The sequence below is a fragment of the Lutra lutra genome, chromosome 8 (genome assembly GCF_902655055.1).
Source record: "Lutra lutra chromosome 8, mLutLut1.2, whole genome shotgun sequence".
NCBI lineage: Eukaryota > Metazoa > Chordata > Mammalia > Carnivora > Mustelidae > Lutra > Lutra lutra.
In genome coordinates this window covers 136,772,023-136,825,193 of record NC_062285.1, presented here as the reverse complement: position 1 = coordinate 136,825,193, position 53,171 = coordinate 136,772,023, and the positions used below count along the sequence as shown (strand labels likewise).

General features: G+C 47.1%; 1 protein-coding gene across 1 annotated transcript; it reads right to left on the bottom strand.

The window, feature by feature from the left end:
* Positions 1-19,748: 19,748 nt before the first annotated feature.
* MCHR1 (melanin concentrating hormone receptor 1) lies at positions 19,749-23,506 on the bottom strand. Its single transcript, XM_047741350.1, has 2 exons — positions 22,913-23,506; positions 19,749-21,609 (listed from the first exon to the last, which is right to left on the bottom strand). The coding sequence occupies exons 1-2, from the start codon at positions 23,211-23,213 to the stop codon at positions 20,630-20,632; spliced, it is 1,281 nt and encodes a 426-aa protein (XP_047597306.1). The 5' UTR covers positions 23,214-23,506; the 3' UTR covers positions 19,749-20,629.
* Between the last annotated feature and the right edge of the window lie 29,665 nt (positions 23,507-53,171).

Genomic DNA, 53,171 nt, shown 5'->3' with positions numbered 1-53,171 from the left:
GTCCCTGGAGACATATCTTGAAAGAAGTTGCTGTGGCTGATATCGAAGAGGTTACTGCCTATGTTCTCCTCTAGGATTCTGATGGATTCCTGTCTCACGTTGAGGTCTTTTATCCATTTTGAGTTTATCTTTGTGTACGGTGTAAGAGAATGGTCGAGTTTCATTCTTCTACATATAGCTGTCCAGTTTTCCCAGCACCATTTATTGAAGAGACTGTCTTTTTTCCACTGTATATTTTTTCCTATTTTGTCGAAGATTATTTGACCATAGAGTTGAGGGTCCATATCTGGGCTCTCTACTCTGTTCCACTGGTCTATGTCTCTGTTTTTATGCCAGTACCATGCTGTCTTGGTGATCACAGCTTTGTAGTAAAGCTTGAAATCAGGTAACGTGATGACCCCAGTTTTATTTTTGTTTTTCAGAATTTCCTTAGCGATTCGGGGTCTCTTCTGAGTCCATACAAATTTTTGGATTATTTGCTCCAGCTCTTTGAAAAATACCAGTGGAATTTTGATCAGAATGGCATTAAAAGTATAGATTGCTGTAGGCAGTATAGACATTTTAACAATGTTTATTCTTCCAATCCAAGAGCATGGAATGGTCTTCCATCTTTTTGTGTCTTCTTCAATTTCTTTCATAAGTGTTCTGTAGTTCCTCGAGTACAGATCCTTTACCTCTTTGGTTAGGTTTATTCCCAGGTATCTTATGGTTCTTGGTGCTATAGTAAATGGAATCGATTCTCTAATTTCCCTTTCTATATTTTCATTGTTAGTATATAAGAAAGCCACTGATTCCTGTACATTGACTTTGTATCCTGCCACGTTACTGAATTGCTGTATGAGTTCTAGTAGTTTGGGGGTGGAGTCTTTTGGGTTTTCCATATAAAGTATCATGTCATCTGTCTGTTTTTTGTTTGTTTGTTTTGTTTTGTTTTTTAAGAACACTTACTGCTGTGGGGAGGTTTAAGTGAACCAAGAAGGAAGGATCCTGTGATGTATCTCTTCCGTTAAACTCAAAATACCTCAGATCTTCCCCAGCCCCTTGGGAGACTTTTCTACCTTCTCTGACACAGCCTCTCCTGTGGGAAGGTGCTTCCCTAGCCTCCAGGGTATATGACAGTATTGATTTGTATCCTTGAACTTGATTTATCTACATCCTGTCCCAGAGGCAACAGCCCCTAGAGCCATTCCCAGCAGAATCTTGTCGCACTCACACGCAGTTAGTCTCCCCATTCCAGCCCTGCAAGCAACCTTTTCCCCACAAGCCCACCCCCTCCGGCAGGCCTCTGAAATGTCGCCCTGGCCGCGCTGTGCTTCCCAGCCTTCTGAGCACTGCCTGGGTAGCAGGTGCACACATTCAAGGAAAAATGCAAGGACAATGGTGCTTTTCTAGTTCATGTAACTTACCTGATGAGTCCTCCCCTCCCCTGCTACTTTGGGGAAGGAGGAAGGAAACCCAGTTTGCCAGTTCATGGGGCTGCAGTGTCTTCCAGTTTAAATGGTCTCTCTCAGATGACTCCGTTTCTGTAGGGTAAATGCTCAGTTCTTTAAATTTCCTCTCCTTTTTACTGCCACAATCCATGAAGCTGGCAGCCAGCGCACTGAGCCAACTGGTCACCCATGGGCTTTCTGCAGTCAAATGCTCTTCCCCCGAGCTATACCCCCTCCCATGGGCTTTCTGGAGTGTCCTGCTGACATCCACTGCTGGAATTGTGCTTGGGGCATAAGGGCCCTACAAAGAGTGGTCTCTGAGTCCCTCCAGAGCCCCAATTCCCTTAGATGATCTGAGGAATTTCGGGGTCCCCTGCAGCCATGGGGAGCAGAGTCATTTAGCTAGTCATTTCCCCACCTCATTGTTGCACTTTTGCCCCTCTGGCTTCTGTACACAGTGTCTAGTCCAGCATGGGTCTCCTCCTAGGATCCAAATAGGAAAGAGGGCCAAGAATCCAGTGTTTTTTAGCTATCCCCTCAACCCTCTCACTTGAGCGTCCCTCTGCCCTTGGCTTTGGCCTGGAGGAGGAGATTAAGACCATGTGTGTCCCTGGCCTCTGCCTTCGTTCAGGTTGTCCTGGGGCCACACTCGGGTGTCATATCTTGATTTCTTTCCACTCCAGCCTCATAACAAAATTTGGCAGCCTAGTCTACCAGGACTGGTTTTTGATAAATTAATGTATGTTTAAATTATTTAGAAAATCTTTTCTTTCTTGGTGTAGACTGGCTTTCAAGACTATTCCCTTGCTTTACACTCTGGAATTTTTTTTTGGATGTCCAAAGCTAAGCACCAATTTCCTCTTTCTCTTTGCATTCCTAGTCCTCTCCAAGGCAAAGAGATGCCTCTGGCAGAGGAGGGCCATTACACAAAAAACAGAGTACACAAGAGAAAAGCACATTAATGTCATTCAAAAGATAAGTCTCCCCAGTCCACACTCATGACTAGGCATGCTTGAAGGTCCTTCCAGCCCTGAAATTCTGTTAATCTATGAATTCTGTCCTTTCCACATTGTCAGACATAGGAGCTCCTATGAGCAGTATTTTTGGGTTTGTTGTTGTTGTTGTTGTTTTGTTTTGTTTTTTTAAGTCGTTTTCTTGGGGCAACATAGTTTTAGTTACTGCCTTGGCTCTCCTCACCCCTAGAGTAACGCTTCCTGGAAAAGGTGCTCCTACTGCTTCAGAACCCATCAAGGCAAGACAACAACAACTTTATTTCTAAATGCAAGGCGCCCTCTCTTAGTTTCCTAGGACTGCTGGAACAAAATGCCACAAACTTGGCAACTTGTAACAAAAAAACTTAAGAGAAGTGTGTTCTCTCACCGAGGCCAGAAAACCGACATCCAGAAATCCGTGCCTCTCTCTTAGCTTCTGGTAGTTTCTAGGCTCACAGACACCTTACTCTTGCCCCCGCCTCAGTCTTCACAGATTTTGCCCTCTGTGTCCCTCTCCTTTGCTAAACATCCAATGACATCAGTCGTTGCATTTAAGGCCCACCCTAAATTGAGTATCTTATCTTGAGACCCTTAACTTAATTACATATGCAAAGACCCAATTTCCAAATAAGGTCATATTTGCAAGTGTTGGGGGAAGACTTGGTCAGATCTTTTTGGAGGAAACTATCCAAACTCATGACACACCCTTTTCGGTTCTCAACTTGACTTTTTGTAGCATTTGACACTCATGATCACTTTCTCTCGGAAACGAACTTTTCCATCTTTTCCTAGATGCCCACCCTGCCTCTCTGGCTGGTTCTCCTCATGCTCCTCTACTGGCTTCTCTTCTTCCCAGCCCCGAAAGGCTGATGTCCCGAAGATCCTGTCCTGTCCTGTCCTTATGTCTCTTCCTCTCTCAGTCTCCCTCAGTCGGTCACAGTCATTCCCAAGGTCCTCTATAAGCCACAACGGAATCATCCTGGGATGTATGAGGCCATGGTATTACAGATTTTAGAACTAGAGTTCTAAAGGATCTCTGCCTTTACCTGATGGCAGTGGGAAAGGAACATTATAGGGTCAGAAGAGTGGCAAGAGGGAACACGGTATTTTGAAATTTCCCTGGTCTTGGTGTTTGGATGGATTGGAAAAGGAAATTAGAAAACTGGAGACCTTTGGGAAGTTTCTGCTGTAATCCAAGTATATGATGAGGAGGGCTTAGATTAGGATGCTAGCAAGAGAGAGAAAGCAGGAGAGAACTCCTGTTTTATGGATCATCTACTGTGTGCCGCTTTATGTATGCTGCAAGTCTCACAACAACCTTGCAAGGAATATATTCTTACCTCCATTTTGCAGATTAAAAAGCTCAGAGAGGGCGCCTGGGTGGCTCAGTGGGTTAAGCCGCTGCCTTCGGCTCAGGTCATGATCTCAGGGTCCTGGGATCGAGTCCCACATCGGGCTCTCTGCTCAGCAAGAAGCCTGCTTCCCTCTCTCTCTCTCTCTGCCTGCCTCTCCGTCTACTTGTGATCTCTCTCTGTCAAATAAATAAATAAAATCTTAAAAAAAAAAAAAAGCTCAGAGAGGGGGCACCTGGGTGGCTCAGTCAGTTAAGTGTCTGCCTTTGGCTCAGGTCATGATCTCAGGGTCCTGGGATCGAGCCCCACATGGGGCTCCCCGCTCATCGGGAGTCTGCTTCTCCCTCTCCTTCTGCCTTTCCCCTTGCTTGTGCTCTCTGTCTCTCCCTTTCTCAAATAAATGAATGAAATCTTAAATTAAAAAAAAAAAAAAAAGCTCAGAGTTTAAGTGATTTACTCAAGGTCACACAGCAAGTTAATGCCCATGCTGGGGTATAAACCCATATGTCTCTGAGTCTAGAAGTTAGATGGAAGGAATAAATCTGTGAAATAATTTAATATAAGGCATACTGGGACTTCATGATGGAACAGATATAGAGGATGAAAAAGAGCAAAGGACATAATGCCCTGGAGAAAAATGGAGGCTGTTGGAGAGTGAGTGAGATGTGATGGTAAGTACCAGAAGGTTAATAAAAACGTGGCTTCCATCTTACTGAGTCTGGGATGATAGAGATGCATGTGGACAAATGGGAATCTTGGACTGGGGGGTCAGGAAGGCAGAGGGGATTTAAGGAGCATCAGTAAAAAGCAGGGAATGGCCAACAGGTTAAGGAGATGGAGATGAGGACAGAGGTCATGACTGGTGACCCGTGGGTGCACTTTACCTGCTTCATCTAAAAGGTGTTATTCACTCCCCCATTTTCTTCAGGAAGATCGTGGCTTCATTTCTGATTTCTTCCTCTTAACTCTATTTCCCAAGGAAGGAGGGAGAATTGGGGAGGCCACCAGAAACGGCGACGCTCCCCAGAAAAGCTCGTGTTGGCTTGCAGCCAGGTGAGGCCAGGCAAAAGCCACCAGCGAGCAACAGCCTCTCGCGTGGCTCTGGGGTCGAGCACTGTTGCTGTTCTTGGACGGCTGGGAGCAGGCGGGAAGCTGACCGAGGAAGCACCAAGCTGGCGGGTAGTGGCAGGGCGGTTTGGGCTCAAGATTCCTTTGCCTGATCAACCAGAGCTTTCCCAAGCTTTCCCAAGGTGATAGAGCCGGCATTTGAGGGGGTTTTTTTTTAGCCTTTTTTTCTCCTAGTGAGATCCAGGAGAGACCACCATGGAAAGACCTCTATGGGGAAAAAAAAACCCCACGAAACTCTCTAGTTTTTCCCTCTTGCAATGGATGGTTTGCCCCCAGACTGCTGTTACAACCACAGTTACAGCCGGATTTCTTTCTTATTACACATTGTCAAGTAGACCCCAGCAGGACCTGAGAACACAGTATGTATCCAGTTGAGATATCCTGTGGGTTCATCACATCAAGGCATCCATCAGCCTTCAACTCCTTCTAAACACAGGGCTCTTGCACAGGTGATTGCCTTTATCAGGAAGCCCCCTCCCCCCCTTATCCTTTGCAGCCTGGTGGGTGAGATGTCACTTCTTCAGCTCTATCCTTGTCCCATGGCACTTATTCTCTCCCATACTTCTCTGTTATAGAGTCCCAATTGTAATTCTTACATTTACTTCCGGGCTTATCCGAGTAATGTTTCTTTCCCCGGCTAGGGCCGGACCCGCCCAGCTCTGACGGCAGGCGCTGTGACTGCTCAGTTGGCCATGAGCCATCTCGGGTCTTATATTTGACTCGCTCTCAGACATCTAGATTCCACCTGTAAGTATTACTCCATTACTGGGGCTCTTCCTCCGGCATCCGGGGAGGAGGTTATAAACCCTCCAAACTTCTTTGCAGTATTTTTTTAAAAAAGAAATCTCTATGCCCAGCGTGGGGCTTGAACTCAGGAGCCTGAGATCCAGAGTTCCATGCTCCCCCGACTAAGCCAGCCAGGCACCCCTTATTTGCAGTATTTTATGTGTATGTGCAGATGTGCATTTGGGATGAGGGAGAATCCAGATTTTCATGAGATTTGAGGTTAAAGATTTCTTCCTGTGAAAAATCCTCAGCGGTAATCGATTGCCTTCCTTGCTGTCCTCTAAATCTCCCTCCTTTGCCCCTTTGAATTTCCATGCCTTTCTCTCTTTTGAGACCCTATCTGGAGGGATATCTGTTTTGTCTTCCGATCATCTTTCTTTCTACGTAAGATCATATAAACACTCCTTTTCTTTTCCTTTCTTTTCTTTTCTTTTCTTTTTTCTCTTAAAAGAAATGTACGCATGCACTGGCACACACTCGGTGGGGTTTCCAATGAAATGGCCCCAGAAGAGTGAACACATGACTGGTAGTAGCCAATAGGAGTGTCCTATTTCCCTGGTTCTCGGGCTTGGTTGGGTAGAAATGGGAAGGTCTGTAAAGAGGGGCCAATCAGAGACTTTCAGTTTTTGAAACAGATCTTGGAGGTCAAGATGGTAGGGGATGGTGGGCAGAAGTGCAGGCTAAGCCTGGAGCTGATGCCTGTGAAGACAATGCAAGCCCACACACCTTCTGGTGGCCATCTTTGCTACCACAGAAGGGTTAGGGTTAGGGTTTACAGAAAGCAAAACTGAGCAAAGCATTGGAGAGAGAGAGAGATATGAGGAAGGAAAAAAAAAAAAGGAGTGTGCCCTAATGGCAGAACAAGAGCCCTTGGATCCAGTCATGACTTAAAGCATCATCTGGCCCTGCATTTTTTTCTTGAGAGGCCAATACATTCCCCTTTCTTGCTCATATCAGTTGGAGTTAGAGTTCTGTTAGTCACAACCAAAAATTTCTTACCAATTGTCTCAGTAAACCCAAGCGGCTATAACAAAATACCCCACACTGAAAGGCTCAAACAAGACATTGATTTCCTGCAGTTCTGGAAGCTAGAAGTCTAAGATCAAAGTGCCACATCCCTGAATGAACCACTGTGGCCAGGGAGATGGGAAATGATGATTGGTTAAAGCCAGGTGGGGCCCATCCCTGGAGCTGGGGGATGGGATCAGTCCTTTCTAAACCACAAGGTTAGAAGTTCAGGATATTGGGGAAGGTGTTTGTTGCAGTGAGCACTCGGTGTTGTGTAAGTCTAATGAGTCACAGACCTGTACCCCTGAGACATATGTTAACATATATATTAGTTTGTTTGTTTTTTTTTTTAAGTTCAGGATGTCATCAGGAGGGTTAACAGAACAGTTATTAAACAAAGAGGGATTTATTTTTCTTGCACAACAAGAAGTCTGGAGGATGGTGTTGGTTTAGCAAGTCAGTGATACCCTCAGGAACCCTTGTTCTTTCTGTCTTTCTGCCCCACCAATCTCAGTGCATTGGTTTGCAATCTTACACTTGTCACTGCATGATCCCAAGATAGTGGCTGCAGCTCCAGATAGTGCCTCACCATTCAAAGCAGGGAGAAAGGAGGAAGAGCCCAGAAGATATGGATATGAAGCTTTGTTTGCTTTAAACAGGAAAGCAAGACTTTTCTCAGCAGATGTCTGCTTAGGTGCTGTTGGCGAAAACTGGATCTCCTGTGCACCCTTAGCTGCAAGGGATGCTGGAAAAGCAGGAGGCGGTGTTGTCCATTGGCCTTAGACTAATCATGATCCATCACCTGGGGATTCTGTTACTGAGAAACAAGAGGACATGGATATTGAGGGGATTCTCTGATAGTATTAGGCAGAGCTCTCTAAATACACCCCAACTTTCTCAACTCTACAAGTTTGCTCAAGTTTCTTCCACCTGCCTAAAACTTGCTCTTTTCCATCTTTGCTTGTCAAAGTGCTACCTGCCCTTCAAAATCTTTTTCAAATGCCCCAAACCCCCCAGTGAGATGTGAAGACTTCTTCAGCCTCCCCAGCACCTTCTCTCTTTATTCTGGGCTTTGTTCTGTCTCGTGGATCGTCATATGTGTGACACAATATCCCACTGTGGCACAGCCTTAAGGTTAAAACTTTCCATGTGTACCCTTGATAGGTGATCTAACCTCTCCAGGGCTTGAATTTCTTCATCAATAAAATGACAGTAATAACAGAACCTGCCTCACAGAGTTGCTGTGAGGATTAAATAGGATAATTTATTTATGTTAAATATTTCGCCTAGTGCCTATCCCGTAGCCAGCACTTGAGAACTTCGAGCCATTAGTATTTTTATTATTACTGTCCCGTTCTCCCTGTTGCCTCCCTTGGTCTCCACCTTCCTCAGCTTTGCCGCTTTTCTTAAAATTGAGATATCATGCACATACCATAAAATGTACCCTTTTGCAGTGTATAATCCAGTGGTTTTCACAAGGCTGTGCAGTTGCCACAGCTGCTTCATCCCAGAACATTTTATCACCTTCAAAAGATGGCAGCCATGAATGTGCTTTCTGTCTCTATGGATGTGCCAATTCTTGGACATTCCATTTAATGGAATCATGCAACACGTGGTCTTTGGTAATCGGCCTCTTTCATTTAGCGTCAGGTTTTCAAACTGATCCTTGATGTAGCATGTGTCAGTACTTTATTCTTTCTTGTGGCTTTGTATTATTCCATTGCATGAATCTACCACGTTTTGTTGAAGCAATAATCAGATAATGGACATTTGGGTTACTTTTACCTTTAGCTATCCTGAAGAATGCTACTACGAACCTCTGTGCACAGGTTTTTGTGTAGACATACATTTTTTCTTTCTCTTGGGTATGGACTTAGGAGCGGAACTGCTGGGTCACACAGTCACTCTGTGTTTTACCTTTGGAAGAACTGCCCCCCCCCCGTTTTTCCACGGTGGCTGCACCATTTTACATTCCCACAAGTAGTATTGGAAGTTCCAGTTTCTCCACATCCTCGCCAGAACCTGTCCCTGCCTGTCTTACTCTGCCATTTGAATCCCAGTGGCCGCACATGGTAGATGTTCAGCGTATTGAACTGAAGCTCTTTGGGGCTCTCACTCGTCCAGAGTTCGGTGAGGCTGGCATAGGAGACATGGTTGAGCCACTGGTGGCATTAGCTGGGGAAGAACTGCTATTTCTACCTTCACCCTGGGCTTAGTTGGTGTCAGGCCCAGTGCTGCACCCTGGAGTCCGTGTTGGCAGGGATCCCGGAGTCTGTGGAGGCACAGATACGTCAGCACACTAGGGAATTGCGATGTCGTGAATATAATCCTGGAGGGGAGCCCAGGGCATGGTGGCGAGGTGACAGCTGTTCTCCCATCTGGGAGGGAGAGGGCTGTTCAAGGAGGGCTTCCTGAAAGAGGCACCACCTGACTTTTGTCTTAACGATGAAGTAGGAGTTACTTGGGCAAAAAAAGGGGAGGGGGATAATGTTCCCAGGCAAAGAGATTGGCACAGTAAAAGGTGTGGTGGGGGCACCTGGGTGGCTCAGTGGGTTAAGCCTCTGCCTTCAGCTCAGGTCATGATCTCAGGGTCCTGGGATGGAGCTCTCTGCTTGGCGAGGAGCCTGCTTCCCCCTCTCTCTCTGCCTGCCTCCCTGCCTACTTGTGATCACTCTCTCTCTCTCTCTCTGTCAAATAAATAAATAAATAATTAAAAAAAAAAAAAAGTGTGGTGATAGGAAACACCTGGATTGTGACGTGGAGGTGGTGGGGCGTGGGTAATAGAGTGGAGATTGAGTGGTGAGGGAACAGCAGGGAGCTCTGAATGTGAGAAGTCCAGCTTCCACACAGGAGAAACAGAACAGATGGGAGTCTGTCTCAGTCTCCTCATCTGTAAAATAGGGATAATGATAATATTCTCTACTTGTAGGGATCTTGTATGGATTTCATGAACCTGAGCAAAACATTTGTACAGCGCTTAAAGCCGTCTCTGACACATGCTGGATGAACGTTGGGCGTAACTGCTGCTCTCTGCCAGGACCTTGAGGAGAGATCTTTTTGTGTTCCTGGCGGGGGCTCAGAGAGGAGTGAATGGGCAGGTAGAGGGGGGTTGAAATGACAGGCGTTCATAGTAAAGACATAACGTTTCCATTGTCACCATGAGGATGGAGAGGGGCCATAGAAGGACAGTAGACATTTTCCAGAAAAGGAAGATGGACTTGGCAGGCAAAACAATAGTTGTGCACAAGGAAGGAGCAGTTAAGTTACAATCAACCATTGTTGACCTACTGTGTGCAAGGCATTGTGTGAAAATTGCTAGGATATAAAGAAATAGGTCTCCCTAATCACCAGTTTACAATTAACTTGGAGACACAAGGGAATAATTCAAATAAAAAACCATCTAAGTCACACGATAGAACAAGATTAATCATTTAATAGGTTGCATAGTTTGGAAGTTTTATAGGAATCCAGAGAATGATTAACTCAGTGGAGGCTGGTGAGGGCTGGGAAGGCTTCATGGAGAAGCAGGAAACTGAGCTGGAGCAGAAGGGTGGGTAGGATTCAAGTAGGCAGAGGGAAGGAGAGGTCAAATCTGATGGAGGAAACCACAGGGCAGGGGCTGAGCTTTTAAGTTAATGCGCAGTCAACCAGAGAAGAGAAAGAGTCTGGAGCATCCTATGAAGGTTAATGGAGGACAGGATGGGAAAAAGTGATATAATTAACAACTAAAATTTATTAAGTGCTAGGCAGAGTGTTAAGTGCTTTTTTGTGTTAGGCAAAAGAAATATCACTGTTTTAAAATTATCCTGCAAAGTAGTACTTATTGCTCCAGGAAAAGGGTCAGATGTATAAATGTTTCCAGGAACTGGACAAAAATGTGACTCAGGCCAAGAGTTAGATGGGATGGGAGGGAGTGGTGGGGACTGTGGCAAACTTGGGAGCACTCGCTTCCTCTAAAAGGGGCCATCAGTCAGCCCCAGGGAGCTGTGGTCTTCAGTGACCACCATGATCTTAAACCCAATGGACTCTTTCATGCCTCACTGACCTGACCTCCTAGGCAGCTCACCATTCTTCCTTAAATGACTCTCTTTTCTTGTTTCTATGATGCCACACTTACTCACTTTCCCTTCTACCTCTCTAGCCATTCCTCTACAGAGTCCTCCTTTGTTCAGCCTCTGAATGGGAAGCTCCCAAGACTGAGGCTCAAGCCTCTTCTCATCCGACTCTGCCCTTACTCCCCCTGGCGCCATCCCATCCATCTGTAGGCTGGTGGCTCTCAACTTTATATTCCCAGCCTGTCTGTTCTGAAATCAATGGGACACTTGAGCATCTCACATATAAACAAACTCCATACCGGACTTACATGTCCTCGCATAAATCTGCACCCTGTTCGAGTCCCCTCTTTCTTTCTTTCTTTTTTTTTTTTTTAAAGATTTTATTTATTTATTTGACAGAGAGAGAGATCACAAGGCAGAGAGGCAGGCAGAGAGAGAGGGGGAAGCAGGTTCTCCACTGAGCAGAGAGCCCGATGCGGGGCTCAATCCCAGGACCCTGAGATCAGGACCTGAGCCTAAGGCAGAGGCTCATCCCACTGAGCCACCCAGGCACCCCATGTCCCTGTTTCAATAAATGGAACCCCCATCTCCCAGTTATACATACCAATAACTCATTCTCCATCCTCCACAACCAGCTCACACCAGGCCTGTGGCTTCTGTTCCACAAATGTATCCCGTGGGTCTACCTCTCTCCATCTCCTCCGCCACCAACCCAATACAGGCCATCCCCGTGACTGGCCTGAATAACTACCATAGATGGCCCGTTTGCTTTTCTTATCCACCCCGTTCTAATCCATTCTCTACACAGAACCCAGGATGATGACTTTCAGATACAAATGTAAGCATATCATTCACATGTTTAAAGCCTTTTGATGGTTTCTCTTAGATTGGGTATAAAATACAAAATCAGGGGCACCTGGGTGGCTCAGTGGGTTAAAGCCTCTGCCTTCAGCTCAGGTCCTGATCCCAGGGTCCTGGGATCGAGCCCCGCATCTGGCTCTCTGCTCAGCAGGGAGCCTGCTTCCCTTCCTCTCTCTCTGCCTGCCTCTCTGCCTACTTGTGATCTCTGTCTGTCAAATAAATAAATAAAATCTTAAAAAATAAAATAAAATAAAATCCAAAATCACTGGGCACCTGGCTGGCTCAGTCAGTGGAGCATGTGACTCTTGATCTCGAGGTCATGAATCCAAGCCCCACGTTGGGCAAAGAGCCTACAAACAAACAAACAAGTTAAAATTCAAAAACAGGGCGCCTGGGTGGCTCAGTGGGTTAAAGCCTCTGCCTTCGGCTCAGGTCATGATCCTAGGGTCCTGGGATCGAGTCCCACATTGGGCTCTCTGCTCAGTGGGGAGCCTGCTTCCCCCTCTCTCTCTACCTACTTGTGATCTCTCTGTAACTAAATAAATAAAATCTTTTTTAAAATAAATAAATTAATTAAATTAAATTAAAAAACAAAGTCACTGGTATGGTTCATAATGCCCTGCATAGCTGGGCCCGGGGTTATAAAATCAAATATCTCTAGGGTACAGGCAAATGACTTAAATAAATAAAACTGGCTGAGTCAGGAAAACGGTAAGAGCAGGGACTGTGGCAAACTGTAGAGTGCATGCCTGTGGAAGGGACCGTCTCTCGACTCCAGCAGACTGTGGGCCTGTGGGAAAGTAGAACCTGAGCAGGAGCCTCTGATATTTCAAGAGAAGCTGGGTCATTCTGATTTTTAAGTAAACCTAGGAATTTAAACGTTGACAACTGATTCGTGAACTTTTTTATCTTAACAAAGCAAAAAACAGAAAATCACATCTGTGGGTCAGATATAGCTCCTCAAGCAGTCAGATGTCGACTTCTGCTCCAAGGATCATGGACAGAGAACTCTTCTTAGAAAAATTGCTCATAGTTTAGTTTGAGAAGCACTTAATGGAGTCAGGGGTTGGGGCTTGCAAAGATGAAGTGTCTGTTCTTCCCCTTGCTGCAATGAGATAGGTCGAGGCACAGAGAAATACATTGCTCTGCATAATAGAGTAAAAGGGTATCCTCTTTGGCAGGAACAATTTTGTGTTCTACATTGGATTAGGGGCTTTAGGCTGTCCAGGGGAGAGGAGATTTGGAGGCCCTAAAAGGAGGAAGAAGGAGATAGGGAAAGGGCTCCAGTCCAGTGTCCATGGCTCAGAAACAGGGCAGCAGGCCAAGCCTGTGAGGAGAGAGTAGAAGGGCGTCCCTGAGACATGGTGTGACAGACGGACTGCAGGAATCCTGAGGTCTGCCAGCCAACTCAGTCCTTTCCAATGTGAGTTCTCCCCTGCTTTGGCCATCTCTGAGCCTCACTATCACAGGTTTGACCTAGCCCTGGCTACCTTGGGGTGAAGCCACCTGCAGAGAGCCAGGCAGAGGTGATCTGAGCCAGAGGCAGCTGGGGGCACACAGGAAGGACCTGCCCACAGCCACCCATGAAGACATTTGAGGAACCACCCACAGAGACATTTGAGGGGGCGCCGGCCTGCCTGTAGCCCCCCAGGACAGAGATGCTAAGTTGGTTTATATGGATATCTCAGGTCAAGGGACCCTGAGAATCCCTCAGGTTGCATATGCGACCTCTCATTTAATCATCCCAACCATGGCCCATGTGTTGATCTTGCCATTTTACAGATGAGGAGAAACAGGCCCAGGAGAGAAAGGCACTTGTCAAGGCCACAGGGCTACTAAGTGCTAGAGGCAGCAAGTTGAGGGATTTACCTGCACTGCCCTTACAGGGAGAGAAGGAGGCACAATATTTCTGTAGAGAGAGATCTGAAAGGAGGCCTCTGGGAGTCAGAATGGCAGGGGGTTGAAAACTTGATTTGCTTTGGCCAATTCATGAGTCCATGCAGACTTTGGACCTGCTCCAGAGCCTCCTGGACAAGTTGGTTCATGTTGGGTTGGACTAGAAGCCCCAGGCCAGCCTCCCAGCCCTGTGATTCTATGACATTTCATGTGAATGATGCATCTACTTGAGCTTTTATGCTGGGCATTGGTGGGGGACCTGTGAGAGAGACTAAGAAAAGCAAACGTCCCTGCCTGGGCAGCTCATCAGGAAGTAAAAGCACTAAGAGCCCTTTGGCAAAGTGGTAAGGGAGCGATGAGGGGCTTATACAGAGCTCTGGGAATCTAGAAGAGGGAGCAATTAATCCTCAGAGGGAGGATGAGAACACAGCAGAGGTGAGCCTTGGCAGGGAGGGGCCATATTAGTTTCCATACGTAACAAAGTACCACAAACTGGGTGGCTTAAAACAACAGAATTTTATGGTCTCGCAGTTCTGGAGGCTGGAGATGCGAAGTCAAGGGGTATGCAGGACTGTGCTCTCTCTCTGAAGATGCCAGGGAAGGGTCTGTTGCATGACTCTCTCCCAGCTGCTGGTGGCCTCAGGCCTTCCTTGGTTTGTAGATGGATCACCCCAGTCCGTCATCTCCCCATGGTGTTCTCTCTGTGTCTTCACATTATCTTCCCTGAGTGTGAATTTGTTCATGTCCAAATTCCCCCTTTTTTTTTTTAAAGATTTATTTATTTATTTATTTGACAGAGAGATCACAAGTAGGCAGAGAGGCAGGCAGAGAGAGAGGAGGAAGCAGGCTCCCCGCCGAGCAGGGAGCCCGATGTGGGGCTCGATCGCAGGACCCTGAGATCATGACCTGAGCCGAAGGCAGCCACTTAACCCACTGAGCCACCCAGGCGCCCCCAAATTCCCTTTTTTATAAGGACACCAGTCATATTGGATTAGAACCCACATTGATGATGACCTCATCTGGACTTGGGTAAATCCATAAGATCCTATTTCCATATAAGATCATATTCTGAGGCATTGGGTTTAGGACTTCATCATACCTCCTTTTGGGGGATGCGATTCAACTCATAACAGAGGGCAAGCAAGAATCGTACCTGGGAGAGGAGAAGAGGTTCTTCAGGCCACAGATGTACAAAGGCGGAGAGGTGTGAGGTCCAGGGTGCAATTACTGGGGGTGGAGGGCGATGAGGCTGGGGCCAACTGGAGGAAAAGCATGTGATTGAAAGTGACATATACATGGGGCGCCTGGGTGGCTCAGTGGGTTGGGCCGCTGCTTTCGGCTCAGGTCATGATCCCAGGTCCTGGGTTCGAGCCCCACATCAGGCTTTCTGCTCAGCAGGGAGCCTGCTTCCTCCTCTCTCTCTGCCTGCCTCTCTGCCTACTTGTGATTTCTCTCTGTCAAATAAATAAATAAAATCTTTAAAAAAAAAAAAAAGAAAGTGACATATACAATATGTGGACTTTGGAATCAAGCATACCTGAATTTGAAGCTTGACACTGCCACTAGCTCTGTGACCTTGGGCAAGTCATTTAGCCTAAGTCACAACTGACTCATCTCTAAAATGGGCATAAAGGTCTGTCTACCATGAAATGCTGGTGGGGAGATTAAGTAAGTTACTAAACAAATATAGTACTGAACATCATGCTTAGTACAAGAATGGCCTTTACAAAAATAGAAGCTACTCTTTTTTTTTTCTTTTAACAAAGGATGTTGCCCTTCTGTGTAGCCTGAGATCACTACTATTCATCATGAATCAAGGAGATGGTTTTGCAGATAATTAAGTGAATGACTTTCCATCCCATCCATCTCTGACCTTCTAGAAAGTTTTCCCCCTGGTTGTCCTCTGAGATTTAGATATGAGGTTGGGGCACTCAGGATAGGTTGCCCATCCCTGTTAAAACAGAAACCCCACCTCAAAAGGAATCCCCTCCCCTCCATCACCATGACCCCCCCCCCATTTCCACAATCTCAGAATTTAGGTGTAATTAGTAAGTCATTGCTAATTGCAGAATTAAGTTTAGCCTGGTCTCATCAACCAGCCTCCAAGATGGGATGCTGCCTTGCTTTTTCTGACCTCCTCAACTCAAACCACAGGATCAGTTTGACTCACTGCAAATCATAAGGCTGGGAGAATGAGGAGGTTTGGGGGATTTGTGGTTTTCCATCCAAATACTCAATGGAAAAAAGAAAACAAACAAACAAACAAACAAAAAAGACAAGTATCTCATTGAATAACAGGGAGAAAAAGCCTAGCTAAAATAATTTTTTTCTAGTAATAAAGCATAAAGAATCAACTATTATTATTAATTTGAGCTGAGTAAAATATTATTGTTAACAGTAAAAAAGAAACCAATTTTTAAAATGGGCAAAGGGTATGAACAGACATTTCTCCAAAGGAGATATGTAAATGGCCAATAAGTACATGAAAAAGATGTTCAACATGACTTATCATTGGTGAAATGCAATTGAAGACCAAAATAAGACCACTTAAAAAAAAAAATAAGACCGGGACACCTGGGTGGCTCAGTTGGTTAAGCAGCTGCCTTCGGCTCAGGTCATGATCCCAGCATCCTGGGATCGAGTCCCGCATCGGGCTCCTTGCTCAGCAGGAGCCTGCTTCTCCCTCTGCCTCTGCCTGCCATTCTGTCTGCCTGTGCTTGCTCTCTCTCCCTCTCTCTCTGACAAATAAATAAAATCTTTAAAAAAAAAAAAATAAGACCACTTTACACTCATTAGGATGGTTATTATTGAAAAGAAAGAAAGGAAGGAAGGAAGGAGGAAGGAGGGAAGGAAGGAAGGGAGGGAGGCAGGCAGAGGGGGAGGAAGAGAGGAGCACCTAGCTGGCTCAGTTGGTTAAGCATCTGCCTTTTGCTCAGGTTATGGACTCAGGTCATGATCCCAGGGTCCTGGGATCAAGCCCTGCATCCTAGAACTGAGCCCCGCATTGGGCTCCTTGCTTAGCAGGGAAGCTGCTTCTCCCTCTCCCTCTGCTTGCTGCTCTCCCTGCTTGTGCCCTCTCTCTCTCACTATCTTTCTTTCTCTCTCTGTCAAACAAATAAATAAATAAAATCCAAAAGAGAGAGAGAGAGAGAGAAAGAAAAAAACTATTGTTGGGAAGGCTGTGGGGAAATTGGAGAACCCCTGTGCATCGCCAGAGGGAAGGTAAAATGGTGCAGCCACCATTTTCTTTTTATGCAAAGTTAAGCATAGGATTGCCATATGATTCAGCAATTTCACTTTTGGCTATAAAAAAAAATTGAAAGTAGGATCTCAAACAGATATTTGTACACCCATGTTCCTAGCAGCATTATACCCAATAGCCAAATGGTAGACGCAGCCTAAATATCCACTGACAGATGCATGGATAAACTATATATATATATATATATATATATATATATATATATATATAGTTTATATATACAGGTGATATATACATACAATGGAATATTACTCAACTTTGAAAAAGGAATGAGATTTTGACATATGCTATCACGTGGAGAAACTTAAAGGCCTTATAATAATTGAAATAAGCCAGACACAAAAGGACAAATACTGTATGACTGCACTTATATGAGGTACGTAGAGTAGCCAAAATCATAGAGACAGGAAATAGAATGGAGGTTGCCAGGAGCTGTGGGAAAGAATGGGGAATTGGTTTAATGGGTGTAGAGTTTCAGTATGGGAAGACCAAGAAATTCTGGAGATGGGTAGTGGTGACAGTCCCACAAAGATGTGAATTACTTACTGCCACTGAATTGTACACTTGAAAAATTGTTAAAATGGTTATATCTATATATCCTTTGTTGTGGTAAAAATACATGTAATTAAAATTTACCATCTTTTAGATGGTAAATTTAGACTATTTCTAAGTGTATAATTCAGTTGTTATGTGTATTTTACCACAATAAAAAAAAACAAAATAAAAACTGATGGGGTGCCTGGATGGCTCAGTCAGTTAAGCAACCAACTCTTGATCTCAGCTCAGGTCTTTGATCTCAGGGTCATGAGTTCAAGCCCCATGTTGGACTCCACACTGGGAGTGGAGCCTACTTTAAACCACACACACACACACACACACACACACACATTTGATAGTTCAGGAAATAAACAAAAATTTCATAAAACTAGTCCCTTTATTTGGTGTTCTTAATGTATTTCTTTAGTGAATGTCAATATATGGAAGAGTTTCCCTGCAGTCACTTGGAACTTGGGTTTGCCTAACCTGTGAGGTCCTAAGTCCCTGTTCTGGAATCCTTCCACCATAGGGGACTTTAGGTACTTAATCCTCACAGTTGGAGAGGAAATATTTTCTGGGGAGTAGATGAAGGAGCAGTGTAGGAGGCAGTCACTGGGATTGGGGAGATGGTGTGATGGGGCCCAAGGAGAGAGACAGTATTTGTTAGGTATGGAGAGGGGGAAAGGAGCAAAGAGATCAATTTCGTGATCTTTACCCACTTCTTGGACTCTCTCTCTGTACCTCACAGTGGCCCCTGCTGTTCTCTGACGCTGGGGCTATACATAGCCCCAGGTTGAATGAGGAGGAAAGGAAAATTCCATTCATTCCTCAAACCAGCGACCAGCCCTACCCTCAGCCCACCATTCCCATCAGTGATGTCATGACAACGGTCCTGCTGGCAACCCACCCCTTCCCTCTGCACATGCTTGTGCTTACTCTTATCCAGTGGCACCTGCAGTGCTGGGGAAGGATGTGTTGACACAGTTGCCCTACCCCCATTCTAATCTCCCTGCCTCCCTTCCTTCTGCATTCCCCCTCTTCCTCTTGACTTCTCCAACTCTCCCCCAATCCTCTCCCTTCCAACCTGTTTACATTTCCACCCACTCACTTTGTCTCAACCTACTTTGCTTCAGTGTCAGTTTTCAGTTGAGGTTGAGAACTGAAGGAAGGGGTGTTCCCCTCCCTAGGGGTTGCGTGGGGGGGGCGGGGGGGCTCCTTAGATCCCCTGCATTTCCTGGGAGAGGCCACCTGACCTATTTCATCTCCCAGACTCCTCCTTGAAGGGGAGGGGGAGTGGACAGACCCCCAGGAAGCCTTTCACAGGCAACCCAGGTGCAAGAAACCCTCCTTTTCTGGAACCAGTGGGTAGGAGCTGCCTCAAGGCTTCCCTAAGAATCTTTTTTCTTTTGTTGGATGTGCATCTGAAATAGATTGGGAGCTTACCTGTGGCAGCTGGAGACCCCACTGTGAGTGAGTAGGGCAAACTAACGGGTCAGGTTCTTGGCTCCCCGACCCTGCTACAGAGGTGGAGGGGAACACGAGCCTCCAAATACTACAGCTCATGATCATGATAAGAAAGAGCTGCCCAGGGGTGCCTGGGTGGCACAGTCCGTTGGACTGCTGACTCTTGGTTTCAGCTCAGGTCATGATCTTGGGGTCACAGGATCGAACCCTGCATTGGGGTACGGTCCACTTAAGGCTCTCTCTCCCTCTCACTCTGCCCCTCCACCTCTCTCTCTCTCTCTCTCAAATAAATAACATCTTAAAGAAAAAAAATAAAAAGAGCCGGTCTGGTCGTGAACGGAAGTTTGCTAAGCCGCCTACCTGCTGCAACTCCGCAGTGAAAAATAACCAGCAAGAAATTACGGATGCATCTGAACAAGTTGGGAGCTCACGATTTGTTGTCACTGTCTCAACGATTTGTTGTCACTGGCTCAACGTCTGCTGTGAGGTTTGCCCCGGACTCCTGGTTCCCAGCTCCTCTCAGTGAAGAAACTTGAGAAGCAGCAGCCTTGCCTGCCGCCCAGCGGCCCATCTGTCATCTTCCTGCTCAACGCCCGATCTTGGCAGCAGCAGGAGGCAGGCTCAGGCCGCCCCAGAAGCCAGCCCCGACTGGTGACTCAGCGGGGGAGGTGGCAGGTGGGACTTGGGGCCTGAGGGGCCAGTACGGATGATGACCCAAGTGCTTTGGAGCAGAAGACAGGAAGCCGAGTCCTGAGCCCAAGACAAGCAGCAGAACTGCAATCTAATGAGTTCACGTTAATTCCCTTTGTGGGGCTGAACCCTTCCTGCGGGTTTAGCCTCCCCAGCTTCTTGCTTTCTAAGACGCAGCTTGACCAAGGTCTAGGTTCCACAGCCAAGTGACCCTCTTTCCCTTTTTGGCCACTCACCCCCACCCCCAAGCCCAAGCAGTTCTGCAGGAGCATTCAAAGAGATGTGGGTAGAGATTTTCCTTTATTCGTTTTTATTTTGGAGAGGAAGGGCTGGAGCAAAAGGATGATGCTAACGCAGCAGGCATCACAATGACCCTTGCACATGCAGGTGCTGACGGACACTCACTCTGGATCTGGTGATTAACAAATGTGCCTCATGATGACAATGTCCCCACAGCTGCAAAAGCCCCCTTGCTCCTCCCCATTTTTCTTAATTTTAAGACTTCTGTGCATACCCACCCAGTTAGCCTTGTCATTTTCAATAAGTGATTCTCCTACAAATTGGGTTTTTACTCCTGTGGGCGCAGAGCCCTGCCCCACACCCCCCCAAAATTAAGCATGCATCCCCTAAAGACACAGGGAGATTGACAGGATGCTGGAACACAAAGAGGTGGCATGCTTCATTTCTCATCATCCTCCAGCGTGGGAGAAAGGCTGCCCTCCATCACACCAGTGAGAGATGGGAAAGAATGTTGAGGCCATACCACTTTCCCATTTCCCCAGGACCCTGTTGTAGGCCCCCCACTCACACCCTGGCCTTCCCAGATCTGGAATTAACCAGCAATTGAGAAAAAAAATCTGTGGGAGCTACAAGATGTAGGGCTCAGCTGAGCATTTAAAACAAAATTTTCTTCTTGCTCGGTTTCTGTTCAATCCAAAGGTCTCTTCCTACTCTCCCAAGGGGATTTCTGATGCTTAAAGCCCCCAGATCTGGCTCCCAGCCTCCCCAGCAATTTGTGGACCCTGTGGAATGATTTAGTTGCCGCAACCCCTCACCACCCAGCCTCCTTGCGTTCTCCCAGAGGGGTCTTTGGTTTTTCTCAGTGTCTCTCCCCACCAGTTTGCTGTGCTGTCCTGACTTGGAGGTGCCTGGGGCGGCAGGAGAAGGGTCAGGTGCCTTTGCTTTCTGTCCTCTCCTCATCGGCTGTCTGGGCATTGCTGATGGCTCGAAGCTGCCCCTGGGCGGCAGGCTTCACCGACAGGACCAAGCGTTTGCGGAATGTCTCACAGAGCACGATGTATACAAAGGGGTTGAGGCAGCTGTTGGCATAGCCCAAGCTGATGGCGGCGTTGTACAGGTAGACAAAGGTGAGGGTTGGGCGGCTGATGGACAACTGGGTCAGCTGGAGCACATAGTAGGGAGCCCAGCACACAAAGAAGACCAGGCAGATGGCAATGGCCGTACGAGTCACCCTCTTGGTCCGCAGCCGGATGCTGCGTTGAGAGGCAGGAGCTACAGAGGACGTCATGCGCTGCAGGATCCTCACGTATGCGGCAGTGATGACCACGAAGGGCAGGGCAAAGGCCAGGAAGAACTGGTACAGGGTGAACCAGTAAAGGTCAGTGTCTGGGTTGGGCAGGCGGATGCCGCAGCCCACCGTGCCCCCCGGGAAGGGGATGAGCCTAGCGTAGAGCCACACGGGGGTGATGCTGATGAAGGAGAGGGCCCACAGGAGGCAGATCACCAGGGTGGCCACAGAGGGCTTCCGGAACTTGGTGGAAGAGATGGGGTGCACAGTGGCCAGGTAGCGGTCAATGGCCATGGCCGTCAGGATGTAGGTACTCGTGAACTGACTGTTGGCGTCCATGGCCGTGATCAGTGTGCACATGGTTTCTCCAAAGTGCCAGACGCCATTGCCCATGAGCTGGTGGATCATGAAGGGCATGCCCAGGAGAAAGAGGAGGTCCACTACCGAGAGGTTGATGATGAAGATGTCGGGGACGTTGCTGCACCAGTGCAGTTTGGACTTCTTCACCACCGCGAAGATGACCGTGGAGTTCCCGATGATGCCCAGGAGGCAGATGGTGCCGAACACGGAAGGCATGATGATGTTGATGTAGGAGACACTCCCTGTGTGAGGAGGTGGCCCTGGGGACAAAAGGAGCAAATGTTGACCCTTTGACATGGACTCCTCTCTAAGGGCTGACATCCTCCCAGCAATGACATGCTTGCCTACTTCTCTTCTTTCCATCTCAGCTCAGGGCTCACCATTCATCTGGAACCCTTTCCTACCAATCCCCCTCCCCCCACACTGCTGCTAATCCTGTCCCCTTGCCCTCCTCCACCAGTTCCCTGGCTAATCTCCCAGATTCTCCCACACCACCTGTTAGTTGAGGGACCCAGTCCTCTATTTCCTGCATTTTCTCAGAAGGCACAGAATCAAGAACCACAGCTGTCTGCAGAGAATTATTCTGTGGGCTCGCGGGCTTCCTTCCCCAGGAAACCTCGTCGACATAGCCAGAAGGACATGAACGTGTGTGTCGTGTGTGTGCGCGCATGCGGGAAAGCAACCGCATGCATGGACGGACGCATGCATGTGTTTTCTCTTCCGTCTGCAGTCCTGATCATCTCATTTTAGAAATCGCTGAATTGGAAGCCATGTGCTGATTCCTAGGTGTATCTGTGGGCTACTGTCTTGCGGAGGGAGGCTTTTGCCCATCAGGCCCGCAGCCCTCCCTCCCTTCTCCTGGGTTCCTGTGGGGGAATTCCTTGGTCTGTATCATCTGAGCCTGGGCTTCCCAAGTAAGCAGAGACTGCAGCTGTGTGTTGCAGCCTTGCCGCCTGAGAATTTTCTGCACACAAGCCTTTCCTCTTTTTCCTTCTTTTCCTCCTTCAGTGCTAGAATTTCAGGGCATCTCAGCTCTGGAAATGTCAGGAACCTTCATCCACCCGGAAAGTTAATCCCCTCAAGGCTCTGTGAGTTAGCCCTTCCCCGGGGCCTTTCCCAGGGGTCAGGAAGGATGCTTCAGATCCCATTACCGCAGTTTCAGTAAAAACACTAGGGGATCCGTGAATGAGTGAGCTTCCCCTCTCTCCTCGCATACCATCCTCTGGCTTCTCTTGCTTGCTTTTCCAGCCTGGAATTTTTTTCTACAAAGCATTTGGAACTCCTGGGTGAGTCTTCCCCTGTCTCCGTCTCCGTCACCGTCACCGGCGGGCCACCATCCCCTGCCACTTCTGAACGCGCCTTTGCCCTCTTCTCTGCCCCCGCCCCAGCTGCCCCTGCCTGCCCCGCCCCCTTCTCCCCTTCCCCTCCCGACAAAGCGGACTGCAGGTCTCCTCCCCAAGAACTGTAATAAAGTTTCCGGAGCAGTTTGGCTCAGAGGTGAAACCTTCCCATTACCCACCCCCAGGCGCAGGGGAGGGAGGACTCCCCTCCAGCACTACTCACCGGCCGAGGTGAGGTTATCGGGGCCGTCCGAGGTGTTGCTGGCATTGGGGCCAGTGGGCAGCAGCGAGGCTCCCAGGTCCATCCTGCCGCTGCCCGTCGCCCGCTCGCCCGTCCACCCACGCAGGCTGCGGCAGCGCCGCCCGCCCGTCCCGGAGCACGAGCCCCGCAGTCGGGAAGGGGGTCTTCCTGGCGCTGTGGCAGCGTCTGCCGCCTCCAAGCCCCGCTTCTCTCCCCACTCCCTCCTTCCCCGGCTCCCACTGACATCACCTAGACACATTAACATTCGGAAGCAGATGCACATTAACCTCTTCAGTTCCGAGCAGCCGCTCCCCGCTTCCGACTGCCCGCGGAGCCCAGGGGCCTCGGGGAAGCCGGCGGGAGCCGGGCTCAGGCAACCCCATCAGGGAGGGGGCTTCCTTCCCACGTGCTCGTGTGCTCCCAGGAGCTCGCTGCATGTGAGGATCCAGGTCCTTGCAAAGACAAATGAGGAGAGAATCCTCCTCCCATCCTCCGTCCTCCTCCCGGGGACAGAATGAGCCTGGCCTAGTCCCTAACCCCACATGTGGGTGGCTGGACCAAGTGGGCCAAGTGGCCAGGGGCGACTCCTCATGGATCTTGCAGATGGCAAGCTCAGACCACAGCATGCCTGTCCCCTAGACCACCCTCAGCATCTTCCCAGTGCCATGCTGGACTCCAACCAGCATCCTGCCTAGCCCGCCAGCGTCCATCAGAAACCCCATTGTCTGCAGCGGAGCTGCTGACCAGTACTCAGAAGTGACACAAGTCACTATGCTGGTGACGGCCAGGGTCTTAGGGACCAGTAGGAGACAAACTACCCTCTGCGCAGAATTAAGGATAAGCTTACAGAGATTTTATTTTTCTAAATGCTCCAGGGTCCTCCAGGTTTTACCTGAGACTTCTTGAGACAAATTTCGGAGCGTAGCAGCCCCTCCTCCCAAAAAGTCATCGACCAGGAACAGCCTTAAAGGGCAAAGCATTAAGTGAATTAAGTGAATTCTTGACGGATGAATTAAGTGAATTCATGGTCAAGGTGTCCTGCCGCCAGCCCCCAGTGCCCTCCCAGCCACGAGCTGCCACCACACCGACCGCCAGACTCCAGAGCAGGGACTTCTGGATAAGCACAGTCTGATCGCACTTGCTTTTTCAGTCTTATTTATGAATGAGTTTTTATTGAGTACTTACTATTTGCTGAGCATTGTTCAAAGTTCCATAGTGAAAAAAAAACAGTAGGAGCACCTGGGTGGCTCAATCGGGTTAAGCATCTGATTCTTTTTTTTTTTTTTTTTTTAAAGATTTTATTTATTTATTTGACAGACAGAGATCACAGGTAGGCAGAGAGGCAGGCTGAGAGAGGAAGGGAAGCAGGCTCCCTGCTGAGCAGAGAGCCCTGGGATCATGACCCGAGCCGAAGGCAGAGGCTTTAACCCACTGAGCCACCCAGGCGCCCCAAGCATCTGATTCTTGATCTCAGCTCAGGTCTTGATCTCAGGGTTGTGAATTCAAGCCCCACACTGGGCTCCATACTGGGCATGGAGCCTACTTAAAAATACATAAATGAATAAAAAATAAAGTCCCTGTCCTCATGGAGGTTATATTCAAGTTGGGGTGAGGTGGTGGGGGGGATAGAAAATATACAAAAATTTTAAAAGACAATTTCTGAGGTTGGTGATCAGTGCTATGAGACATAAAGCAGGGTGAGGAGCCAGGGAACGCTAGGGGAGGTGCAGGTTGCTATTTTACATAGGAAAGCCTCTTTGGGATGTGTTTTAAGAAGAATCCTAAGGGAAGTGAAGAAGCATGCTTGGAAATAGCTGGAAGAAGATCTTTCCGGGCACTAGGAATAGCCAGTGCAAAGGCCCTGAGGCAGGAATGTGCTGAGTGCAGAGCAAAGAATGATAATACTGGCTATTGCAAAGCAAAGGAAGATTAGCAGATGACATCAGAGAGGAAACAGTGGGAAGGGCAGATTCTGTTAGGCCTTGTCAGCCATTGTAAGGACTTTGGCTTTTCTTTTAGGTGAAATGGGGTCACCAGTTTTCAGCTCAGGAGGGACGTGATCAGACATGTTTTAAAGGGATCAGTCTGGGGGCACATGGATGGCACAGCCAGCTCAGCGTCCAACTCTTAGTCTCGGCTCTGGTCATGATCTCAGGGTCATGAGATCATGCTCCCTCGCCTGCACTGGGCTCTGTACTCAGGGTGGAGGTTGCTTCAGATTTTCCCTGCTCTCTCTAAAATAAGCAAATTTTTAAAAATAATGAAAGGATCAGTCTCTGTTGGATAGCAATTGAAAAGTTATTTTAGCTTGCATTCCCTTGAAAGCGGAGCCTGAGACAGGACTTACGTATACATGAGCTCTTCTGAGAGATGGCCCAAGCAGCAGGCATGAGGGAGTAGGACAATGAGATGGGAAAGGAGAAAAAGCCGACCTACGGGTTCATTAGTAAGGTCGCTGCTGTGGGCTGGAGCTTGAGTTTACCAGGATCCTTGAAAAGTGCAGACTGTTTCCCAGATTTATCTGCCTGAAGCATGGGAGGCAGGAACGTTTATCCAGTTACCCTGTCCCCCACTGGTTGAAGGTTGCCCCTTGCATGTTAACTCTGCATTTCCGGGCATGTGGGTAAAGCAGGCTCCTATAGCATCAAGCATTAATGGGGCAGAGAGCCAAGAGATGTGCATCTCACACTCCACGCAAGAAGCAAGTAAATCTTGTGCTGGAACCAAAAGGACTCCAACAGCATTGAAATCCAGGGCAAAAGGCCAACAGGTATGAGGTGTGCACTAGAGGCAAGACACTATACACGCAGGATCAGCTGAGCTCACGTACGACCATCCACTGCAATTGGAAGTGAAGTCAGAGGTGGCCAGGGGAAATGCGATGTGAGTTACCAGAAGTATCCAATATAAAAGGCTACTGCAGTAATCCAGTGGGAAGAGGATGGTGTCTCAGATCAGGAAGGTGGAGGTAGGGGAGAAATGGTGGGCTTCTGTACCTTATGTAGAAGCCCAGGGGATTTGCTGAAGAATTGGATGAGACATGTGTGAGAGAAGGAGGCGTTGGGGTGATGCCCAGCTTTGGGGCCCAAACAGTTGGAAGAATGCAGCTGTCATTTACTGAGATAAGGAAGCCTTTGGGAGAAGAAGATTTGGAGGAGAAACTAAGAATTCTGTTTTGGATCCATTATTCAAAATGCCTATTAACATCTGAGTGGAAAAGTTGGGTGGTAGTCAGATCGGAGTCAGAAGTTCAAGGGAGAGGTCATGCCTGGAGATAAAACGTTAGACTGCTGACTCTGGATGAGCTCACCCAGGGAGTGCGGGTGAGCACAGAAGAGTTGTGAGGACTTCACCCTGAGAAATTCCAAAGCTTATTGGGTCGGGAGAATGAGCATCATGACCCATTCTTTCCTCTTCTTCCACCTGCCATGGTCTCCCCACCTCTGTCCTTCTATCCAACCATCCATCCATCCATCTGTCTATCCATCCATCCAATAAGTCATCCCATCCAACAAGTCATCCCATCCAACAAATCATTCTTTTTTTTTTTTTAAGATTTATTTATTTGTTTGACAGAGATCACAAGTAGGCAGAGAGGAGGCAGAGAGAGAGGAGCAAGCAGACTCCCCACTGAGTGGAGACCCCGATGCGGGACTCGATCCCAGGACCCTGGGACCATGACCCGAGCCGAAGGCAGAGGCTTTAACCCACTGAGCCACCCAGGCGCCCCCAAAAAATCATTCTTGAGCTCCTGCGACGTAGCAGGCACTGTCCATACAGTAAACAAAAACAAACAAGTGCCTGGTATCAATGAGGTTCCATTTAAGCGGGGAGAGGCAGATAATAACAAGCAAACTAATAAGTAAACAAGATGTCCTTTTCATGGTTGAGATCCAGATGAGTCCAGGTAACTTCATCATGAAGGGATTAAAGTGTTTGTAAAAAGGCCTGGCTCCAAAATTATGCCACCCCCTCCCACCATCTGCGCTAGCAGAATGACTCGGCCTGATTGGAGGATTTTAAACCATGAGCAAACAGCAAGGGCAGGTTTGTATCTTTCCAGCTTTCGCACGCTTGGGTGGGGGTGTTTTTGAACACTGAGCTGGTCAACCACAGTGGCAGCCACGCAGGCTGATTACTCATTGTGGTAGGTGTTGCCACGGGAATGAACAGGGTGCTGGGAGTGACGGGTTCTTCAGGGACTGAGGTTCTTTAGAGAGGAGAGTTTAGGGTGACCTCTTTGAGGAGGCATTCCAGTGGAATCCTGAACATCCATTCATCACAAATGATTGAACCAGTCACAGCAATCTCCTTCCTCTTGCCAGTGACCATTTCAGGAATGAGCATGTCTACTGGCTGCCCGTGTGCACCCTTCAAACCCTTTTGGCCACACGTAGTTTATTTTCCATCCATTGCTTCATTGACCCACTCTGCATGGTCCCTGACCGTCTTCCTGTACAAGTAACAGGTACAGGTGTGACTCGATGCTGCTGTGTCTCAGGCCTACACTGTGTGCCTTTTACTCTCCTTCCTGGATCCTCTCAACTGCTTTTATAACTTAGAATATGGGGACCCATGAAAGTGCCTGTGCGTGAACAACCGGAAGTGTAGGGAGAGTTAACACTCCTTAGGGTGAACCTTTAACCAATGGAGGGTGGGAGGTGGAGGCCACAGAAAGATGCTTTTCTCCTTTCCTCTCAGGACATATGGTCCTGAGACACATTTCATATGGCTTCTCAGCAGTCCTGTGGGATAGGGCAACGGGTCCCTTGTAGTAGTCGCCAACTCGACATTCTTACATGGTGCTCCCTGCTCCTCTGCTGTGCTCCTCTGTCCTCATTTCTGAGTCCTAGAATCACACTTTCCAGTCAAACACCTGAGCTAATACTTTGACTCTGGCTCTGTGTTCTGAGAACCCAAGGCTAAGGCATGTGGCCCGTTCCTGCCCACGGTAAAGGGGAGGAGTGTCGAGGTGGGAGGCACTTAGCAAAGTTTGCCTTCTTCTTACAAAGAGGACACAGGAAGAGAGGATCCGCTGTGCCTCCTCTGACCTCTGCTGTGCCTGGACATGACACCTGGAGCATCTTCAGCCATTTCTAGTACTTGGAGCCATTGAAAGAATCTTCATTGATTGAATGAATCAGGGCGTCAGGAAAATCCAGAACAAACTCACATAGGGAAGTGGGGGAGCATTTAATAAAGGGACTGTTTACCAAGGTTACAGGAAAGGAGAAGGGACGGTGGAGGAGTGTCCCAGGGAAGCAGCAGCAGGAAGCCATGACCACTCTTCAGCCCGGAGGCCAAGGGGCAGGGAGCAGTTGTCAGTGAGAGCTGCCTCGGGAGCTGTGGCCTTCAGTCAAAGAGGCCACCAACCCACAGCAACTGGGTAAAGAAGGAGCCAGAGAAGAACTAACCTGACCTCACTTATCTCTGCCTGTGGAGGCCCAGGGAGGGGTGGATAAGTGTGGAGAGTGGCTTGGAAGGGGCAGATAGAATGTCAGCCCTCTGACCCAGGGAGAGGGATCCGAGCTGAGACAAGGTATTTAATATACATCATTTTGTTATTAATCCTTGAAACGACTAGGTATTTAATTCTCTTCCTTGGATAGATGAGGAAGTGGAGTTCCACAGGGTAGGTTTTCTGGCAGACTCTGGGATGGAGAGAGGGTGTAAATTGTTCAGTGTGAGATGACCCTTGGGGGAGGGAGAAAGGAGAGGGAGGACACAGCTTGTGAGGCAGGCCTGACAAGGGCTGGACAGCCCTGTGGGAAGCTCCAGGACCAGCAGTCCCACATTAGGTGGAAATGGCAGGGCCCTTGTCCACCATCCTGCCCAGACGAGTGGCCAGGAGTCACTCAAAGAAGAGTGTGAACCCTACTGGAAAGCTGAGGCTGACCCCAAAGGGGCCAAGTACCGTCCGCTGAGCCATACTCCTCTCCTCATCCCTGTGCTCGGTTGGGCATGAAGCAAGAGAAAGAATCCAGGCTCATTCCACAGGCCGCAGCTTGCCCCAAAGCCAGGTGCTGGGATTCAGAGCTTTCCAGTCAAGAGCCCTGGAAACCCCCAGACAAGGCCACGCTGAATGGATTTTTCGACCTACTCTCCTCTCAGCCATCCGGCTCTGAGCTGTTGCTCAGCCTTGCCCAAGCATAGTCATGAAGAAGGTCAAGTCTAATGATAAATCCTTTCTTCTCTCATCCACATGTCCCCAGTCACCGTGCCCTACCCAGGACACCCCAGGGGTTTGGTATACCTTCCTGACCCCCCAGTGCTGATATCCCCTGTCCTGTACTTTTCAGGGCGTGGCTGCCATCTGCATGTTTTGGAGGGTTACTGGGGTCACTGCACAGGATTCCACTTGGTCCCCTCACTCCTGCCCTGCCTCTTCCTCTATCGTCTCCACTAAACAGCAGGAGTATTCTTGCTGAGATGTAAATTTCATCACTCTACTCCACTGTTGAAAACACATTAGTGGCTCCCAATGGCTTTCAAAATAAAGTTAAACCCCCTAACAGAGAGTAACAGACATGACATTTTGCCGGCAGGGACTGTGGGGGCAACCACCAGGATTGACAGCACAGTCTCTGACCCAGTTCCCAAGCCTGAGTCAGTCCCTGACCCAGACAGACCCTTGGAAGAAGTGGAAGCTGGCATGGATACTCCCAAAAGGGAATGCTACAGTAACACGACGAGTCACAGGACAAGTATGGGCTTTGAGTCTTCTCCAGCCTTCCCCAGAGGGATTTGGAACCATCTACCAGTCTGTAGACTGTGCACAATGAAAAAATTAATACTCAGACCTTTCGGTGCTCATCAGGCTCTGAGCTAATACTAAATCCTGGGGACCCAGAACACCACTGGCCTCTCCTGGCCAGCGGGGAAGTTGAGGTGCGTCAAGTAACAGGTGGAGTTTGACGACAAAGACTTCCCAATTAATGCCCTTAATTATATAGCTGGAATAGATACCCCAGCCATTTGGCAGAATTACAGTATTGGCTCTTGGATTGGCAGAGGGAGGGATTTGATGATGAGAAAAGTCAAATGGAAATCCTTCCTCACCAAGTGATAAGCCAAAAGCTGTAGTGCCCCACTTGGAGAATTGAGATTAATGATGTCATCGAGGCCTTTCAAGATGCAGGGGTCGTAGTTTTATCATGCACCCACTTTACTCTCAGTTTGGCCAGTGAAGGAGCAGATGGGCCTTGGAGAGTGACAGTGGATTACCATAAACTTAATTACAGGGTGACTCCAACCGCAGCTGCCACTTCAGATGTGGGATCACTGCGGGAGAAAAGAAACACGGTCCCGACACCTGGTGCGCAGTGATTGATCTGGCAAGTGCTTTTTTCTCTATTCCAGAAGACAGAAACGATCAGAATCCTGTTTTTATTTGACAGGATCCTCAGTGAACATTCACCATCCTGCCTCAGGGCTTCATTGTCTGTCCGTCTCTGTCTCTCTCTCCTTTTTAAAGATTTTACCTTTTTTGGTTTTTTTTTTTAATAACTTTTATTTTTAAAGATTTTATTTATTTATTTGTCAGAGAGAGAGAGAGAGAGAAAAAGAATGCACAAGCAGGCAGAGGCAGAGAGAGAAGCAGGCTCCCTGCTGAGCAAAGAGCCCGATGCTGGACTCGACCCCAGGACCCTGGGATCATGACCCGAGCCGAAGGCAGCAGCTTAACTGACTGAGCTACCCAGGCGTCCCACCTTTTTTGTTTTTTTTGTTTGTTTGTTTTGTTTTTTTTTTACCTTTTTTGTTTTTGTTTTGTTTTGTTTTGTTTTTTTACCTTTTTGGGTTTTTTTAAGGTTTTATATATTTTATTTATTTGAGAGAGAGAGAGAGAGCACAAACAGGGGGAGGAGCAGAGGGAGAAGGAGAAACAGACTCGTGCTGAGTGGGAAGCTGGACGTGAGTCTTGATCCCAGGACCCTGAAATCATGACCTGAGCCAAAGTCAGATGCTTAACCAAATGAGCCACACACGTGGCCCTAAGATTTTAGTTTAAAGTGATCTCTACATCCCATGTGGGGCCTGAATTTACAAGCCCAAGATCAAGAGTCAGATGCTTTACTGACTGAGCCCGCCAGGTGCCCCTTTGTTGTCTCTTTTGACCACCCCAATTCTCAGACTTTGAACACTTCGTCATTACCCAGGACCTTATGCAGAAGTTTTGGGGTCCAGTGTTCTGAACATGTCATGATTTTCCCTCCAAAGTAAAGAACAGTTTACCTGACATCCATTACCATCAAAGAGGGGCCCCCAGAGACACACAGTTGGAAAAGGGGCAGTGATTTCCCAGAGAAGAGGGAGCAGAGTGGTCCTAGGATCACAAAACCAGGGGTTGGACCCCTGTTGGACTGGTTTGCCTTGAGCACAGGTGCTGTGATTCTTACCCTAGTGTCAGACACAGCTGCCATGTCAGTCAATGGATTCCAAGTGCATCCCAAGTCTCCCGCCCCGAACTGATGCCCCCACCCCGTTTAGACATTTACATTGTACCCTGCACTTTTCTTTCATAGCACTCATCCCAACTGCAATCGTACATTTGTGTTGTTAATTATTAACTGTCTTCCACTCACTAGATTATAATTTCCGTGAAGGCAGAGCCCATGTCTGTCTTATTCCTCCCGGCATCACACAATGCCACGCACATAGTAGATACTCAATAAATGTTGGATGAATAAATGGCTAATAGAGGAGTATATGGGGAATCCCGGAGAATGGAGGTGGGCAGAGGCGAGGCGAGCACAGACACTGCTGGCCATGCTCCCCTGCCCCAAGGCTTGCATTCAGCCACATGCTTCATGGCCAACCAGGCAGCAGTGGTCACGCCTGTGACCAGGCAGTGGGCATCTCTCCACTGTGAGGTAACCCAGAGGCCGCAGTTAGTCTCTTTCAGTTAGTCTTGTAAGAAAGACAAAGAAGATCGCCTTCAGGGATAGAGAGATTCACCCTAAGGATCCATGGAAATCACAAGGGAGCAAGGGAAAGGAGCTGGAGTAAAAATTCTTGCATGAGACTCAGACATGTCTACATCATGGAGGAACCTTGAAGACATTATCCTAAGTAAAATAACCAGACACAAAAGGACAAATAATGTATGATCCCACTTGTGAGAGGTACCCAGGGTAGTCAAATTCATAGAGACAGAAAGTATAATGGAATTTGCCAGGGGCTGGGAGGGTGGAGAATGGGAAGTTGCTATTCAATGACGATAGAGCATTAGTCTGGGATAATGGAAAAATAATCCTGTAGATGGATGGTGGTAATGGTTGCATAACAATGTAATTGTATTTAATACCACTGAATGCTTTTGAAAACAGTTAAAGTAAAATTTACATTATGTAGGTTTTATCACAATTTAAAAATATGTTAAACAGTTGAAAGAAAAAAAGGGTGTTACATGCCGTAAATCAGTTCACGAGTTTTTATAGGATTTCAAAAGCCTACTACAACTCATAGTCTCATTAAGTTGCAGCGCTGTTGCATGTTCAATGAAATATTTCTTCTTTTTTTTAAAGATTAATTTATTTATGAGAGAGAGAGAGAGAGAGAGAGCACAAGTGGGAGGGGGCAGAGGAAGAGGGAGATAGAATCCTAAGTAGAGTCCCTGCTGAGCGGGGAGCAGGACGCCGGGCTCAATCTCATGACCCCAAGATCACGAACTGAACCGAAATCAAGAATCAGACACTTAGTCGACTGCACCACTCAGGCTCCCTAAATATTTTTTTTTCTTTCTTTCTTACTTTTTTTTTAAAGATTTTATTTATTTATTTGACAGACAGAAATCATAAGAAGGCAGAGAGGCAGGCAGAGGGGGGGAGGGAAGCAGGCTCTCTGCTGAGCAGAGAGCCCGATGCAATGTGGGGCTCAATCCCAGGACCCCGAGATCATGACCCGAGCCAAAGGCAGAGCCTCAACCCACTGAGCCAACCAGGCGTCCCTAAATATTTTTTCTTAATAAAACATGGAAAAACTATAAACAACACCAGTACTTTGGGCCCCAGAGATTCTAAGACATCAGGCCACATGGAGGCCTGGGGGTAGCAATGTAATATCTTTGGAAGAACAGGTCTTCTTGTGGGCACCCAGCCCTTGTGCTATCCAAGAGAGAATCTAATTTTTTTTTTTTTTTAATCGAGTATTAAGACACCAAGTCACCTCAGAACACAGGCTCTGGTCTGAGGTGTCTGTGACCAGGGACAAAAACCTGCTTCATCTGTCAGAGCCACAAGAGTTGCACAACTGCATTACAAAGGACTGTTTAAGGCCTACTTCCTTAAAAAGGGGCTATGTGATATTTGACATGTGCCAAGACAATTCAGTGAGGGACAAGATAGCCTTTTCATCAAATGACACTGGGACAACTGGATAGACACACACACACACATACACACTGAAGTTGGACACCTACCATACACAAAGATTAACTCAAAATGGATCATAGACCTAGTAGAAAGAGCTAAAACTATAAAGCTCTTAGAAGAAAATGTGGGGGTAAATCTTTATGACCTTGGGTGAGACAAAGCCTTCTCAGATATGACACCAAAAGCAAAACAGAAGAAAAAAATAGATAAATTAGACTTCAGCAGAATTCAAAACGTTGGTGCTTCAGAGGATGCCGCCAAGAATGTGAAAGGGGAAACCACAGAATGGGAGACAAATTTTTGCAAATCATCTATCTGATAGGGTATCGAATTTAGATTATAAGAACTCCTACAGGGGCGCCTAGGTGGCTCAGTCAGTTAAGTGTCTGCCTTTGGCTCAGGTCATGATCCCAGGGTCCTGGGATCGAGTCCCACATCGGGCTTCCTGCTCAGCAGGGAGCCTGCTTCTCCCTCTGCCTCCTCTGCCTGCTGCTCCCCCTGCTTTGTGCTCTCTCTCTGACAAATAAATAAGTAAAATCTTAAAAAAAAGAGAAAGAACTCCTACAACTGGGGTGCCTGGTTGGCTCAGTCGGTTGAGCAACCAACCGACTCTTGGTTTCAGCTCGGGTCCTGATCTCAGGGTCATAAGATTGAGCCCCACATCAAACTCCACGCTTGGTGTGGAGTCTGCTTGGGTCTCTCTCCCTCTCTTTCTGCCCCTTCCCCCTGTGCACATGCTCTCTCTCTCCCTCTCTCTCTCAAATAAATAAATAAGGATGAGAGATAATAAGTGTTGGCAAGGATGTGGATACATTGAAATCCTCATACATTATTGGTGGAAATACATGAAATAGCACAGCCACCTCAGGAAACAGTTCAGCATTTCTTTAAAATGTTAAACATAGGGGCGCCTGGGTGGCTGGGTGGGTTAAGCCGCTGCCTTCTGCTCAGGTCATGATCTCAGGGTCCTGGGATCGAGTCCCACATCAGGCTCTCTGCTCAGCAGGGAGCCTGCTTCCTCCTCTCTCCCTGCCTGCCTCTCTGTCTACTTGTGATCTCTGTCTGTCAAATAAATGAATAAAATCTTAAAAAATAAATAAATAAAATAAAATAAAATGTTAAACATAGAATTACTATGTGACCCAGCAATTCCACTCCTGGGTCTCTACCCAAGAGAAATGAAAACATATTCATAGAAAAAACTGTACATAAATGTTCATGACAACATTATTATAATAGCCCAAAATTAGAAACAACCCAAATGTCCGTAAACTGATTAGATAAATAAAATGTGGTATATCCATACAATAGATTATTCAGGCATCAAAAAGAACGAAGTAATGGGGCACCTGGGTGCCTCAGTTGGTTCGGGGTCCCACTGTTGATTTCAGCTCAGGTCGTGATCTCAGGGTTGTGATCTCAGGGTCGTGACATTGAGCCCCACATCAGGCTCCATGCTCAGCGAGGAGCCTGCTTGGCCCTCTCTCTCCCCCTGCTGGCACGCTCTGTCTCCAATAAATAAGTAAATAAAATCTTAAAAAAAAAAATGAATGAATTACTGATTTATCCTACAACATGAATAAACCTTGAAATTGTTATGCAAAATGAAAGAAGCCAGTCAGAAAGACTACACATCTTAGGACTCTATCGGTGTGCAATGCCCAGAACTGGCAAATCTCTAGAGATACGAAGTCAATTAGTGATTGCCTAGGGAGAGGTGACAGGTGAAGGTGGGGGAAAGATGCTGAGGACCAATGGGTAGGAGTCCTTTTCTAAGGTGATAGAAGTACTCTAAAATTAGTTGTGGTGATATTTGCACCATTGAATATTCTAAAAATTATTGGGGGGCACCTGGCTGGCTCAGCCAGTGCAGCCTGTCACACTTGATCTCAGGGTCATGAGTTCAGGCCCCACACTGGGCATAGAGCTTACTTCAAAAATAACTAACTAATGGGGCTCCTGGGTGATTCAGTTGGTCAAGCATCCAACTCTTGATCTCTGCGCTGGTCTTGGTCTCTGGGGTCGTGAGTTCAGGCGCCATGTTGGGCTCCATGCTGCACATGTAGCCTACTAAAAATAAATTTTTTTTTAATTAAAAAAAAACCCTAACTAACTACATATTGAACTGTACCCTTGAAAAGGATGTGTTTTATGGAATGTGAATTCTATCTCAAAAATCTGTTTTTAAAAAGGTGGGGGTCAGGTGTAGTAGGAAGCCCTGAGAAATACACAGCGGCCTCTCCTGTCCTCAGGGAATATGTCTGTTCCTTGTCTTTGTGCCCTGTCTCCCGGGAGCCTCACCCAGCTGCATCTGGCCAACCATTTAGAGGAGGGGAACGCTGGCAACTGCCTCCAAGGCTCTGTGCTGAAAGGGACTTTCTGGGAAGGCCTCTGACATGGGAACTTCAGTGTGAAGTTGGGTCACGGCTGGTTCTGCTGACAATGCGGGAGTCGGTGATTTGGGTGAGTTTCCACTTTGGCTCTGTGGCTTCCGTGCTGTGCCATCCAGTAAGTCCCCAACCTGCTCGGGGCCAAATGTAACTGTTAGAGTCAAATGGGCTGCATTTGACTCAGGATTCTCCTTGCAGGGGATTGTACTGATGCTTTCTTGAGGCAAAAATGAGAGCAGCTACCATTTAAACAGTTTTTTTGTGTTTTTTTCTTTTGTTTGTTTTTAACACACATGCCTTCTCTTTGTTAATCCAGTGGAACAGATGTGATCCCTGATGACAGATGTGGAAACAGAGGCTCAGAGAGTTGGGTGACTTTCCCAGAGCCTTCCAGCTGGTACAGTGGAGTTGGGCCTCAAGCCTTAGGCCCTCTGCTCTTCCGACTCCAAATTCTCCACTCCTTCCTCTCCACGGCACTCCCTTGTGATGACACATTCTTTCTACTTCCAGAAGGCCATTGAGAAAACAACTTGGCTTTCATTACTTGGAGGTGGTCTCTCCCTGGCCATCCTCCCCACTCAGTTCTATACCATCTGGTTCCTGATTTCCCCCAACTGAACGGGGCTGGGCTGACTTGCCCGGTGACAGTGAGGAAATGTTCGCAGAAAGGACGGAGGTGGGGATAGAATGAGAATCCAGTTCTTCTTTCTTTTTCTTTTTTTTTTTAAAGATTTTATTTATTTATTTGACAGAGAAAGCACAAGTAGGCAGAGCAGCAGGCAAGGGAGAAGGAAAAGCAGGGAGCAATGAAGAGTCCTATCTAGGACCCTGAGATCATGACCTGAGCTGAAAGCAGACGCCCAACCAACCGAGCCACCCAGGCACCCCTAGAATCCATTTCTTTTTAGAAGAACTTCAATCCTTAATTTTTTCTTATGGCCCACAGGACCCTTCATGATATGGCCTTTGCCCACCTATCAGGCCTCATCTCCCATCACCTCCTATTTCCACTCTATGCCCAGTGTCTTATTCAAGGATCTTAGTGTTTCCAGAAAGCACTGTATGCTCCCACAACTTTTGCACACACTGACCCCTTGGATCTTTATTCTGGCACTTCTCTCCCTTCTGCTCCCTACCTTGTCCTCCACCCAACATCCAGCCTGGCATACAGTGCAGCTGGTGGTGCCCTCCCAGGTCGATCTTCAGGTCTGTGCACCGACCCACCCCCCACCCCAGCTTCGATGAGTGTTGGCTCCAGGGACTCACAGCTACCCCAGCTGTCCCCTTGGGTGGAGAATTATTCTTGGCCGATGGGAGCCTCCTTGCCCAGGAGGTTACGACCCCCATAAGCCAGCAGCCAAAGCCTGGAGCAGGAAAGGGAAGGGGAACCACTCCACCCCGCAGCTGTGTCCAGAGCCCAGCACCCCTAGGCCTCCGGACCAGGCCAAGATTGGCGTGACCCGAAACTTCCTGCTTGGCAGCTCGTCCCGCACTGCCCTGCTAGTCCCTCCCTCGAGGGTATCTTCCTCCCAGAAAACCCTCTAATCACATTCCATTGTAATTAAGGATTTTCTCATTGTCTCCCAGACTAGACTCTGCACCTCCTGACAGTAGGGATAATGTCCTTTTCACTTTTGTGTCCACACCACCTGGTGGGGGACCGTGCAGAGCGCAGGTGCTCCGTGGAACTAGGTCTGGCTTCTGAGAGGTTGTAAATAGCACAGCAGGAGACTCTCCACCTCCCTGCCTCCTTGCCTCTCCCTCTCTCCTCATTTCCTCACCCCTGGGCTGCCCTCCTAGCTGGGTCTCCTGGCTCTATTCCTCCCCTACTCCTCACATGACAAAGAGATAGACTCCCCCTGTCCTGCTTCTGGTAACTCAGGTTTGGAACAGAGCCGGGCAGAGCTGGAGGGGAGTTTGGAGGGATGTCTGAAGGAAATGACCATGTCAGCCACAGGGCAACCCTCCCTGGCAGAAGTAGTGGCAGTGAGGGGCAGCGGCAGCTCTGAGCTCACCCCCCCGGGGACTGGGCAGCGAGAAACCTGTGGCAAAAAGCACCCACAGCACCACAGTGCCTTTTCTGATCGCTGCTCTTGACTTTCCCCTCACGATTTCTTCCTGCTCGTCTTAACTTCATAAACGCTCTGGGAACCTCGGTGTTCTCACTCTTTCTCATTCATTCCCACCCACTCGTGGCACCAGCCCACGTCACCGGAGGAATGTCTTGCCTCAAAGGCTTATTAACTTTCCGGGCAGCATCCAGCTCACATAGGAGCTGAGTCAGGGCATCTCGGCTGGCGCGGGAGGGAGTCTGTACTGGGCTGACTCAGATGCCCCGGCGGGTCCTAGCAGAGGCCCTCTCTGGCCACACACAGCAGCCAGAGGGGCAGGCCCTGTTGCTCTGGGGAGAGGCTCACCGGAGGCCAGGCACTGGGTTAACACTCACAGCTAATCTCACCTAATTCCCCGCAGTCCACCTACAAATCACATCTACTGTTTTCTTTGTCCCCCATCCATTCTCCTTGTTCCCCTTCTCTCTGGAGACCCAGCAGCGCCCACCCCAGGCTCTCAGCAAGGCTCCTTAGAGCAGGTGTGTAGCCACCACGCTCATTGTTCCAGGGCTGGCCATGTGACTGTCAAAGCCCAGGAGAGGCCTTGAGGCTCAGGTCAAAACGTCTGGGATGGAGAGATGCCGGCCTGATTCAGTCGCAGAGCGTGGGACTCTTGATCTTGGGGTAGTGAGTTCAAGCCCCAGTTGGGTGTAAAGCTTACTTTACTTTATTTTATTTTATTTATTTGATAGGAATCACAAGCAGGCCGGGAAGCAGGGAGAGAGAGAGAGGAGGAAGCAGGGCCCCCGCTGAGCAGAGAGCCCGACGTGGGGCTCGATCCCAGGGTCCTGGGATCACGACCAGAGCTGAAGGCAGAGGCTTTAACCCACTGAGCCACCCAGGCGCCCCTAGAGCTTAGTTTTAAAACAATGAAAAAAAAATTCTGGGATGAACACAGTCATTCTTTTTTGCTGAACTCTAAACCGGAGAGGATGTAGGGATCAGAGCTGCTGGCTCCGGCTTAATACCATGTGAAACCTGAGACCATATTGTAGAAGAGAGAGAAATGGTGAGAAAACCAAGTCCTGATGATCTCCTGGTGTCCTGAATCCAGCCATACCTAAAGCTGGAATAATGGACTTTTCAGCTTCTGTGGATCAGTATAGCCCTTTGCTCAAGTCAGTCTGGGTTGAGCTGTTTGCCACATTGCCACTAATCCATACTAATATTTATTACCACATCTAACTAATTCCAAGACATACCCCTCCCCACCCCATTTTAACATCTCTGATGTTAAGAGTGTGTCTTAGGATCACTGGAAACATCCTGATGGAGCTGTCATTGTTCGCAAATTTGAGACATTGAGCGCAGCTGCTCATAGCGTTTCCATCCCAGCTGAGTTAAATGCACTGTTGGTACAGCACGTACTGAATTCTGTGCTGTTTCAAATGTCTTTAGAAAGAATCGTGTTGTGATTTAATATTCAGATGAAAGGGGATTATGTGAAGCAAAAGGCAGGGATATGGGAGCAACAGGGAGTGAAATTGATATTAGTGAAATCTAGCTTTCTCTTTGGAGGAGAGACTGCTCTCTTCTTCCAAAGCAACAGGTGACCTGAGACAGGAAGGCGAACCTGGAGCAGACGTTGTGTTACATCTTGTTCCTTAGACAAGGGTGAAGAGATTGGCTCAGTCTTTTGCATTGCAGCAAGCACTGCCGCTGAAGGCAGGTAGAACTGCAAATCCCAGCAAAACGATGAGAGGAATTTCCAAGCAACAACTCGCTGTGACCGGTTCATGGCCTGTCTCAAGACTATGGGTCAGAGGTGTTGCCATAACCCAGTTGGTGTGTTTTCTTTCTTGGTGCATCTTATAACCACTGGGAGACATTCTCACTCCCAGGTTGCAAAAGTTCTGTTAAGGTCCCTGGCTCAAGGTCACATGCTCATTATCATCAGGCTTAGGCCACAGCTTTAAATTCTTTATTGTAATTCTCCGTATTCTCTTCAAGTTCTTTATTGAAACTTTATTGTAACTCTTTAAGTTCTTTATTGTAATTCTCCGTAGTGTGTAGAAATGGACACAAGGTGAGAAAGAGAAACACCTCTGGCCTGGGGCCTCTGGGAAGGAGGCAAGGTGCGTTGAGGGGTCCAGGCCCCGAGAAACCCAGGTCCTGATCCACACCAGATTGCAGGTGGCACCCTCCAGAGCTGGGAGGGAGGGGACACTTGAGAGAGACCCTCTACTCTCCCTTGAGGTATCCAAGAAAGCCAAACCTCAAAGCAGGGCTGGGGCTGAAAATTAGTTACAAAAGGAATGTTATGCCTAATTTGCACATGACAAGATCGAAACTCAGGGCCGCCCAGTAAATTACCTAAGATCACCCAGGTAGCAGGGCAGAGCCAAGCTTCGAAACCAGGCCTGTCCTTCCGCCCGGCTGCCCTGCCTCTCTCTACTGTGAGTTTCTTGCAAAGTTGCCTGTTTGGATACTGTTATCACGGTGTCCACCCGCAGGGAGCTGCTGCCCATAGCGGACTATAATAACTCAGTGTCTTTGCCACTGCCAGTTTTTGCCACACTCTACTTTTCTAAGACTTAGGGGCAGTGGGGCATTGAGTATCCCTGTCCATTCAGGCAAGAAAAAAATAACCAACTTAAGAATGAGTCGGTTGGGGCACCTGGGTGGCTCAAAATGTCTGACTTTTGATCTCAGCTACGGTCTTGATCTCAAGGTCATGAGTTCAAGTCCGACAGCATGGAGCCTACTTAAAAAAAAAAAAAAGAATGAAAGAAAGAAAGAAGAGTCGGTAGGACGGCAGCCCATACAGGTCTGTGAGGAATCCTTCAGGGCGTTGTTCTAGTGGGCTGGAACTTTGGTAGGGAGAGAAACCAGCAGAGCCTGTTCCACCAATGTCGAGAACAGACAGAACTCCCTAGAACTCCAGCTGATGGCCGGAGTCCTTATTTCTTCCCACATTGGAATTTGCCCCACTTTGGAGTGAACGCTGGCCTAGAGATCCTGCTTCTGTCTTCTTCTCCAGCTTTGCTCCTTCTTGTCATTCCCGGGCTTTCTCCCTAAGTCTTCTCTTGCCACCAGACAGCAAGACACCCCTGGCATTGCCGAGCCTGTCTTGTCTTCAGAGCTTACGAAGTTAGAGGAGAAGAGAGCGTCTTTCCCCAGTGACTACGGCAGAAGTCCCAGGGAGCCCGCCGACCGGCCTGGCTGGGTTAGGGCTCTGTCCCAGGGGCAGGGGGCTCTCTGGTCAGGATGTGATTGTGTGGTCTCCTTGCAGTAGAGAGGAGGGCTCAGACCCACTGCAATCACATGGACTGAGAAGATTTCTGAGGAATAGGTGTGGACTGTTTTCCAGAAGGATTCCTGGGCTGACAAAATACACCCACCTGATGTCCTGGGCGCCACCTCCTGGCAACAGGGATGCTGGTGACCAATCTGTTTCAGGTAGTCAGTCTCCTTCTTCCACAGGAGAAAACCTTTCTCTGCCCCATTCCTCCCACCCCACCCCCCACCCAGGGGAGCTCTCATGTGTATCACTGACCAGGACCGGGCAACTGCCCCTTTCCTAAACCAGCAACTGCAAGGACACCCCAGGACGTGACTGTCGTGAGCTTAGAACAAACATCCAGGGAATGGAGGGCTGGGAGCCAACGTGGAGGCCACTTCACCCTCCTCCCTGGAGGGAGAACATATAGATTAAGAGATTGAAGCATCATAGTGAAATAAGTCAATGGGAGAAAGACAACTATCATATGATCTCCCTGATATGAGGAAGTGGAGATGCAATGTGGGGGGGTTGGGGGTAGGAAAAGAAAAAAATGAAAGAAGATGGGATTGGGAGGGAGACAAACCATAAAAGACTCAATCTCAAAAAACAGATTGAGGGTTGCTGGGGGGAGGGGGGACCGGAGAGGGTGGTGGGGATATGGACATTGGGGAGGGTATGTGCTATGATGAGTGCTGTGAAATGTGTAAACCTGGCGATTCACAAACCTGTACCCCTGGGGATAAAAATACGTTATATGTTTATTAAAAAAATAAATTAATTTAAAAAATTTTAAAAAAGAGAGAGCTTGAAGCATCAAAAACCTAAAATGCAAGGAGAGGAGAAGCGAAAGTATAAAATTTCTGTATGCTATCAAAGTACAGTGCTACCAGCTTAAATTGGGATGTTATAACTATAAAATATTTATGTAAGCCTCGTGGTAACCACAAAGGAAAAACCTGTAGTAGATACATAGAAGATTATTATGAAGGAGTCAAGGTATACTGCCACCCGAGGCCATTAAATCACAGAGGAAGTTAGCAAAAGAGGAAGAACAAAGGATGTACAGAATGCTCAGAAATAAGTAACAAAATGGCACTAGTAAGTTCACACCGATAATTACCAGTAATTAAAAATTGTTATAATTATCAAAATTTCATAATTCTATAATTATATATACAACATATAATTTTATAATTCTATAATTACATAGATTATTATATTTATATTGATATATAGGTATCTATATATTATATATATCATGTCTATGTAGATCTTATACATATCTATAATAATAATAATTCTATAATTATCAAAATCATATCATTTTTAGATGTAAGTGGATTAAATTCTCCAAAAGACATAGAATAGCTGAATGGATAAAAAAACAAGTCCAAGGCGTGACTAGGTGGCTCAGTTGGTTAAGCGACTGCCTTCTGCTCAGGTCATGATCCTGGAGTCTCTGGATTGAGGCCCCCGCATCGGGCTCCCTGCTCAGCAGGGAGTCTGCTTCTCCCTCTGACTCTCCCCCTTTCCATGCTCTCTCTCTCTCATTCTCTCTCTCTCAAATAAATAAATAAAATCTCAAAATTAAAAAACAAAACAAGGTCCAAAATTAATTACAGGAAACCTCTTGTGGAGTGGGGGGTTTTGGCAGGGGGAGCTGTCACGCTCTATCACCTTTGTAGTCAGTTGCAGATAGAGTTGACCTTGCATGGATTGACCTTGCATGTGATTACTACTTTACTACCCCAGCTGGAGAAAGAACAATTTCCTTATCCCCCCCCCCCTTATCTCCCCACACAGAACAGATCAGCCAATGAGAAGTTGCTACACTTTGAACCCCCCGTTTATTCCAATGGACTTTTGGTTTATAACAGTCTTCCCAATGTATCCCTTTTCCCCATAAAAAGCATTACCTCTCCTTTTGTTCTCCAGACTTCCCTACAGTTTTGCCACAGCTTGTTGGTCCCTGATTACAATTCTCTTTTATTTCCCCCGGAAGAAACACTTTTTTTAAAAAAAAAGATTTTATTTTATTTATTTGACAGAGAGAGATCACAAGTAGGCAGAGCAGCAGGCAGCGGGCAGTGGTGGGAAGCAGGCTCCCTGCTGAGCAGAGAACACGATGAGGGACTCGATCCCAGGACCCTGAGACCATGGCCTGAGCCAAAGGCAGAGGCTTAACCCACTGAGCCACCCAGGCATCCCTCGAAGGAACATTTTTCACTGGTAAAATAAATGGCAGTTTTTATTTTAAGCTTAACACAATGATATGCTGCCTATAAGAAACTTACTTCAGGTTTAAGGATGCATAGTGTCTCCTGGGTTGATCAGTCAGTTAAGCCTCCAACTCTTGATCTCGGGGCTATGAGTTCAAGCCCTGTGTCAGCCTCTATGCTGGGTGCCTATAAAAAAAAAAAAAAAAAAAAAAAAAGAATGCAAGTGCTGTGAGAGTGAAGAGATAAGAAAACACATTTCCAAGCAAATGGTAACCAGAAAAAAGCCGGGGTAGCTAAATTTATGTCAGACAAAATAGACTTTAAGCTAAATTGATCACAAGCTAAAAAGAGACAAAGAATGTCAGTATAATGATAAAGGGGTCAAATCATCAAGGAGAACAACAGTTGTAAATACTTATGCCCAACAGCAGAGAACCTAAATATGTAAACCAAAGACTAACAAAAAGAAGAGATAAGCAGCAATATATTAATAGTTGGGGACTCTAATCCCGGACTCTCAACAGTGGAGAAAATCAATAAGGAAACTGGATTTGAACAATGTTATTACCAAATGGACCTAACAGAGATACATGATTATTCTATCCAGAAAGACTAGAATACACATTCTTCTCCATTATATATGGGACATTTTCTGGGATAGTTCCTATGGCAGGTCACAAAACAAGTCTCAATGAAGTCAAGAAGATAGAAATTATATTAAGTTTTTTTTAAAGGATTTTATTTATTTACTTGACAGACAGAGATCACAAGTAGGCAGCCTCCCCGCTGAGCAGAGAGCCCGAAGCGGGGCTCAATCCCAGGACCCTGAGACCATAACCTGAGCCGAAGGCAGAGACTTAACCCACTGAGCCACCCAGGCACCCCAAGTATTTTTTTTTTTAAAGTAAGCTTTACACCCAACGTGGGGATTGAACTTACAACCACGAGATCAAGAGTCTCATGCTTCACTGACTGAGCCAGCTAGGCGCCCCTCAGTATCTTTTTCTGGCCACAGTGGTATGAAACAGGAAGTCAGTAACACGTGGAAAGCTGGAAAATTCACAAATAAAAGCAGAAATTAAACAGCGCACCCCTGAACAACCCATGGGTCAAAAAAGAAATCAAAAGAAAAATTAAAAGACATCTTAAGCCCAGGAGAAATGAAAGCACAACATACCACAGCTTCTGGGATGCAGTAAGAGCAGCCCTAAAAGGGAGTCAGCGTCTGAGGATGTGAGGGAAAGGCCACCCCGGTGCCATGTTGGGAATGGAAACTAGTCTGAGCACAGTGGAAAACAATATGGAAACCCTTCAGAAAATAAAAAATCGAGGTACCACCTGTTCCAGCAATCCCTCTTCTGGGTATATATCCAAGGGAAATAAAATCACTCTTTCAAAGAGATGCCTAGCACCCCCACGTTTATTGCAGCATTATTTACAATAACCGAGACAGGGAAACAACTTAAGTGTCCGTCCACAGATGAATGGGTGAGGAACATGTAGGAAATAAAGAAATGGGATGGTACACAATGAAACGTTCTTCAGCTGTAAAAAAGAAGGGAACCCTGCCATTTCTGACAATGAAATGATGAAATGTGAGGGTATTATGCTAAGGGAAAGAAGTCAGAGAATAACAAATACCATATGATCTCACTTCCACGTGGAATCTGAAAAAAAATCTGAACTCATAGAAACAGAGAGCACACTGGAGCTTCCAGAAGGTGACAGGGGTTGGGGGAGGGGCAGGGAATGGAGGAAAGCTGTCAAAGGGTACAAACTTCCAGTTACAAAATGAGCCCATTCTGGGGGGGTGCCTGGCTGGCTCAGGCAGAGCAGTGGCACATGTGACTCTTGGTTTCGGGGTCATGAGTTCAAGCCCCATGTTAGATGTAGATCTTACTTAAAAAAATTTTTTTTTAAAGAGATAAATAAATTCCAGGGGTAACCTGGTGAATGTAGTTAACAATACTGTATTGTATACTTGAAAATTGCTAAGAGTAGATTTTTTTAAAAAAATATCTTATTTATTTATTTGAGAGAGAGACAGTGAGAGAGAGCATGAGAGGGGAGAAGGTCAGAGAGGGAAGCAGACTCCCCGTGGAGCTGGGAGCCCCATGTGGGACCCGATCCCGGGATTCCAGGACCATGACCTAAGCCAAAGGCAGTTGCTTAACCAACTGAACCACCCAGGCTCCCTGAGAGAGTAGATCTTAAAAGTCCTCACCATCCACCCCCCCCACACACAAAAAGGTAACTGTGAGTTGATAGATGGATTTGTTAACTGAATTTACTGTGGTAATCATTTCACAATATATACATATTTCAAATCATCACATCCTACAGCTTGAACTTACACAATGTTATATGTCCACAATGTCTCGATAAAGCTAATTTTTATAAAAATAAGAGATTTAAAAGACACACTTTAAGAAATGGACAAGAGGAGATTCCAGTGTTTAGATATACACATCTGAGTGATAAAACTATAAAGAAACAGAAGGAAGTGATTTTTTTAAAAAGATTTATTTATTTATTTGACAGAGAGAAAGAGATCCCAAGTAGGCAGAGAGGCAGGCAGAGAGAGAGGGGGAAGCAGGCTCCCTGCTGAGCAGAGAGCCTGATGCAGGGCTTGATCCTAGGACCCCAGGATCATGACCCGAGCCGAAGACAGAGGCTTAACCCACTGAGCCACCCAGGCGCCCCGATTTTTTTTTAAAGGAAGTGATTTTGATAAATGTGAAGCTAGTGGTGCCTTTGGAAAGAACAAGCAAGCTGTGCTTAAGGCAGGACACATGGAAGGGCCACTGAGGAGCCTGACCAAGCAACCATTTCTTGACCTAGAAGGTGGTTTCCGGGGTATTTGACTTTAAAATAGTTCATTGTGCTCAGTGTTTATTGTGTGTGGTTTTCTGTATCTGCATTATTTTATAATCAAAAAAGGTTACCAAAAAAAAAAGTAAACACTGTACAGTTGGTCAGGTTACCCACTTAAAATCCTTCAGTGCGGGACGCCTGGGTGGCTCAGTTGGTTGGACGACTGCCTTCGGCTTAGGTTATGATCCTGGAGTCCTGGGATCGAGTCCCGCATCGGGCTCCCAGCTCCACGGGGAGTCTGCTTCTCTCTCTGACCTTCTCCTCGCTCATGCTCTCTCTCACTGTCTCTCTCTCTCAAATAAATAAATAAAATCTTAACAACAACAAAAAAATCCTTCAGTGGCTCCCCATTGCCCACAAGACGAAGTCCAAGTTCTTAATCAAGGCTCACAAGTCTCTGCCGGATCCAGAGTGCCTGGGGTGGAGAGGGGAAGAGAATGCAGAAGGCAGGTCATGCTAGCAAGTCAGGAGCTGCCGGAAGTGAGATGGGGCCTGGGGAAGCCAAAGGAAAGGCCTGACACCCAGAAGGCCGGGAACTAGTTGCATGAAGATTAGCAGCAGGAAAAGGTTCTTCTCTGCCTCCTGCTGCTATGGTGTCAGTGGGAGAAATGCGGCCAACTCTTTCCAAGGCACAACCACCACACTGCATTCAGTGTGTCCTTCTCGACTAGCTGTCTGGCTCTATATTTTCCCTGACCTTTCTTTTTTGTCATCTGGTCATATCTTTCCATTATATTGAATTGAGGTGTTTTTTTTTTGGTGTGTGTGTGTGTGTGTGTGTGTGTGTAGGACTCCGTTTATCTATATGACAGAGAGATCACAAGTAGGCAGAGAGGCAGGCAGAGAGAGGGGGAAGCAGGCTCCCTGCTGAGCAGAGAGCCCCATGCGGGGCTCCATCAAAGGACCCTGAGACCATGACCTGAGCCGAAGGCAGAGGCTTAACCCACTGAGCCACAGAGGAGCCCCTGAATTGAGTCTTTTTTTTTTTTTTAATTTTATTTATTTATTTGAGAGAGAGACAGTGAGAGAGAGCATGAGCTAGGAGAAGGTCAGAGGGAGAAGCAGACTCCCCATGGAGCTGGGAGCCCGATGTGGGACTCGATCCTGGGACTCCGGGATCATGACCTGAGCCGAAGGCAGTTGTCCAACCAACTGAGCCACCCAGGCATCCCTGAATTGAGTCTTATAAGAAGCTTACAGTCTTGTAGAACAAGGCTAGGTAAAAAGTACACATAAATTATCTAATTTTAAAATAATGGCTTTTTCTTATTAAAAGTAACTCTGCAGGCACTTGGGTGGCAGAGTCCGTTGAGCAACTGACTCTTGGTTTCTGTTCAGGTCATGGTCTCAGGGTCATGAGATCAAGCCCCGGGTCAGGCTCCACGTTGAGTGGAGAGTCTGCTGGAGTTTCTCTCCCTCTGCTCCTTCCCCACACTGCATGCATGTTCGCTCTCAAATAAATACATAAATAGATCTTAAAAAAAATTAAAAATAAAAGTAACTCTGCATAGCTATCATATGTGCATTCTTCTCTAGTATACAATACTTCAATGAAAGAATTTTAACAAAGTCTTACAGTTTATGACCTGAGCCAAAGGCAGACACTTAACTGACTGAGCCGCCCAGGTGCCCCAACATCTAGAAAGATTTTTAACTTCATTACTCATCAGGAAAATGCAAATAAACTGCAATATGATATCCTCTCAACTTGGCTGGATAAAATAAAAAGGATCTAAAAGTAAAAAAATATCAAGTTTAGAGGAATATGTGAAACAACAGGAACTTTGACGGAATGTGAACAGCTACAATTACTTCAGAAAGCTAGTTGGCAGTAGGCAGTGACGTTGAAAATATGCCTCCCTTATGACCCAGCAAATGCACTCTTGACAGAAATGTATGCATGTATGTGAACCCAAAGACATGCATAAGAATATTCATTCCAGGGGCTCCTGGGTGGCTCAGTGGGTTAAGCCTCTGCCTTCGGCTCAGGTCATGATCTCAGGGTCCTGGGATCGAGCCCCGCATCAGGCTCTCTGCTCAGCAAGGAGCCTGCTTCCCCCCCGGCGACCCCTCCTGCCTCTCTGCCTACTTGTGATCTCTCTCTCTGTTTTACATACACTTTTTATTTTTTTAAAGATCTTATTTATTTGACAGAGAGAGAGAGGGGAAAGCAGCAGAGGGAGAAGCAGGTTGCCGGCTAAACAAGGAGCCCAATGCGGAGCTCGATCCCAGGTCCCTGAGATCATAACCTGAGCTGAAGGCAGACGTTTAATCCACTGAGCCACCCAGGCGCCCCAAGGCTTTGCTACTTTTTATTCTAAGACAAAATCTTTATGCTCTGCAAGCAGTAAGAACTTGCCATTGGGTTCCACCGCTCACTGGTTACCAACATTTTGGGGTCTCTGGTCAAGGGAGTAAAGAAGGGATTCCAGCCCTCGACCACTAGAGGACGCCAAAGAACAGCTTATAAAGCTAAATTCTATTGTAAGGTCCTCCTCCAGGAAAGACCTTGCCCAGCCTGGATTCCTTTTCTCTGACAAAAACCCATCCATTTTGTGATTCTCTGCCTCTCTCTAGCTCCACTCCCAAGTAGGCCTCAAACACATGAGACAAATTCAGTATAACAATAAGCTTGGATTCTATCTCAAAAGTTCTCAAATAAAATATTTATGTGGACTACAAGGATCGCAAAGCCAGATTAAAAGTGCCAATGTGGTTTGAGTTCAGCCTTGTGTGCAAACCCTGGCTTGGGTGGGGCAAGGTATCCTGGTAGGGTGACAGACCTTGATTGGCCTGGGGCTGTCCTGGCTTTAATACTAAAAGTCCTGCAACTCAACCTCTCCATCCCTGCAAACTGGGACCGTTGGTCACCCTGTTTCTCTGATCTGTAAAGTGGAAAAAATGTCTGTACAGACAACAGGGAGAATTGAATAAGATGATTATATGCATAATAGGTACTGAAAAAAAAAAAGCTTAGTTTTGTTACCAAGTAATAGTGCAGATGGTTGCAGGCATGGCCCGAGTTCCTTTAAAACCATTTAAACAGAGCCTGAATATTTTGATCATCCTGCTCATGCATTTGATTCAAATCCAAAAATATTTGCCAAGTGCTTATTATGTATCAAGAGATTGTTAGCAGTTTAGTGGTTCTGGGCACATTTTAAAAAATGATTGATGCTTCTCAAGGATGGTATGATCTTTAGGGGCCAAAGAGAGACAGACATGTTTACGGAATACAGGGGGGTGGAGGGAGGTAATCCGAGCCCGCTGCATTTATCCTCATAGAGCCTCATTTCCTCCAGGCTGGAAAACCGTAGTGGTTTCCTAACTTCCTTCCTCAACCCCATTTTAGTCTCCTTCCAATCTAATCAGTTGACTACCAGGTAAATCTTGACACACATTTTGGAACCTGTTTTCAGAAGCCCGGTACCTGCCTTGACTTGGCATTCTTTACTTTTTACAATAGGGCCTCCACCAAACTTTCAAACCTTATCTCTTGAACAAACTAGACAACTCCCTTGCTTAAACAGGTCCCATGTTTTCCTCTCTGCATTCTATTACTCAGTGTTCCTTAAGTTGGAATGCCTCAACTCATTGCTTCCTGTCAAACATACACTCCTTCGTATGAATTTACTGGGTTTTCTGCAAGACATGAACTTTCACTTACTTCACTTTTACTGACTTTATAGCATTGTTCATATTGGTGTTATTTACAAACCCTGGTTTTGATTGTGGGCAAGGATTGTCTATTTCACTTTTTTATATTTCCTCCAGTTCCTTGTGTGTAGTCAACAAATGTTTATAGTATTACACCCAGAATTCTAAAGTACTAATTTTAGTATCTGTACCATGGCTTTGCTAGTTTGTAGCTGTGTAGCTGTGGTGTATGTGTGTGTGTGTATTTTTTAAGTAGGCTCTATGCCTAGGTGCCTGGGTGGCTCAGTCAGTTAAACGTCAGCCTTGGGCTCGGGTCATGATCCCAGGGTCCTGGGATGGAGCCCCATGTCTGGCTGCCTGCTCAGCGGTGAGCCTGCTTCTCTCTCTCCCTCTGCAGCTCCCCCTGCTTGTGCTCTCTCCCTCTCTTTCTCTCAAATAAATAAATAAAATCTTTAAAAGACTCTATGCTCAAGGTGGGGCTTGAACTCTTGACCTAGAGACCAAGAGTCACATGTTCTATCGACTGAGCCCAGCAGGCACCCCATGTGGTATTTTCCTAATTAACCTCCTTAAGTCTCAGTTTCCTCATCAAAAAATGGGCATTGTAACAGCAGCCATCTCAGGGTCACAACAAGGATGAAATAAGACAATGCATGTAGGATACTTAGTGTTGTGCTTGGCACAGCAGGAGTGTGGATTGTCAGAGAAAGAAAAGATCCATTTAGGCTAGAGGAATAGCGGAGGGCTTCTTGGGGGATGTGAGCCAGGAAGGATGTGAGCCAAGATTAGATGCAGTGAAAAGGGAAGGCATTTAGACAGAAGGGCAACCTGAATGAAGACTTAAGAAGAAACAGAAACGAGAAGGATGTGCGAGGTGCGACAAAGGATGGAAATGGACAGAATGACAACTAGCTCCTCATTATTAGCAGGGTTAAGCTTGAAATCCTGTGTTTGCAGCCAAGAATTAATTATAGAAGTACAAGAAAGGGTGAATTTTGCTTAGTATCCGTTTGTGGGGAAAAAGCTTTAAGGAAAGGGAGTAGTAGGAAATGGTTATAAAGTCAATTTGAGCCAAAGGGTCAGGGTAGCCTCTAAATTTGCTGAGGCAACGGTCCAGTGTGCTTATGGTTGTAGGCAGTCAGATTAAGGAAGGCTAAAGTCTCACTGTACTCTGGTGATCAGATCCCACCTGAGTATTTTAGGTGGTCCCATTTTTGTTGCAAGGAACAGAAACCCAAGCAGGAAGAGAACATACTGCCCTACACAGGAGGTACAAATGGGGCCCCAAGTAGATCTCTTTAACAGGCCAGTACACCCATCCCCCAGCTGCTGTGAGTGTTGGCAGCTAAGGGTTCGCAGATGCCCGAAATTCCAGAGAATTGCCTTCAGCTGAAGGGAGCAGCGTTGGAGACCTTAACTCCTTGATGGATTACAGCCAGTGGATGACTGATGCTTGGGTACACAGAGCTGCCCGAAGCCTCATGGGGAGGTAACTCCTTGTGGTTTTATCCAGAGCTCTCGTTGTGGATCAGGCCAAGGCAAGACCAAGTTGATTCTTGTTTCACTCTTTTTCTCTGCCCAGGGTTATTCCCCCCTCAATAAATCCCATTCCCAGATCTCCCTTACAGGCTCTGTTTCTAAGGATCCCGATGAAAGACACCTACGAAAGTGCATAGCGAGAAAACAGCTGGGCCAGGTTATCAAAGTCATCCCCTGTTGTGGTTTTTATCTGTACCTCAGCTCTGATAGTTCGTTTTCATATTGGTTTTATGTATTCTCTAGCAAGTTCTTTTGTGGGCCTCCTGGTCAGCTCCAGCGGATGAGCCAGATAGTTCAGCAGCCTCAGTGTAAAGGAAACGTCTCCATATGGGTGATGCGGACAAAGGTCCCAGGACTCATTCTGATTGGACCGCCTTGAGCCACGTGGGTCTCCCTAAATCAGTCATTGTACATGGTGGTGGGAGGAAGCACAGGGAGGAGGGAACAGTGCTCTGATTGGTCAGGAATGGCAGAGCGCTGCCCCCGGAAAGATGAGTGAGTAGTGAATCAGCCCCCTGGCAGCCAAATGGACAGAAGTTGGGGAGGACTGGTTCCCTGGAGGAAATTAGGCTCCCCTTACCAGAAGAAAGAATGTTTCCTGGAAGGACAAAAATAACACATTCCCAATAGATCTTGACAAACTGAAAGATGTGTCTTTGAAGTCATCAGGATGGAAACCATCATCTGGCAAAATCAAAAGTGACTTTATCCTTATTTTGGGGGGATGGGCAGAAGGTATGGAAAGGGCGGGGCCTAGTGGTCATTTTCAAATATTTGGAATATTGTCACGATGAAGAGGAATTAGACATGTTTCTGTGATGCTTTAGGAGATAAATAGGACCTAGGCTCAGAGATCAGAGGGATGTAAATTATCCATAAAACGTATATGTGTAAATAAATAAACAAGTAGCTTATACATGCATATAGAGACAAAATAATTACAATTCAAGTTGTCCAGAAAAGGAACAGACTTATTTGAGAGGTGGTAAGCTTGTCATGCCTGGGAAGCCGGCAATAGGCTTATCACTCTTTTTTTTTTTTTTTAAAGATTTTATTTATTTGTCAGAGAGAGAGAGGAGAGCGAGCGAGCACAGGCAGACAGAATGGCAGGCAGAGGGAGAAGCAGGCTCCCCGCCAAGCAAGGAGCCCGATGTGGGACTCGATCCCAGGACGCTGGGATCATGACCTGAGCCGAAGGCAGCTGCTTAACCAACTGAGCCACCCAGGCGTCCCTAGGCTTATCACTCTTAACATGACTAATAAAATATGCTTGTGCTTCCTTCTTGCTTTGGCTTTTTCATAAACGCTGTGTCCAGGTAGACACTATCTGGAACGCCCCACCTCAGTCTTGTCTTGGAGAAATCTGCCTCACCCCAACAATTTCAAACAGAGTACTTTTTCCTCTGAGGTGCACCTGGTGTCCTCTTGTTAATCATGACCCTGGGGATATGCTGGCTGGAGTTGTAATCACCTCATCCTGTCCCTTAACTCTCTCCAGTCTGGTGAAAGCACTCCCTCAGTATCTTACTCAAGAAATGTTTGCTGAGGGGCACCTGGGTGGCTCAGTCCTTAAGCATCTGCCTTCAGCTCTGGCCATGATCTCAGTGTCCTGGGATCAAGCCCCACACTGGGGATCCCTGCTCAGTGGGAAGCCTGCTTCTCCCTCTCCCACTCCCCTTGCTTGTGTTCCCTCTCTGGCTTTTTCTCTCAGTCAAATAAATAAATAAATAAATAAAATCTTTAAAAAGAAAAGTTTGCTGAATAAATACTTGTATCTGATCTTTTGTGGAAGGATTCTTGCCTTGCGGGATGGGGGGAGGTGTGTGACTAAGGGGCCGCAAGGATCCTGCTGAACTCC

Coding starts and splice junctions, on each gene's coding strand:
- MCHR1 (XM_047741350.1), bottom strand. CDS start 23,213: ATGTGCATCTGCTTCCGAATGTTAATGTGTCTAGGTGATGTCAGTGGG. Junction 21,610..22,912: donor CGATAACCTCACCTCGGCCG/GTGAGTAGTGCT, acceptor TTTTGTCCCCAG/GGCCACCTCCTCACACAGGG.